We start from the raw sequence: 72,089 nt of genomic DNA, 5'->3' as shown, positions 1-72,089 counted from the left end.
AGATTTTTAGATGATTGAAACTGAGCTGAATTCCTGAAGATTAATGAGCTGAAGTTTGTTGCTTAATTATCAAGTAAGAATGATATTAAGTTTGGAAATACTTTGTCACCTAGAATTCCAAGAAGGCAAGCTGAATTTTTTAGTCTCGAAGCTTTCCAACTGTGAAATTTTTGGAGATCAAGACTTACCATAGTGAAGCATTCTTGGTCAAGAATTACAAAAGTTGAAACAAATCCTCTTCTTGGAAGCAAAAGTGGCACTACCCTCTCCTTTGAAGAACAAAGCTGCTTCCTCCTCTGCAAAGCACTAATTGAAGACTCCTTTGCCTATAAATACCAAGCTATTCCTAAAGAAAAAATCATGGTTGGGGTGATAGATCAACCTATGTATCTTAGTCAGGGGTGGTTGGTAATGGTTCAAAATTTTGAAACCTCCTTTATCATGTATATTAGATGCGTTTAAATTGGCTTCCTAACCAAACAATATTAGTTTTATTTTATTTTTTTGTTTTATAAATTAACTTTATGTATTATTATTTAAGAGATATTCAAATCACATTTATATTTCTTCATTTATTATATCCAACAATTATTACTTGAAAATTTTTTAAATTGATAGATTTGTTATAAATTAAATCACGATCAAATAAACTTAACAAAAGTCAAATTAATTTTCTAACTTTCTCAACAAGATTTAAGTTTTCAACCCAGCACCAAATGTATTTTTTCCTTTTTTATTTTTTAGTGCAAGGGGATTGAAGTTTAGATGATTTAAGGAAATGGAGATTTAGCTTACTACAACTCATTTTCTTCATATATTTTTTATTTTTATTTTTACTTTAGATCTTTATCACTTGTTGTTGTAATTATTATTTGAACTACTTTACAAAAGGATTGAAAAACACCAAACTTTCAGTTTCAAAATTTTATCTTCATTCTTTTAAAAGTATATTTAGCTTTTTTTTTTTTTGTTTTGACAAAATATTTATTAATTGAGTTAGTCATACTTTTTTATTTTAAATTGTCAAAAAAATTAAAAAATTTTGTGTAATTAGTAATTAAATAAAAAGATCATATTCAAACTACTTTACAAAATGACTAAAAAGCACCAAACTTCTAGTCTCAAAATTTCATCTTCATTCTCTTAAAAGTATATTTAGTTTTCTTGTTTTGATAAAATGTTTAATAATTGATTTAGCCATACTTTTTTATTTCACTTTTAAATCATTAAAAAATAAAACAAAATCAGTGTAATTAGTTATTCAACAACTAATTGTAAATCTTATTTTTGTTAAAAAGGTTAAATATAAAAATGACTCCTAAGCTATAAACTTTCTGTCGGTTTGGTACCTAAAAAAAATTTATCAGCTTGGCACTCAAATTTTAATTCTGTCATTCATTTTAGTACATGAAACTAATACCACTAGTTAACTTACTGACGTGACATTAATATTCAATAAGATGCTGATATATATTAAAAAAATTCAGTTAGTGTCATATCATGAATACCACATCAATATTAAAAGAAAACTTCAAAATTTTTTTAAAAAATTTGGAAATATTTTTAAAAAAATTAGAAAAAAATGACCAAACTGAAATATTTTTAAAAAATAAAAAATTAAGGAAACTTAAAGAATTAAAAAAATCTCAAAATTTTAATAAAAAATCCAAAAATTTTCTAAAAAATTTTGAAACTTTTAAAAAATAATGAAAATTTTAATAAAAATAATTTTTTTTAAATTAAAAGAAAATTCACAAAAACTTTAAAATATTTTAAATTAAAAAACTAAAATTTTTTTGAAAAAAACTAAAAATTTTTAAAAAATTGTAAAAAATAAAAAAATTTCTGAAAAATTTTCATTTTACTTAATCTTACAATTTTAATTTTTATATATTTTTGAGTTTTTGAAAAAAAATTTTTTTGATTTTTTTTGGATTTTTATGAAAATTTTAAGTTTTTTTATTTTTATTTTTCAAAAAATTTTAATATATTTTTAAATTTTAAATTTTTGTAATTTTGAAAAATATTTTGGAATTAAAAAAAATGTTTTAGAATTTTTTAGAATTGTTTTTAATTTTTAGAATTTTCTTTTCAAAATTTTAAAGAAAATTTTAATTTTTTTAAGAATTTTTTAAAAAATTTAAAGAAAATTTTTAAGAATGTTTTCTTTAACATTCTTCTAAGTTTTCAAAGCAGTTTTTATTTTGACGTTATTGCAACTTTGAATTTAAGTTTTCAATTCAAGTTTTCTTTAATTTCAAATTCTTGCACTTTAATTTTAAGTTCTTTAATTTCAAGTTCAAATTCTTTAATTTTGCTTGTTTTTAAATTTAGTTTTTGTTCTTATTTCCATAGTTGCGGTTTTAGAACGGTTTTTGTTTATTGTTTTTATGCTTCTTTTGATTTTGATTTTCATGAGTTTTATACTTTAAAATTTTCTGTTTTACGCAGTGTACTCTAGGAAACATTTAGTGCATATTGTTAATTGAGTTTAGCTTAGTTTATAGCTATATTTTTAGGGATAGTTTTCATTTTTTCTTTAATGTTTTAAATTTTGCATTTAGTTACTGCATAATTTCAATTTTCTGCACTGTTTTAGCTTTAAAATTCTGTTTTCTACTCTTTAAAATTTAACTGCACTTTGATTTTAGCTACTGCATTAGTATAGATTTATTTTTTGCATAGTTAAAAACATTTTGCACACTCTTCTTATCTTTAAATTTAAATTTTTCCCTATTTTAGCTTATGGACAGTTTTGTTGTTTAATTTGCGGAAGTTTTGACAGTTCTGTTTACTGGATTAGATTTAATTTTCTAAATTATATGTTAGGATTGCTTTAGGTTTATTGTTTTAATATTAATTTTCTGCATTAGGCTTGGTAAACTGTTTTTATTTTACAGCATCAATTAGTGGACTGTTTTGCTTTTAATTTATTTATTGCATTTGGTTAGGTTAAATTGTTAGTTCATTTAAATTTGGTTTTGTACTAGCTTAGTCACTTGCCCAATTTTCAATTTATTTGAATATAACTATGGTGATACAATTCCGTTACTTGATTATCTTCTATTTGTAATATTTGTGAGAACGATACTCTAATCACTCTTTATTATTTGTTAAGACTTGTGCCCTTACGAATTTAGCACAATGCAAACTTTTTTGCTTTGCAATTATGTCTCTACAAAGACATAGCTCTAAGGCATCTTGTGAGAATGTGTTTGGTTATATGCTTGATAATATCTATTATCAGTCACAACAATCATTTGGATCACAATGAGATTTGGATTCCATTTCATATGGTTTTTTTTTTTTTTTGTTACTTAAACAACTATAGGAATCCTTTATTAGCTTTAGTAAGCTAATGATCCAAATATCTCTTATTTTGTAGCCTTAAACATAAGGTTTGTATTTGACTTAAGATACAAATATGCAATCCTTTCTAGTTTGTAACACTTACAAATAATTGCTGTTATGCATCATGGCTTCATGTCACTTGTTTTAGATTCCATGTTAAATTCTTTTAATATTTGTTGATAAATCTGATAGGTTTTAGAATTAGAGCTGATTCACAATCTTTTCAACAATGTATCTCGTATACATTGTTCATGAGTAACTCACTACTCCTACTAACCCTCAAGTATGCACAAATGATATCTCATTCCCTTTTTGATAAATTCTACTCATTTGAATGCTATTATCAAAACTAGATATCATATTTCAATGTCTAACATTGTTTGGTTTAGTAAACCCATCTCATATGAGCAATGCATTACAATGCATCCTACTAAATCATTGAATCTTTGTGCCTTTGTGCATTTCATGCATTGATCTTGGATTTCAAAATTCGCATATCACCTATAACATTTAAAGTGTCATTATACTACCACCGTTTCTATCATGTATAGAAACATTTCCAAAAGTAAACTCAGTTACTTTTATTTGGGAGGTGCATTCAAAACAACTTTTGAATATACATGCTTTTATAAGTCATGTATTTTGTAATCTTAAAACTAGCTATCTCCTATCTCGTATAGATGCTTGTTTTACTATTACCTCTTTGAAATCAATTTGAAGGTTTGTGTTTAGGGCTATTTAGCTATTGGGGCATATTGGACCTTATTATGTCTCTTACATAATCTTGTCCACTTAATTCATCTCATATTTGTTCTCAAAAATAATCAATTGCATATTTAGTTCTAAGCAATCTTTATTGAGATATGATATCTTAACAAGAATGATTTCTAACTAAATAGATTTCATAATTACATTATGATATGCAAAGCTTTAGCTGACCTTATTATATATTGTCTCTAAATTTAAGTCATATGAACAAGATCTCCCATTGATTCACAATAAAAGGAGCAGTTGGTATCTATATACATTGCTCTTGTTCATAAGACCAAAATTTATTAATGCATTACTTGATTATCTTCCTTGCAAGCTTCTAAACTTATGATGGGGATGATTACACCAATATATGGTATAATTTTGATCTATAATTTTGATTTATTATTGGAGAAGACACAAGCATAGCATCCAATGCTAACAAATTATATGTCAAACATATATCAAGTGGTTACTATAATGCCCAAACACAAAATGTTCTCTAATCATGAAGCATCCAATGTTCCTAAATCAAAGTAACAAGATGTTTCCAAAACATCATGTTGGTAAGCTTGATCTAGCGTCGACTAAGGTTGTCGCTTTGTTTGCTCAAGTGTAGATAGCAATCCAAGAAGGGAGTGAAATGAATTATCGTAAATTCTTTTTCAAAAATGTATTTCAATTAAATTGAAGTAAAATTAAAACAATAATAGCTTTGATGAAAATATGATGCAATAAACAACAAATAATGAACTTGAAACAAATATAAACAATAATGAAACTGACAAGGAGTAGGGATAGAGAAATCAAATGCAAGAATTTATAGAGGTTCAGTCCTTCTCCAAAGGTACCTATGTTTTTTCCCTTAGCTCTTCTAGCCAAGCTCAATCCACTAATTAAGAAATCTAGATATAATCCCTATCTTTTCAAGGTTTAGATAGCAACCTCTACCCTTTTGTAGGATTCTACCCAATCCCTTACAAAGCTTTCAAGAGGATACCTCACCTCTTAACTCACCAAGTCCCCTTTGAATACAAATGCTTTTTCAAACTATGAAATACCTCTCAAAGGTTGAGTGTTTGCCTAATTTAAGTATAAGAAGATACTAAATAGATACAAATGGATATTGAATAGAAAGATAAAGAATTTAAGCTCTAAACACTTGATTTTTCTTGAATTGCTTGAAGAAATTGAATCAATGATCTTTAGGTGTTGTCTCTTAACTTCAATGGTGTTGGAAGAGCCCAATTTATAGAGAAAATATGTTTAGAGCCATTGGAAATTATTTGGAGAAGAAAATACATGTTTATGCCTTCAAAAACTAGCATTTTAAGGCTATTTAAGCATAAGTGATCAATTGGTTTTGATAGGCAATCGATTGGTTTTGATACGGTATCGATTAGTTTTTGAATTTTACTCAAATTTTGACTGTTATAAAAGAATGGATCGATCCCTTTTGGTACCTGATCGATTGGTTTTTGCTGATTTTGCATACGAGGGTTATTCCAGATGAATAATGGCATTGTTTGTCTTTTATTTTGCACTCAACTCAATAATTTGATCATATTTTGAGTTATACAACTCTGAATCAATATCTGTTTAAAGATTTAAAAACTAGACTTAAGGGGCTTTTTACCAATATTCATCATCTAAATCAATGTATAAAAATTATAATGAATTTTTAAATCTACCCATTGTGCAGTTGTTAGACAACTGCATAGTCTTTAATAAAAATACAAAATCTTTTCTTAGAAAATTTGAATTTGGATTTTGTTTGATCCATTTGAAAGTAGACTCAAAGAGCTTTCCATCCATATAAAATTTAAATATTAAAACTTTGTAAATTAATATAGAAAAATAAAATAAATTAAATGTTGGAAAACCTTGTTCTTACAAAACATCTTTATCTAGTTAATTCATTTCTCAAACCAATGTTATCAAAATTTTATTGAGTCTAAGATGAATAAGTTCATGTTAAAAACAAAAATTGGACTTTCATTTAAGTTCAAATAAATAATCTTTTAAGATAGTTTTAGTTTAAGAAATACAAAGACATAAAGAAAGGTTTTAAGCTTTATAAAAACATTTTCCAAATCAAATATTATTTTGGAAGACAAAACATTTATTGAGTACCAAAAATAATAAAACTTAAGAGCATATACTAAATAAATCTTTTTCAAAACTTAATCCAATATATTTAGCTTAATGTTTTATCATTTCAAAGTAAGGATCAATTGAAGGATAACAATCTCTCCCTTTTTGAAATGACAAAACTTAAAGATATGTTTGATGAAAAACTTTCTTTAAAACATTTAAGATTTTTGAAAACCATTTTGAAAAACTCTCCTTTAAACCATGTATGTTTCATAGCGAAATTCCCCCTCAACTAATGCATTCTTCATCCTAATCCAACACTCATAATTCAACATACATATATGTTAAAGCATATATATCTATTAAGCACACACACATATATGTATATCAAAGCAAATTTGTCCACAAAATATTTCTTCTCCTTTTTGTCACAGCAACAAAGTGATCAATTCAAGGCATATGACAAAATTCAAGAGCAAATAATATCATGCATAAGTAATCCATGTGTTCAGGTAATATACATAATGAAGCTCAAATACATGTATTCAAGCACAAGACCATAAATGTATCAATATATCTAATTTTAGTATTTCAGCACAATAGTCTAAAATGTACTACACGAAACTTATGAGTAAAAGGATAATAGAATGATATACGTGCTACTCATAAGTCATGTTTTTATAAAACATGCTTAGACTGTAAAACATCAATATCATGTAACCATATATTCAAACACTTATATTCAAGCTATAGCAATTGTTAAATGTATGTTATCACCTAAACAAATTATTTTAATTCAAGCAAAATTGTATTCTAAGATTTCTTCCCTTTTTCAAAATAAAGAGTAATGAATTTAAGGCACACACAATTTTACATGAAAGGCACGGTTATATCAAGGATAGGCATACTTTATAGCACATGAAATGGACAATCATAAGCAAATCCTATCCAAAGAAAGTCCCAATAAAAACCTTGGCTCATATGTATGTAATGAAGCATGAGTACTAATGAACAATGAGGTTCATCATGCTATAACAAAGATTATACAAGCATAATTTTTCAAACATGATGAACACATATACTATAGCAATGAAATAATGAAAGTATAATTATTTAAACATATTTCAAATTATTTCAATGTATTGCAATTTCTTAATCAAAACATAAACAAGTACTCAAACATATATTTCAATCAAAATCATGCAAGCATATGCACAAACATTTTAAATCATATGTAGCAATATACCAAAAAAGATACAATATTTAGACATAATGTGGTACATGTTATCTCAATATTTTCAATCCATAAACATGTATAAAATTTCAAATTATAAATTCATAATCTATGAGTCATAGCACTTAAAAGTTCAAGAAATCAATTTATTCAACTCATACCCATATCCAAAGATTAATCTTAAATAAATATTCATGCTTGAAAAACTATTAATCCCATCAAAGCAGTCAATAGCTAGGCATAAATATCAATGAAGATGAATTAATCAATCCAAGCATTCAAAAATATTAAGACAATCTTTACCAAGAACCTTGGTGACTAATTTGTGCAAAGTGTTAATCCATTCAAGCACAAATCATATTTTTGCAAATAATCTCTCATTCAAAGCAATGCAATCAAAATATATCTACCTTTTAAGCACATATTAAGGCTAGTGTTTATCAAATCATGTACTAAACATTATATACGCTCTACTTATAATAAGATAAAATAATGAACCAATCATAGACCTATAAAATTTAGATTCAATATAATTACCTCCATACTTTTCAAGCTTTGTTGTTATGCTTATTTGGCTTTAAATTGTTGGTATTTGCCCTTCAGGCCAACTTATATTTTGGTTAAGATATTGTCATATTTGTAACACTTTGATATTTGATATTTTATAAAAGTCTTATTCCTTTATCTTTGAGCTTGTATACATATATTTCAATGTTGATGCTTATATGATAAAGTTTTTGGAATATAAATAAAGCTTTGCAAGGGAATTACAACGAGATTGTAATTATGAGATCATCATTGCATAAAAGTTATATGTTCTAAAATCGTTCTTAGCCGATGCTTTATCAATAATAGGACATTAACAAAAGCTATTGAGACTAACACATGGTTATACTCTTGCTTATGAAGCAAGCAACCAAACTCATAGGTTGAAGTTTGGATAAACTTGAGCTAACATATAGGCATTTGTTATAAGAACAAGTTCACTGAACATGACCCGATATAAGAATGTCATATGGTAGTTCACATAGTGTCTATAGCTACATTCTCATGTGATGGTTGTATAAGTTATCATTTGGCTTGAGATTACTTATGATCTTATATGATGAATATTATATTTTAACTTTACTTTACTTATGGTTCTAACTAAGAATGCTCCAATTGAGTATTGTTGGGTATAACATAAGGCATATAAAGATACATTAAGTAATTAAGATGGGATTCATCACCTTCTATGATTAAGAGAGTATCTTAAATAGTTTTGATTGAATTAACTTGAGAGATCTTTGGCCAAAGTGAAATAATGACACCAGAGTGTTTATAGATTTTACAATTTGGGTTAAGACTAAGGATGACTTATCCAAAGTTAAAATGGGCCTATCCTTTGTCTAAATCCACTAAACAAAGGCAAAAATAATGTGGGCTGAAAAAGAGAGATTGTGTTCACACTAGCTGGAAAAGGAAACCATGAAGATGGATGAGATTATGGTCAAATTCATAACAATGTGCAAGGCTATAATTTGCATGAGTAAATAGGTGGCTAATTATGATTATTGTGTTCAAATGCAAATCCCATGACTTTAGGCAACAGCTAATTATGTTCACATGGGAGATTATTGTGTTCACATGTCAATCCCATGATTTTAGGCACCATTTTAGTAAGAGATTAAAGGCAATCCCATCAATTGAGATACCCAAAAAAGGTAGTCTTTGAAGCTTCCATGCTTGGAGAGATGTTCAAAGCTTTTTTGTTTTCTGTTATTATTTGTAAAAGGTAGAGTAGAGTTTGTTTATCCTTAAGCAATATTTTAGATTGTTCTCAAGTTCTATATCTCTTAGGTGGATTTCCTAGAGGAGTGAATTTCTATAGTTTTGTATCTTTTATTAGAATATCTAGGGTGATGTTTTTGTATCCCTTACTATCTAGACTTGGTGGTGAACTTTTATCCCTTTAATCTAATAACAATATTTTGTCATTATTCACATTCTTGTGAGTTGTCTTTTTAGTGAGTTTTCTATTTGCAATTAATCTTCAATATCTTAACCATTGATTTTTAGTATCAAATAAGATTTTAGAATAGTTCTAGAACTTATTTATGGGTTAATGTCAAGGACAAGACTTAACATGGTTGAACAAATTGAGTAGATATTAAACCATACTTAATGTTGAAACCAAGATACTATGTGATGAAAGGATATTAATATTACATTAAGACCATTCACAAATAGGTTGTCAAGCCATATTGACATTTTTTTTAATAATTGGGGATCGTGACAATGAAGCTAGCATTGATCATGATCTATAAACATAAGATTGGCTAATTGGAGAATTGGTGATGAAGATAAAAAGTTTGCTTCATCCATAACCAAATAGTAAAGCTTACAATGCTAGTGTTTATTGCCAACATGCTAAAGAATCTAATGGGTCACACAAAATAAGATAATTATGAAAGATTAAAATTGAGACAAATTAAGTTGACTTAATTTGATTTTGGTATGGCAAAAATAGAGGAGATAAAAGCAAGAGAAAAGTTTCATTTGTTTGGTACATTTGGCTAGCATAGAGTTAATTGTGGAAATTTGTATTCCAATCATTAAACCTATTGTAGCTAAATGCTTCCCTTATAAAAAGAACATCAAGCAGCCCCTTTTTGGAATAAGTAATAAGAAAAGAAGTTTCACTCGAGAAAATACAAGAGGTCTTGCCAATACTTACTAGCTATAGTGTGGCTTTAAGTTCAACCAAACCTTAGAGAAAGTTCTTTCACAAGAGTTCGTGTGGATCACCATTAAGGCTAAACACTCAGGTAGCTTTTTGGCTTGGTATTTGGAAGATCACCAAATTAAACCAAGGGATTTTCGGCATTCAAGGTAACACCCTTAGACAAAACTATGCATACTTGTATATATATGTTGTTTGTATAATCTTATGGATTGATCTTGGCATTAGGGAATTTAAATTTTAAAAATTCTTTGCTTTAACTTTGATAATGATACATAATTCCCTTCAAGTGGTATAAGAGCCTATAGATTATACAAATTAAAAGTATGTTTGGTTTTCATGACATCAAAACTGTTTTGATTACAATCTTTTGTTATGATGGAGAGGCTAGAAAATTAATTTTTTTCTTTATTTTTTTTATTGGATTCTTTTAGAAAATCAAACTATAATGTCTTAGTATGGTTGGAACTAAATTTTATGATTTATCCATATCATTTGCATGCTCAATGAATTTTTTGTTTGCAACTTATCCTATCAAGAAAATTCTACTACAATGATATTATTAAAATTGTTTCTCACACTAGGGATATTATTTGAGAGCAAAATTTTTACATACGAAAAATAGACATATTGATGATCATTGTGAAAAATTTCAGAATTTTTGGACTTGATTTGGTCATTCAAAAGTTGATGACAATTTCAACCCAAAAATCTGCCAGTGGCGACTAGATGTAAAATATGCATATGATGCATGGTGACCCTAATATGATTATGGTAATTGGTTTTCTTGATGTAGCTAATATTCTTAAAATTTAAACTTGCTTACTAAGATTTTAATGAAAATTTCTTGGTAATCAATATTGGGAATTTTAGGAAACTTATTTACCAAGATTTCAAGATTTGCTTTCTTGATCACCAAGTTTGGTGGATTGTTTTTATAAAAGTCAAAGTAATTGTTACTTTTGATTTAAGAAACATGACCAAAGGCATAAGAAGGCATGGTGGGTAGTAGGGGCGGCATAGCAAAAGATGGTTGAAACTACCTAGTATCCATAAAAACTACCCTAGTCACAATTTGCTTTCCTTCTTGGAAGGGTCTTTGGCCAAGCCCTAGATTGGTGTTATTTCTTATTGAATTTGGATTCCTAAATAGCTTGGTTTTGAGAAATAAGATTTCATATAAAATCCAAATTGAATTAGACTTTCTACATAAAATCCAAGTTGAATTAGACTTTCTAAATTGTTTAGAACGTCTAATTGACAAAAAACTATTTCACTACAACACCTAGTTGGACTAGGAAAACCCCAATGTATGAATTTCACTTGATTTTAATTATTTGGCATTCCTAAATAGTTTAAACTAATGTCAACCATGTTACATTAAATTCAAGTAAAATTATAATTTCTTAATTGTTTATGAAATTATGATTGCAAATTACATGTTCCTAAGATAATAGTTAGATATATTTGGTTGTGCTAGCTAAATATGTCTATGCCTTGCATCACCTTGAGTTGGATTGATGATTGATATATGATATTGATATTATTTCAAAGAATAGATGTGCAAGATCATGAATTTGAACCAAACATGATGCTTATTGTAAGATGTATGTTAGTTATGAGATAAATATCATGTATGCTATATTGATTTATTGTTATATGTGCTAGAATTTATATGTAATAAATGCCATGTAGAATTGTGCATTCCATGATAAGATTACATGTATTGGATGTATGATGAATTCTTATGCATGCTTGATGAGACCTATTATGAATAAAAAATCCTTCATAAAAAATATTAAGTCTTGATGCCTTCTGTTAACATAAACAATTGAATTTTCTAATAGTGGGGCTTATTGAGACAAAACTCAAGGCAGACATTATTTGAAATTAGGTTGTGTTATGGTTAATGGGTCTTAATTAACTATCATTGTATTATCCGGATGCAAAAAACTTGATCGTATAATGATAAAAGTAATGATTGAGCGAATCACATAAGATGTGATTAAACAAGGAGTTGTCACCCAATTGATCTATGAGTCACATGGGAATGTGATTGGTAAGCAAGTTATCTATTTAATTTATTTATCATGGCTAGTTGAAACAAGCCACAAGCTTATAGTAAATTAAATGAGATCCTAACCCACTAGAAAATTATGATTTTTTTTAATTGATAGTAAGGGATATTGATTTGATTAAAATAGTGCGAGCAACCAATAGATAAATTTAAACCTTATCTATGTTGGCATTAAACAATATGATTAATACTTGTACATATTTTATAGGTTGCAAAATGAGTAATGACTTATTGCTTTGTAGCATACTTGATGCTAACAAGCTCACAAGGCCCAACTATAATGATTGGTACCATAATCTGAAGCTTGTCCTAAGGCAAGAGAAAATGCTTTATGTTCTTGATGAACCAATTCCATCAAAACTAGATGCTAGTGTTAATGATGCAATGTGGTGAGTTTGGTGATCATGCCGCATGTATCATGGTGGTTAGCAGGACCTTTGAGTTGAAAAAGAAATGTGAGAATATAGATGCTCTGTCAATCATTCTATACCTTAAAGAATTATTTGATAAACAAGGGTGGACTAAAAGGTTTGAGACCTTTAAGGAATTATTTTGAAAAGTGATGTCTAAAAGCACTTCGGTCAAAGTGCATTGTCTTAAGATAATCAATTGGATTGAGAAACTTGGACAATTAGGATTTGTTACAGATCATGAGTTAAGAGTTAACTTGATTTTGTCTTTTTTTCTAGTAGCTTCTCACAATTTGTAATGAACATCAATATGCATAAGATGGAAGTAAAATTACCACTACAGATGAATATGCTTGACATTGCCGAAAAGTCCATTAAGAATCAAAAGCCTAAGGCACTTCTAGTTTCTTCATCCAAGGCTAGGAAAAAGTTGGCTAAGAAGAAAAAAAGTAAGCATGTTGATAAGAAAAAGGATGTGAGCAAGGTTATCAAGCCTGCTAACAACATCAAGAAGGATAAAAGTGTATGTCACCATTGTGGTAACAAAAGTCAATGGAAGAGGAATTGCAATATCTACTTGGCAAGCTTGAAGGAGAAGAAGTCTAAAAGACTTCTACTTTAGGTATGTTTATGATTAAGATCAATCTATCTTTTCCTGACACATCTTCTTGGGTATTGGATGTCAAATATGGTTCTCACTTATGTAACAATATACAAGGAGTAAAGATGAGTAGATGCCTAAAAAAAGGAGAGGTGCCCTTACATGTTAGAAATGACATAAGTGTTGTTGCTTATGCTGTGGGGACTTGATTGTACTAAAATTTTAGTATTTTCATGCTCATTTTTAGTGTAAATATCCATATATTTTAGTGCAAATATCCATATATTTTAGCTTGGCTCTTGATATTTATGCTAAAAATACTCCTAAATGCACATTTTTCTTATGTTTAGGTACAAATATGAATAAGTAGGAATTTTGGACAATTTGGATACAATTTGGAGGATTTTTGGTGCAATTTGTTCATATGGCCTAAACTAGTTTCAATAACCTATATTGCCTTTTGAAAGAGTTTTTTTAATCCTTGCTTCTAAGATTTTTTGAGCATTATTCCCAGTTTCTATTAGTGATTTTAATTTTGAATTTGTTCATTACATACTTGAATTTGTAGTAGCCAAACGAAGAAAGGCAAATGCAAAAATAGGAGCAAAGAAGATGGCTCACTAATGGTGTAGAATGCAATCTATATTTGCATGAGAATTAGGCATCACATTTTGGAAATTTAAAGGAGGAATAAAAAGAGTTGCTGAGTTGGCCTTTTGAAGAGCTCCAATTGGCCATAAAAAGGACTTTTTGGTGTGAGAAAAAAATGCATGAAAAGAAGTTTGCAAACTAGTGTAGAGTTTTAAAGCCAAATAGCCATGCACTAAGTGAAGAAGCAAAAAAGAAGAAGTCTCTAAAAGCTCACCTCATTGTAGATATTTTTAAGAGATTTTTTGGGGTTCAATTCATCACTCACTGCCCATAAATAGGAGTAGAGCTAGCCATTTTAGAAGACTTTAGCATAGGATTTTATTTTTCTTGTTCTTTAATTTTTGTACTTTCCTTTACTACATTTTACTTTTGTAGCAACCAAATAACTCTTGATTTTCATGTTTTTCTATTGATTTTGATTGCACTTTTACAATTCCTAAGGTATTTTTCAGTGTTCTTTACAATTTTGACAATGAAACTTGCAAATTTGATTGATTTCTAGCTCAAATCTTTAAGTTTTCTTGTTCATCTTAGCTTTATTTTTGAATTTTCACACTTGACCTAGTTATAGTGTTTTCTTCAAAACTCAATCATTTGCACTTGTTTTTGCCCCAATTGTTGTTCACAATTTTGTAACTCATTAGGCTTCAATATAGTAAAATGTCAGCATTAAGTTTGTTCCCAACCAATACAGTTAATTCTCGCAATTTAAGATTGAAATCTTGGAGGCAATGAAGATCAAGTGTGCAATTCAAGTTGGAGTTTGGTTTTTCTCTCCTCTAGGCGATTTGTTTGCTTATTTAAACCTTTGATCTCTTAAATTTACTTGTTATATTGCTTCTTTTCATTTTTTTGCAATTTAATTCATGAATTTGTTGGTTGTTTGGATGAATTTTGTTGACAATGTTTTGTTTTCCTCTATTTTGAGTAGATCTAGATTTGCTACTTCATTGAGCTTGTTTTTCTTATTTTTGCTATGATTTTCTTCTTATATTTTGTAGTAAACTTGTTGTTGAATCTTTCTTTAGCTCAATTTTAATTCATTCCCTCTAGAGAATTGTAGATCTAATTTTTTTTTCTTCCATGAATTGTTAGTTTCCAACTTTCAAAACTAGTTTGGATTTCTACTACTTTTTGTTAGATCTTGCAAACTTTCTTTAGTTTTTTTTATCTTTAATTCACTTTTTCATGTACTTTAATGTTCAGTTCGTATTCATACATTTTTACAAGTATCAAAGCTAGAAATTTCTTTTAAAAACTATTTTTGTCTATCTTTGCATTTAAGGTATGATTCTTGCTTTCACCTTGTAGCTTACGGCAATCTCTTCACTTTTCAATTCAATTTTGTTGCTCCTTAGTTCATGCATTAATTGTTTTTTTGTCTTTTATAGCTTACATCCATATAGTTGAATTACATTAGTGTTAGAATTTTCTTAGTTGATCGATTTATGTTCATAATTGTTACTTTATCTTTGATTTTACATTAATGTTTGAATTGCATTTTTTACTTTCAATCTTTACTTCAATTCCATTTTTTTTATTAGTTAAGCTAGTGTTCTCATTTCAAATATGATTTCACTTAGTTTAGCTACTATATTTTACATTCTTTTTAGCATTTGTTTTAGTTGTTATATTTGTTTATTCTCTCATTTTAACTAATTTCCTTTTTGATGCTTTATTTGCTTTTATTTTCATAATAGTTAGTTTTTATGCTTATTCTTTGATCGAACCAACTTTAGAAGGGTGTGAAGATAATAGATACTTAGCTTAGGAATTTCTTTACCTAATCTCTGTGGGATGATACTTGACCGAGAGATCACTATTATTGCTTGTATGGCTTGTGCACTTGCAGATTGACCCAATCAGGACTTATTATTTTACCTTTCCTTTTGGTTTAGTTTTAGAACTAATGGATTGTTATAACTCAAAACATCATTTCAATTTCTTATTTAATTATGAATGGTGGATACTAATTTAATATTAAAGGTAATTATTGTTCCTTTCATTTAAATGATGTGTTTTATGGCATGGAAATGTATGATAATAGCTTTATGTTCTTAGACTAAACAATGATGTTCTCAATATAAATGTCAAGAAAGCTAAACTAGATAAACTGAATCAATCTTATAGCATAGTAGGCTCAATCACATCAATGAAACAAGAAACACAAAGTTACATAAACAAGGACATTTTGTTCCTTTTAATTATGAATTATATGGAACTTGTAAATCATATTTGCTTGGAAAGATGACCAAATCACCTTTTTCTAGAAAAGGAGAAAGAGCTAGTGTGGTTCTTGGACTAATATATTTAAAAGTATGTGGCCCAATGAACACAAATGCTAGATGAGGATACTTCTACTTTATTGCATTCACTTATGAATACAAGGTATGGTTAAGTGCATTTAATGAAACACAAGTTTGATCCATTGAAAAGTTCTAAGAATTTTGAATGGAAATTGAAAAGAAAACTGGTAAAAGTATCATGACACTTAGATCTGATCGAGGTGATGAATACTTAAGCTATGATTTTTTAGGTTATCTAAAAGAGAATAAGATTCTCTCACAATGGACTTTACCTAGAACACCACAACATAATGGAGTTTTCAAAAGGAGAAATAGAACCTTGTTAGACTTGGTTTGATTCATGATAAGCAATTCAAATCTTCCTATATCCTTCTGGGGTTATGCACTTGAAATAGTTGCTTATCTTCTAAATATTGGCCCATCTAAATCTATTAACAAGATACCATATAAGATGTGGAAAGGTAAAAGGCTTAACTTGTCACACATAAGGATTTGGGATGTGATGCTTATGTGAAGCATGCAAAAGTCGACAGGCTAGGAACTAGATCGATTAAGTGTAAATTTGTAGGTTATCCAAAGGAAACTAATGGATATGATTTCTACAACTCTAAGGAACAAAAGGTGCTTATCTCTAGACATGATGTCTTCTTGAAAAAAAGAGTTTATCCTTGAAGAGAACATTAGGAATGAAGTAGAACTTGAAGAAGTTAAAAAAACACAAACTGACACAAGGATGGAACTTGAGCCAATGGAAAATGGATTAGATATGCAACTAAAAGCTCAAAGTACACAAGAACTCTATAGGTTAAGTAAGACTTGCCAAGCTCTTGAGATATATAAATTTCTTATGGACAAGGATGAGTTGATCATAGATGATGATCTTACTACCTATCAAAAAGCAATGTTGGACATTAATTCTAAGAAATGGTATAAGGCCATGAAATCCAAAATGGAATCCATGTATGTGAACCAAGTATGGACTTTGGTGGAACCACCCTAAGGGATGAAACCCATAAGATGCAAGTGGGGTTTCAAGAAAAAAACCAACATGGATGGCAATGTACAAACGTACAAAGCCAAACTAGTTACAAAAGGTTATAATGAAAAACAAAGAGCTGATTTTGATGAAACTTTTTGACCAGTAGCCATGTTAACATCCATTAGGATTTTGCTTGCTGTTGTTGCATACTGTGACTATGAGATATGGAAAATGGATGTCAAAACAGCATTCCTTATTAGGAATTTGCAAGAGGATGTGTACATAACATAACCTAAAGGTTTTGAATCTAAAAAAAATGCCAACATTGTGTTTAAGCTTTAAAAGTCTATCTATGGCTTAAACAAGCATCAAGGAGTTGGACTATACATTTTGATAGTGCAATTATAGAATTTAGACTCATAAAAAATGTAGATAAACCTTGTGTATACAAAAAGACAAGTGGGAGTGCAATTGTTTTCATAGTGCTATATGTGGATAACATATTGGTTATAGGAAATGATATACCCATGCTACAATCTACCAATATTTGGTTATCAAAGAAGTTCTCCATGAAGGATTTGGGAAAAGCAACATATGTGCTGGGCATAAGGATCTATAGAGATAAATCAAAGAGATTGCTTGGTCTCTCACAATCTAGACACATAGACAAAGCGTTAAGAAGGTTTAGCATAAAAGAATCCAAAAAGAGATTCTTACCGGTCTTGCATGGCATAAATCTTTCCAAGGACATGTCTTAAGACACAAATTGAGAAAGATAGCATGAATAAGGTTCCATATGCTTCAACAATTGGATCCATTATGAATGCAATGCTTTGTACTATGCCTGATATCTCGTATGCTTTAAGCATAACAAGTAGATATCAAGCAAATCCAAATGAATGTTATTGGAAGGTTGTGGAAACAATCCTTAAGCACTTAAGAAGAACTAAGGATATGTTTCTTGTTTATAGTGAAGCCGAACTCCTTGCTAAAGGCTATTATGATGCAAGTTTCAATCTAACAAGGACGATAGCAAGTCTCAAAGTGACTATGTTTTTACTTTAAATGGTGAAATAGTGAGTTGAAAGATAGCAAGTCTCAAAGTGACTATGTTTTTACTTTAAATGGTGAAGTAGTGAGTTGGAAAAGTTCCAAACAGAGTATAACTGCAAACTTTGCAACCAAAGCTGAATACATCTTTGCATTTGAGGTTGCAAAAAAGGCCATTTAGATAAAGAAGTTCATAACTGAACTAAATGTTGTTCCTAGCATTGTTGATCCAATAACAGTCTATTGTGACAATAATAGAGCTATTGCTCAAGCCAAGGAACCAAGGTCTCATCAAAGATCCAAACATGTATTAAGGCAATACCATCTCATTCGAGACTTTGTTTCTAGAGATGATGCTAAAATTGAATAAGTACTCATTAAAGATAACATTATTGATTCTCTTGCTACAATTATGTCCTAGCAGAAACATATAAACATGTAGTCAGATATAGTATTAAACACATTAATGATAGGCTTTAGTGCAAATGAGAGATTGTTGGTAATTTGCCTTTCAAGTTGAATCATATTTAGCTAAGATATTGTCACTTTTGTAGTACTTTGATATTTGATATCTTACAAAGGTCTTATTTCTTTATCATTGAGCTTGTATGCATATATTTCAATGTAAATGCTTATATGATAAAGTCCTTGGAATATAAATAAAGCTTTGCAAGGGAATTACAATGAAATTATAATTATGAGATCATCATTGCATAAAAGCTATATGTTTCAAAATTATTCCTAGTCGATGCTTTATCAATAAAAGGACATTGACAAAAGCCGTTAAGACTAGCACATAGTTATGCTCTTGTTTATAAAATAATTGAGACTAGCACATAGTTATGCTCTTGCTTATAAAGTAAGAAACTGATCTCATAGGTTGAAGTTTGAACGAACTTGAGCTAATAGATGAGTGCTTGTTACAAGAACAAGTTCACTAAACTTTGTTATAATGTCTAGGTTGGAAAACCTACCCATTAGACACAAAAACTATGAAGCCACCACAATCTTTTTACTTAGGTGCGTGCAATTGGCCACTTATGTGAATCTATTCTCTTTTAGGTTGTCCTAAGTGTAAACTAAGGGTCTCTAAAAAGAATAAGTTTTGATTTACATTATCAAAATTAAGGTTCGAGAGTTGGTTACATACAGAAAAGGTATTAGCAACCTTTTATGCCCAAAATTGGTAGCACCTTAATTATGTGTTATCTTGCCTACGCCTTAATCAAAAATGATTTCTATCATGCAAATCAAAATCATAACATGGTGATATACAAAATTCTATCAAAATATCAAATAATCATGCAATCATGCAATAAATATTAAAAAAATCATACCCTGAAATAATTATCATGCAAATATATAATAAATCATATCAAATAACATGTAACAACATCATGCCGAGATCATACTAAAATATTCATGTAAGAATGCCATGCAAATGTATTAATTATCATGCAATAATAACAATCATGCAAATATGCAAATCAAATATTAATATAATCATGCAATTATGCACACATAAATGTAAAAATATGCAATTAGAAATCATTCAAAATTAATATAATATCATAACATGTAATAAATATAAAATCAAGCAATAATAATAATCATGCAAATACATATATTAATAACTATACAACCACACAAATAAATAAATTAATAATCATGCAAATAAACATACAATTTAATATATAATCATGCAATTAACAATGTAAGACATGTAATTAAATATCTAATCATGCAATTAACAATGTAAAACATGCAAATAATATATAATCATGCAATTAACAATATAAATCATGCAAATATATATAACCATGCTATTAACAATATAAAACATGCAAATAAATATATTATCATGCAATTAACAAAAAACATGCAATTAACAATATAAAACACGCAAATAAATATATTATCATACAATTAACAATACAAAACATGCAAATAAATATATTATCATGCAATTAACAATATAAAACATTCAATTAAATATGTAATCATGCAATTAACAAAAAATATGCAATTAAATATATTATCATACAATTAACAATATAAAACATGCAAATAAATATATTATCATGCAATTAACAATATAATAATACAAATAATAATATAAATCATGCAAATAAACATGCAATTAAATATATAATAATAATAATAATCATGCAACCACACAAATAAATAAATTGATATCATGCAAATAAATTAATAATTATGCAAAAAAAAAAAACTTAACAGTCATGCAAATATATTAATAAACCACACAAATATATTAATCATGCAAATAAAATATTAAGCAAATAAATTATCATGCAAATATAATATTAATCATGCAAATTCATGCAAAAATGAATACCATGTAATAAATATAAAAATAAGAGTAAGCAATTAAATATTATAAAAGTTATGTAAAAATCATAAAGAAAAAAAAAAGAAGAAAGCAAACATTGCCTGAATAGATTATAGGTTCCAACAATTTTTACCTTTCAAAAACTGATGCTTCCTATTATAAATCTTAACCTTCCTTTTAAAAGCTCTAACTAGATCATCTTATAAATTTTTTTTGTTTGGTTGCTTCTTTCTTGTTGATTCAAAACTTTACCTAATTTTTTTCTCTTTTCAATGACCTCTATTGATCTTGAAGTCAATTACTTTCAGGCCCCTTCTTTTGATTTTAAATTCAAGGTCCTTATATAAGGATTGAATTCCTTTTGATTTGGAATAAATTAATTCAACTGAATCTAGGATTTCTCCTTAAATTTTATTCTCTATACAATCTTCCCTTTTTCAATAGATTCAGCCCCAAGTCTTTCCAAAATTATTCAACCATTAAAGTTGAAATCAGAGATAGAATCCAAGAGTTGAATTGAATCCAAGATTTTCCATGCAAAATCCCACATTTTTCTTTTTTCTTTTTACCCTTTTTTTACCAATTGACTTTGACTCTTTTGATTAAAAGAAAAACAAAAATTAAACTAAAAAAACAAAACACAAATAAAATTTAGGGCTTAATCTTTGGGTCCAAAATTCACTTTTTCGATTAAACCAAATTGCACGATCAAAATGAAAAATTGAAACCCAATGAATTTAAAAAATCCTTGAAAAAAATAAGGTCTCTACAGTTGCCTCTCTTTGTGCATTTTTTGTAAAAAAGGAATTGTAGAAAAATGAATGACATCTATTTTGTTCGGGTCAAGAAAAAGCAAAGAAGAAAATTGCAAAAGCTCATCCTTAAAGGTTTGAAATTTTTTTTTGAAAATTGATCCCCTACAACTTAGGCTTTGAAACTTTTGAAAAATAAGATGCTCTCCCACAACTGAGGCTTTGAAACTTTTGAAAATGAAATGCTCCCCCATGACTAAGGCTTTGGAACTTTTGAAAAATAAAATGCTCCCCTGCAATTAAGGCTTTGGAACTTTGAAAAATAAAATGCTCCCCACAATTGAAGCTCTGGAACTTTTGAAAATAAAATTCTCTCGCACAATTGAGGCTTTGGAACTTTTGACAATAAAATACTGCCCCACAGCTTAGCCATTGAAACTTTCAAAAATAAAATGTTCCCCCACAACCAAGGCTTTGAAACTTTGGAAAACTAAGATGCTTCCCCATAATTGAGGCATTAAAACTTTGGAAAAGTAAAATGCTTTCCACAATTGAGGCTTAGAAATTTTTGAAAAATAAAATGAGACCATTTTCACCTTCGAAAAAGTTCTTCCCTGATAGAGACATTGAAACTTTAAAAAATCTTACCTTAAATGGAGTTTTTACATTTCATCTAAATCATCATTGATTGCCTTCTAATATCTCTTCTCAAATTATTTTTTCATCTAGTTTTTCCTTCCTACTTTCAAACATGTGCAATGAATACATGCAATGAAAAAAAGATTCTCCATAATTTTCAATTTCAATTTCAAGATTCAAACTTTAATTTTTCTTCCTTTCAAACTGCATGATGTAAGGGATGAATATGATGAACACAATGTTTGCGTACAATGAATGCACGAGCCAAAGCTTTTTCAAAATTTCAACCTAATTTCACAACTTAAACTTTGATCTTTCTTTTCCAAACATGAAAGTGCATGAATGCAATAAATACGATGATAAAAGCAACATGTAATGAATGTAGTGAATAAAACACATGAATGCAAAATTCCTACCCAATTTTGAGCTTTAAATTTTCTTTTCTTTTTCAAATATGCATGATGAATGCCATGAATGAGTATAATATTCTCAATAGGATGAATGCATGTAATGCATGTGGTGAATGCCATATATGCTATGTAATTCATTTATCTTTTCAATTGTGGTAAATCAGAGGATTCTCAAAACTCTTAATTTATCTTCTCGCTTTCTTTAACTCTTCAACACTTGTGATTTTCAACAAGACCTATGATGCATCATCAAGTAGTCTCATCCATTATGTCATCCAAATCCAAAATTTCCTTTTTTCAACAGGATTTCAAGACTTTTCTTCATGTCTTCTTTTCAACTTCTCATCATGTTTTTCTTTAACTTTTTTGGAACTGGCCAGTAACTATATCAATTGATTTATGACCCAAAACTCCTCTTCATTAACTTCATCATTTGATTTCAACATTTGGAATGTTTCTTTTCTTTGTATGCCACAAGGATCAACCTTATTTTAAACTTCTTTCATCTTTCATATTTCATTTTCAATATGCCCCAATCACATCCAACCCTTTATGAAATAATGCAATGATCTTTCATAACAGTCATTAATTCATTCATCATTATTTCAATTCAATGCCAAATGTAATCCATCATATTTCTTTAATTCATCATGGGAAAAAATAAATGGTGAAAAATAAGAAAAATCAAAGAAAGGGTATTGATTATAAGAACAAGTCTGGTAAAGAATAAATAGGCAAAGAAATCATTTCAAGATAAATCAAGATAAATGCTAGAAAGGGTATGCAACATCTAAGATAATGAATATTCAAACAATTCTAGACAAATTAATTCTAAATTTTTTTTCAAAAGCTCATTCCATTAATATTCTTAATCTTTCATCAATTCAAGTGTTATCTCTATTTCTTAGGGATCTTCATTAAAGTTGTTTTTCTAAGTTTCCTTTTTATTACTTAAATCGCCTTTTTGAGTTTTCAGTTTAAGTTTTCCCTCTTTTTTCTTTTTTTTTTCTTTTTTTTTTTTGCACATCTCTTTCACATCCTTTCTTTCTCATTTCCTATTTTCCCTCAATCCATCAGTGACATTTCGTTCAAAATTTTCAACATTCCCATCTTAAGTTTATCTTAGTTCAATTCATAATTCTTTACTTTAGGTATTCACATTCGATCAAAATGGATTTTTAAGAGATGTAACGTAGACTAGGGTGAGGGGTTATGAAAGAAATGGATAAAGTAAGTTCAAAATTAATTTGAAGGGTTATAAACCAAAGGATCCTTTATTATCATATGGAGCAGCTTGGTTTTTTACCCCATTTTTAATTAATTCTCTTTTTTTTCTTTCTTTTTTTTTTCACATTTTTTCAATTTGCATATTTCATCCTTTTTCAGAAAAAATATTAGCACAATGGGTTTTTTTTTGCCCCTGAAGTCATTAGAGACCTTTATTTTTTTTTTCTTTGTTTTTGTCTTTGTGATCAAGCCTTTTTCAAACTTTTTCCCCTAGTGTGGAAGGTGATCCTTGGTTAGGGTTTCTTCCAAAGAAAATTTAATAGGCTCAAATAGGACAACAAATGGATAATTTTACTAATTATGTAAAGGGTAGAAGAAAGATGGCCATTTCTCATTTCAAATATAAATAATCTCAATGAAGAACATTTATGAACAAAAAGCAAATTTATGAGTGAATCATGACAAAAAAAATCACACACTACATCACTTTCATCTATGAATGAGTGAAATCCCATGCTGGTTTAATTTCATGAAACTTGTCTTCTTTTACTTCAATGATCCTAACAGATTAAGACTCTTAACTTATCAATTCCATTAATATGAATGACATTTTCAAAATTGAATCTTGAATTATTGTCATGATTGTTTGAACATTCATTATTTAGAACATGGGAGTGGGTGAAATATAAAAGGCACGTATATAAAAGTAATGGAACAAATGAGAAAATGTAATGAAAATGCATATGTCACTTTGTTGAAATGATGAAAGATAAATAAAAAATAGACATAAAAGAATCAAATATTCCAAACTTGCATTATTTCTTAAAGTTTCTAAGGTGACAGACATTTATAAAAACTTGATCAAAATTATGCCCTAGTATGGTTAAGAAAAGTTTGATGACACATATCTTTATTTCTTAATCAAAATTCACCAATCCATTTTTGACCAAACTTTGCACTTTATACTTTCATACTGTGTAATTTTTTGTAGAATGGCCAGCAATCCTAGGATGATAGTCACAAGTAGCATTAGCATCATACCACTAGGGTAAAAAGGCTTCATAGATTTTGAATAGGCTTGTAGTGGATTATGAGAGGTTTGACCCAAACCTTGTAAGGTCCTTCTTCCCTTACTATGTCTTTTTTAACTTCTTTATAAAACTTGATTTGGGAGGCATCCATAATTTTTTGTAGCTTTTGACAAAAAGCATCACAATGCTAGATAGAATGCCTTAAAGCCCCTTGATGATATTTGTAAGACTAGCTCAAATCCATCTTGTCATAACAATTTTTATGACTTAAAGGTACTGGATAAATCATGCCTGCCTTAACCAAAGCTTCAAAAACTTATTCCAATGGAGTTTTGACATAATCGACACTTCCTTTAATGTGGCAAGGTTTACCACCATTTGTAGCATTTATGGTTTTAGCATGATTTGGTAGGGGATTCCCACTAATGTTTGGTCTCTAGAGGTATCAAATTTTAACACACCCTGGTCAATGAAATGTTGCACATTGTATTTCAAAGCCAGGTAATTTTCAGTTGAGTGACCTATGTTTCCAGCATGATAGTCACATCTGGCAGTAGCATCATACCATTTAGGGTAGGGGGCTTTAATGGTGCCATATGGTGAGGTACTATAAGGTGACCTTTTACTAACTAAGGGAATAATTCAATATAAGTTATATGGAAGGGATCAATCCAGGTCTTTTATTGGGTAGCTCAAGGTGGCCTTGCATAACTGGCTTATGCATTTGGCTAGGTAGTAAGAAAAGGGGCAGGGCCACACATAAGGGTTATAGGTTGGACACTAGGTTGATAAGTAGGTGGTGCAAGGTGGTAAAGATAGGTGTTTGGTGAAATGTTATAGGTGGAATGGTTAAGGTATTGGTATGTGAGGTATAAAGGATATTGAGGGTACCCTTTGAATTGTAGCCCTTCACAAAATACAATCTGAGCATTAGCCTCTTTTTTTTAGGTGTAACTCCTTTCTCTACATTAGGCGTTTCACCCGCTTCTAACTTTCCATTCTTAATACATTTTTAATGATTTCTCTAGAGATTATCATATCAACAAAATTTTTGGTAGCATTACCAATCATTCTCTCATTGTAAGGAGCCTTGAGAGTCTTAATGAATAGAATTATGGTTTCTTTTTTGATTAATGAGAGTTAAACTTGGGCAGCTATATCCTTTCACTTTTAAGCATAATTTTTAAAACTATCGCATGCCGTTTTCTCCATGCTTTGGAAAGACATACGATTTGGTGTCATATCTATAATATGCTTATATTGTGCAACAAAAGTCCTTACAAGTTCTCTCCATTCACAGATGTGGGATCTATCTAGTTGCACATACCACCTCACTATTGAACCAGTAAGACTATCTTGAAAATCATGGATAAGCAATTTTTCATTATAAGCATATGTAGCCATTTTGCGACAATACATCTTAACATGTGTAATAGGATATTTGGTCCTATCATACTTCTTGAACTTAGGCATTTTAAATTTTGGTGGAATCACCATATCAGGGACTAAGTAGAGTCCAATAGCATCCATTGACCCATAAAAATCTATCCCCTTGATAGCGCTAAGCCTTTCTTCAATAATGTCCATCTTTTAGGTTTCAAAATTTTCTTTAATTTCAACAGGGCCAATCTTTAACTCTTCTTGTTCTTTGGGATCATTAAGATTTAGAACTTGTGTAGGATTAAGCATCTTGATAAGAAGAGTAGGAGCAACAGTTCTTGACATGTCAATCTATACATAGGAAACTTTACAGTGAATGGCATTTGGTACTGAGTCCTTTGAGATGCCTATGTTGAACATGGGCTAAAACCAAGGGGATATAATGGATCAACCTCATTTTGTATCACTACCTCTTCCACTTTATTCCCTTTGCTCATATTTTTCAATAATTCAATAATAGTTTCCATTTGCCTTTTCAAATTTTCTTATGACTTTTCTAGCTTCTAGAGGCAAATAACATTTTCTTTTTACATGATCATTGCCTAATATCTAGTATTGTAACATTTCAGATTGTTTAAACATTAAGCTATCCTTGAACCTTGATTTATCATAATTTTTAAATAAATTGGGATTACTTATTATTACGCACTTTGGAAAGATATTTATGTATGAATGCATGGATGTATGAATGCCATAAAGAGGATTTACCACATAACAATTATTAACAAAGAAAATCTTTATTGAATTGAAAGTTATTTCTAACCAAATCCAATATTACATCCATGAAAGTCCAAAATTTATTGTGGAAAAAAATCTCTAATTTGTCTGTATTGGCCTTGCACTTCATTAAGGAAAGCTAGCAACTCTTGGCCATGTGTTCCCACTGGTGGTACCTTTATCTTCCATTCTTTAACTTTGTCTACCATGTTCTTAGCTTTATAGGTAGCCATAGTGCTTTGATCAAGCAGGTACTCCAATTGGTTATGTTTTCTCACGTACGCTTCCTTGGCTTGTTCACATTTTTCATTCACAACACCCATTTGTGTTCTAATTTCGACCACTACACCATTGAACATTTGGATGTTCTTTTGTGTTTTGGTGAGTGTTTCATCTTTTTCTTGCATCTTTGCTTACAATTATCCATTTTCTTTCAAAAGTTAAGCTAACTTACAATTGGCGGATGATTGTGTGATGTTGAGATCAGAAAAAAAGATACTTCCATTCATCATTTTCTTGTCTAAGTGCTTGAATCCTTTAGTCCATTCTTTCCTCTAACTTCTTTTTTAGCCTTTTGTTTTTAAGCTCCAGTTTGTCTTCTTCAACTTAGAGCTTTCTTTTAGCAATTTCCACTACTAATAGGGGATCAAGAGGTAATGATTTCATTAGGCCATTTAGAGTTGTTTCTTCAAGGATTTTAATGCCTTTACCTGGCCTAATGTGCCATACAAAATACTCGAGGGTAACTTCATTTGAGCATCTACTCCTATCTTCCTTTTGAGGCAAATTCTAAGCTTGTAGGGCTTTGGCTATCTTTATGGAGGCATCAATTTTGACATATGAGAACTCCATTTTACTTAGTTCGATAGTAGCTGGGATAAACTAGTCATAGCCATATTGTCTTTGTACCATGATGGAAAAATAACATACTACACCCCAAAGTTCTAAAAGAGGAACCCAAAGCTTATCTTCACAACCATTTAATACCAGTCTATAAGGCATCCAAAAAGCTCTCCATATTACATCTTGGCTAGTGAGCTTGCATAGAAATAAGATCCATGTTTTTTTGTATTTTTGTGTAGGCCATTCATTCTCATAGAATTCATTAATAGGAGTGATTGTAGTGAAATAGGGCTTGCAAAATTTACCGCCATTATTTTTTATATGACTTTTCATCCAAATGGTTAACAGTTGAGCATATCCAGTAAAATTGCCCTCTCCATTTTGATGACAATGATTTAAAAATCTAATGGTCTCAGCTAAAATTAAAGGAATAAAGTTGATTTGGTAACCAAGTTGATTAAAGAAATTCACCACTGCAAGATCAATATAACCAATTACTTTTGGAAATACCATCATCTCATATAAAGTAAATGCCATCGAATCCATTCATCTTTTAGTGCCAAAATATTTGTATATAAAGTCACAAACAATAGACCAATGAATACCAACCCAATTATCAACAGTTTAGGCATCTACGACCATCATTTGAGCAAGCCTTTTGCGGTAACTAATATTTTTATTTTTTCCAACATACTTTGTTAGGATTAGGGAGATCCAAGCAAATGAGAGTTGAATATTCTTCAATAGCTGGCACCATGTCAACCTCATTGAACACAAAGTAGCGCTATGAAAGGTTCCAAAATTAAACCATGGCCCTAATAAGCTAGTCATCCATAGGGATTGAAATAAGTAATGCAAGGTCCCTTAAGTTCTTTTGGCAAATGTCCTTGGTAGTGACACTCCATTGGTTCCAAATACTAACCAAATTGATAAGATCATTTCGTTTGAGATTGAGATGGATTTTGATAGGTAGAGTAATTACATAATTGATTGGCAAACAATCACCTTCTTTAAGCTGAATTCCTCAGACTTCATTCTCAAGCTTATAGGGAACTTTGATAGGCTCTTCATAGAGGTAATTAATATTCTCTTTGTTGAGATTGTTTTGTGGCAATTCCTCTTTATATAAACCTAATGATGCATGCATGCAAAATAAAGTATAGAAAAAATTTAGTTAACATATACAAGGAATAAAATAATATATACAAGGAACAATACAAAGGTTAGTATGCAAAAATATATACAAGGAGTAACATAAATTTACAAGAATAATAATTGTCCCATCATGTGTTCTATTTTAGGTTTTTTCTAATTAAAAGGAAGGCATGGCCATAGCCTAGGTTTGGATCCTTAGGGTTCATGTACATGCTGGGTTCAAAGGCTTTGACAATCTGAAGTCTCTCAAATTGTTCCCTATATCATCGTCCATTATAGACTAGTAAGACACCCCAATCCTCGGCCACCATTATAGGCTCAAACTGAAAGAGTTCAATTTGAGTGAGAGTTTTCGCTAACTCATATGGAGGTTATCACCTCACGAGAGTGCAGGTACTCATCCCCTCTTAATAAAGGATAAAGCTCAGGTATAGAGCTTATGCATGAATGCAAGTGTGGTGTGTGTAAAAGGACATGCTGAATAATCAAATACATTAATGCACATAAAAAATTAAAATCTGCAAAACAAGAAAACAAAAACAAATAGGTTAGTAACATGAAAATCACAAATAATTACATAATAAAACAATCAAAGCACGACTTAAGATAATACATAACTAACTAATGGTTTGACTCTCTAATATCCCTAGCAAAGTCGTGAAACTGTCATAACGTCTAGGTTGGGAAACCTACCCATTAGACATAAAAATTATGAAGTTGCCACCTTCCTCTTTAAGGTTGTCCTAAGTGTAAACTAAGGGTTCTTAAAAAGAATAAGTTTTGGTCTACATCTTCAGAAAGAAGGTTCAAGAGTTGGTTATATGTAGGAAAAGTATTAGCATCCTTTTATGCCCAAAATTGGTGCCACATTAATTATGTGTTATCTTGCCTAACCCTTAATCAAAGATGATTTTTATCATACAAATCAAAATCATAACATGGTGATACACAAAATTCTATCAAATTATCAAATAATCATGCAATCATGCAATAAATATTAAAAAAACCATTCCATGAAATAATTATCATGCAAAAATATTCATGCAAATATATAATAAATCATATCAAATATCATGTAATAATATCATGCCTAGATCATGCTAAAATATTCATGTAAGAATGTCATGTAAATAAATTAATTATCATGCAATAATAATAATCATGTAAATATGCAAATCAAATATAATCACACAAATATGTTAGTAATATAATCATGCAATTATGCACACAATAAATATAAAAATATGCAATTAGATATCATTCAAAATTAATATAATATCATAACATGCAATAAATATAAAATCATGCAATAATAATAATAATCATACAAATAGATATATTAATAATAATCACAAAAATAAATAAATTAATAATCATGCAAATAGACATGTAATTAAATATATAATAATGTAATTAACAATGTAAAACATGTAATCAAATATCTAATCATGCAATGAACAATGTAAAACATGCAAATAAATATATAATCATGCAATTAACAATATAAATTATACAAATAAATATATAATCATACAATTAACAATATAAAACATACAGATATATATATTATCATACAATTAACAATATGAAACATACAATTAAATATATTATCATGCAATTAACAATATAAAACATGCAAATAAATATATTATCATGCAATTAACAAAAAACATGCAATTAAATATAAAGCATCATGCAAATAAATATATTATCATGCAATTAACAATATGAAACATGCAATTAAATATATAATCATGTAATTAACAAAAAACATGCAATTAAATATATTATCATACAATTAACAATATAAAACATGCAAATAAATATATTATCATGCAATTAAATATATAACAATACAAATAATAATATAAATCATGCAAATAAACATACAATTAAATATATAATAATAATCATGCAATCACAAAAATAAATAAATTGATAATCATGCAAATAAATTAATAATTACGTAAATAAATTAATAGTCATGCAAATATATTAATAAATCACACAAATATATTAATCATGCAAATGAAATATTAAGCAAATAAATTATCATGCGAAAATGAATACCATGTAATAAATGTAATAATAAGAGTAAGCAATTAAATATTATAAAAGTTATGTAAAAATCACAAAAAAAAAGAAGAAAGCAAACATTACCTCAATAGATCATAGGTTCCAACAATTTTTTACCTTTAAAAAACTGATGCTTCCACTGTAAATCTTAGCCTTCCTTCCAAAAACTCTAACCGAATCTTCTTGCAAATTTATTTTACTAGATTGCTTCTTCCTTGTTGATTCAAAACTTTGCCCAAATTTTCTCTCTTTTCAATGACCTATGTTTGATCTTGAAGTTAATTGCTGTCAAGCCTCCTTTTTGATCTTAGATTCAAGGTCCTTATATAGGGATTGAATTCCTTTCGATTTGGAAGAAATCAATTGAAACAAATCTAGGATTTCTCTCCAAATTTTATTCTTTGTGCAATCTTCCCTTTTTCAATAGATTGAGCCCCAAGTCTTTCCAAAATTATTTAACTATTAAATTTGAAATCTAAGATAGAATCCAAGAGTTAAATTAAATCCAAGTTTTTCCATGCGAAATCCCACATTTTTTTTATTTTTACCTTTTTTTTTACCAATTGACTTTGATTTTTTTGATAAAAAAATTATACTAAAAAATTAAAACATAAATAAAATTTAGGGCTTAATCTTTGGGTCCGAAATTCACTTTTCTGATTAAACCTAATTGCATAATCAAACTAAAAATTCGAAGCCCAATGAATTTCAAAAAATCCTTGGATAAAATAGGGTGTCTAAAAACATGACTCAATATAAGAATATTATATGACAGTTCACATAATATCTATAGCTACATTCTCGTGTGATGGTTGTATAAGTGATCCTTTGACTTGAGATTACTTATGATCTTATATGATGAATGTTATATTCTAACTTTACTTTACTCATAGTTCTAACCAAGATTGCTCCAGTTGATTATTGTTATGTTTAACATGAGGCATATGAAATTGCATGAAGTAATCAAGATGGGATTCATCACCTTGTGTGATCAAGAGAGTATCTCAACTAGTCTTGATTAAATTAACTTGAGAAATCTTTGGCCAAAGTGAAATAAGAGTTTAGAATTGTTCTAAAACTTATTTGTGAGTTAATGACAAGGATAAGACTAAACATGGTTGAACATGATTGAGTAGACAATAAACCATACTTAATGCTCAAACTGAGATACTATGTAATGAAAGGATATTAATTATATACTAAGACCATTTACGGATAGGTTGTCAAGCCATATTGATTTTTTTTAGCAATTCGGGGTCATGGAAATAAAGCTAGCTTTGATCATGATCTATAAACATAAGATTGGCTAATTGGAGAATTGGTGATGAAGACAAAAAGTTTGTTTCATCCATAGCTGAATACTAAGGCTTATAATGCTTGTGTTTATTGCCAACATGGTAAATAACCTAAAGGGTCACACATTATAGGACAATTGTGTAAAATTAAAATTGGAACAAATTAAGTTGTACTTAATTTGATTTTGGTATAACAAAAAATAGAGGAAATAAAAACAAGAGAAAGAGTTTCACTTGTTTAGTACATTCAACTAGCATAGGGTTAATTGTGGAAATTGTATTCCAAGCATTATACCTAATATGGCCAATGCATGCCTTATAAAAAGAACATCAAGCCACTTCCTCTTGTAACCAATAAAGAAATAAGAAAAAAGTTTCAGTTAAGAAAATACAAGAGGTCTTGAAAACACTTACTAGTAATAGTGTGGCTTTACATTCTATCAAACCTTAGAAAATGTTCTTTCACTAGAGTTCATGTGGATCATCATTAGAGGCTGAAAACTTGGGTAGCTTCTTAGCTTGGAATCTATTTGGAAGATCACCAAATTGAAACAAAAAAATTTTGAAAGTTAAGGTAACACCTTTAGCCAAAACTATATGTGCTTATATATGTACGTTGTTTGTATAATCTTATTGATTGATCTTGGCTTTAATAAATTAAAAATTTAAAATTTTGCTACATTAACTTTGATAATGGTACCTAATTCCCTTCACCCTTCACTAACAATTTTGGCAAAAACCATTCCGTCCTTAAATCATTACCAAAGGAAAGAAGAGGGAAGAATGGTATGATGCATTCAATTGTTATATGTCTAGGTTCAGAGTCACTTTTAAGGTATCGATAGAACTCCTTTGATGTTGTACATGAAATCTTTAGCGCTATTGCAAAGTTTAATGCAAAGGATTGACCTATATGTTTCTCTAAGGAACAATGGATAGTTTTCTTTAGAAGCTTAGAGAAAGATGCAGTGACTTGGAAAAAGCCTTGGATGCCTTGTGTCTCCATCATGTACAGTTATGAGGACGAGTCTTGGGTTCTATTGCTTGAAATTTGAAGAGCCACTAGTTATTCACCGTTGATGGTTAGACAACAATATGGGTCTCAACAATTCATCCAGATGACCAAAGGTTTAGATCAGATGGAATTTGACTATGGTCGGGAAAACTACATGGCTAAAGTGCACAACATTACGAAGGCCTGGAGGTAGATTTACATGCAAAATCATGTAAGAGTCCATGCACGATGATATTTGGCCATGCAAGAACCCATATAGCCAAATCCATTTGGTATATGGTTTCCTAAATTCTATTTGAATTGGGAATCCTAATGGCACTTAACTTATATGTGTGTTTAGTTTTCCCACATCCAAGAGGACTTCTACATACATGTGATATTTGAAGACTTTTATTCAAAGAAAAACTCTTGGATGTGTTCAGCTAAGAGAGTTTTGATTACACAATGACTCTTTTGATCGCCATTAAATGAGTTGTATTTAAAAAAAGACTTTTTGATCTTTGTTTTTAAGAATTTAAATGTAAAGCAAACACATGGTCTTGATAAACCATGTTTACTTGAAAATTTTGAAAGAATGCAAGATCAAGAGCATACAAGTGTGATGAACATCTAAGATTAAATCTAAAAGGCATATTTGGCCAAAGCATTCCTAAAAGCAAGAAATCATGTTCACTTAACCTTTTTTGGATCAAGATAACTTCTATCTTTTAGAATTTAGATAAAATGCAACTTGTATTCTTTATCCTTATCCCATAGCCGAACCTTTATTATAAATAGGGAAGCTCTTTTTTGTATTCCATAACCTACTCCACACCATTCTTCTTTTTTTTTTTCTTTAGTTTCTCAGTTTTTCTATTTTCTTTGTATTAAGCTAAGGTGACAAATTAGCGATTACAAAAAGCTTTGGTTTTCTATATTTTTTCATTATTTTAATGCAAGCATTCTTTATTTTAAAGCTTTCTTGCTATCGATTTACAAAATCTTTAAAATCTTTCTTTATTCTCTTCAGTTTTTAAGTTCGTTATTGTTCTTTTGAGTTTTGACCATAATTCATTCTTTCATACAAGCTTTCAATTTTTATGCAATCTTTGTTCAATTGTTTCTTTTATGCAATCCTACTTTCGACAATGACAAATCTTTCTTATTTCAAGTTTCAATAGTTTATTCTTTAGATCTGTTCTATTCGGTGTTAATCCAAGATTCCTAGTGACAGTTGAATATTGAGATCTTGGCCTACAGTAGTTTTTGTTTATATATTCTTGATTTATTATTCTTGTAATCAATTCAATCTTTCATTATTTTAGATATAAGGCTTGTGGTAGTTGTCACCTTTGATACTTGAATCCACCCAACAATTCAATTATATAATTCTTGTGGGATGATACTCTACTTTTATCACTTTATTACTTGATTACAATTTGTGCACTTGCAAGCATTATAAAAAGTAGCAATCAGACCTCAAGGAATTGCATATGAAAAACCAAAGGTTGAAGGCTCAATTAAAGGAGAAAGGGAAAAAGAGTAAACATAGGGAGGAAATGAAGCAACCTAAGGTGAAGATATAACTTTAGAAGCATATACGCTGACCACTTGAGCACTTAGATTTGTAAGGTAGTCAAGTAGGCCAAGGTAATGATGGAAAAGCCAGAATCCTTAAGGCAAAAGGTTGTCCCCACCAACAGTTATGATCATCTTTTACTAGACCTTTTGGATGAGGCAAAAGGGCAATACGAGCAAGTAATGGCCCTAGTTCTAGGATGGTTGATGATGTACAAACTTGAAATTTTTGCAATTAATGAAAATTTTTGTCAATTTGAATTAGCTAGGAATGAATATCTTCATTCATGATTTTTTTTAATATAACCAAAACAGCCGATGAAAAAGGGAATGATGGTTATAAATATACTTTCATCATAACCTTCAAGGCAAACAGAATGCTTTTAAACAACCTGCCCTTAATATAGGATGGGATTTAAGGGATCTCCTTTTTAACTAAAAAAAGAAAATAATAAAATTTGACTAGTAAGACATGCATCATTTGTTTGAATATATTTTTAATGCCAACTTAAGACAAGAAATGGTGATTGTAAATATACTCTTATTAGACCTCTGAAGAGCAAAAAGATGTCTTTAAAAATCCTACCTAATTATGGGAGAATTTTTAAAAAATTATTTTTTAGGGCTGTAAATAATAAATTTCACATCATTCGTGTCTAACTTATGGTAAGTAATAAAATGTTCAAGGATAGTATGTCCTAAAAAGTAAGAACAATTTGTCTCTTGCACCTAAAATATGAATGTTTACACCAGAATCATGGAAAATGAGAATGCCAACCGAATTGAAAGGGTTGAAAGGGTACAAGAGGAAATAAGGGAAACAATTGTGGAAATATGGTAAAACATTAATAGATAGCTAGCATAATTGAAAAAATACTAATAGGACTTTCAAATGAAAAAAAGATTGCTAAAACATTTGGGGCAAGGGAAGAAACAACTATTTTTAGAATCCTTATATTCCAATGGCACTTCCAATAAGTCATCAATCTTACATTGGTACTTTCACTAAGCCATCTTTAGTTTAGAAAAGCATTAATCCCAAATCTACTCATTTTGACCCCATCATTGTACCTAATTTGAATGATCCCAAAGAACATGAAAAGCTAAATGAGGTATTAAAATTGGTAAAAAATACAAAGATAAGGAACAAGTATGACTTGCTGGAATAGAGATTAAAAGTAATTTAAAGGCATAACGTATATGGAAGTGTTGATGCCAATAAGCCAAGTTTAATACTTGATCTCATTAGACTGAGAAAGCTTAAAGTTTCAGATTTTAAAAAGTATAATTAGACTAAATGCCCCTCGACTCATATCATCATATACTATCGAAAGATAACAAGTCACACTCATAATGACAAGTTGTTGATTCACTGTTTTCAAGATAGTCTCACCAAATTTGTAGCAAAGTGGTACATCCAATTGGACCAAAGTAAAATTCACTCTCGAAAAGAGTGGCCAGAGCTTTTATTGCACAATATAAACATATTGAAGAGATGGTGCCAAATATGTTGTCTCTATAAAATATGGAGAAAAGGGCTATCGAAACTTTTAAAGAATATGCCACCAATGGAGAGATTTGGTAGCCCAAGTCCTTCTATCGCTAATAAAAAAAGAAACTACTATACTCTTCATGAGCACTCTAAAGGCCCTTTACTATGATAAATTGGTGGGCAATGTCACTAGAAATTTTGTTGACATGGTAATATCAGGGGAAATGATTGATAATGCAATTAAGAATGGCAAGATTGATGGGTAAGAGGCTTTAAATACCAAGAAAACCTTAGTCACCAAGAAGAAAAAATTAGAAACCTATGCAATCATTTCTAAAAACCCCTCACCTACAATCATTTCTAGAAACCCCTCACCTAGACCATTTTTCCTATACTACCTATACTTGACCTATTCCTCTTACTACCCATCTGCAAACCAAGTTTTTCAAACATAGTACCATATCCCCAATCTCTATAACAAATATATCAACCTAGTTTTCAACCTCGAGTTTCTCAATACACCATAACACTAACCATACAGTCATTTACCCAACAAAACAACCTAAAACCTGACTAGAAAATGCCTCCAATAACACTAACTGAGAAAGAACCCGGATTGACCCAATACCCATGTTTTATATGGATCTCTATCTAAAGCTTTTTAAAGGTCACCTTGTTGCTTCTGTCCCTATAAAACCTCTTAAACCCATATATTCCAAATGGTATAACCCTAATGCTTGGTGTGATTATCATTTCGATAATATGGTCCATTCTTTGAAAGATTGCGTAGCCTTAAAATACAAGGTGTAGGGCGTGATAAAAGTAGGCTTACTGAACCTTGATACTCAACGAAGTCGAATGTTGGTGGAACCCATTACTCAACTATGTTAAGGGGAGCATGTGGTCCAAGAGTGTGAAGATTTCAAACAGATTCTATAAGAACTGATGAATATAACAATAATAAAGTTTTATGATAAAGTGAATGTTGTAAGCATGATAATAGGTTAGCCCTTAGAAGGGTCTTTTATTCCAAAGCCAATGAAAAAATTTTATGATGAAAGGTTGAAACCAATGACTAATGAGATAATCCCTTTTTCCCAAAGTAATTTCGACAATATATGTGTCCAATTCATTTTTATACAATAATGACAAAACGGTCCTTTGGAAATATGATTGTGATGTATTGGTCTAGGGATCTAATATCAATACTACTCTGAACAATTCAAACATTGTAGATGCAATGAACATATTGAAGATTACGAGAATGACTCGTAATGATTAGTGCGATGCTCTAAGCAAGCAAGAAAGGAAAAAGCAAAAAAAAAAAAATGAAAGGAGACAGAAATGAAGAAGAAAGAATCCCTATTGCAATGAATCCTGGGTACAATACAAGAAGCTAATGATGAAAAAGAGGCATGTGAATTTTTTAAAATTATTAGACATAATAGGTATAGTGTGGTTGACCAACTCAACAAAATGTCTCACTATAGTCCTTGTTGCTAAACTCTGAGCCTCACAGGAATGCATTATTAAAAATATTGATCCAGGCCTCATTGACCATGATATGTCAGTAAAAAAGGTAGACAATATCATGGGAAATATAACAGTATCAGATTCTTCAGTTTCAACAATGACAAAATCTTTCTTGAGAGGCAAGGCAGTGTAAAAGCCCTATGTATTACTATAAAGTGTAAAAGCTATACTATGGCAAAGGTGTTGATTGAAAATGGATCATCTATCAATGTATGCCAATGGCCAGATTGGTAAAATTACCAATTAATCCATCCTAACTGAAAAATAGCCTTACGGTAGTCAAGGTTTTAATGGTTCAAGAAATGAGGTTGCTAGAGACATAGAGATTCTATTGCAAAAGGGCCCCTGCACATTTAATGCCAAGTTTCAAGTTATAGATATTTTGGCATCATATAATTGTTTACTTGGAAGGTCATCGATCCACTCGACATGTGTTATGCCATTGCAGTTACACCCAAAAGTAAAGTTTATGGTTGATGGGAAGCATGTTTAAATAGAAAAAATGATCTATTAGTGACCAAGACCTTTACCACTCCATATGTGAAAGCTATAGAAGAAGTAGCTGACTACTTGTTTCGAGCCTTGAAGGTTGTTAATACCACATATGTAGGAGAAGGCTCAATCATGTTGGTGCCTCACTTATTAAAAACTATGAAAATGATGGTCAAACAAACTATTAAAAAAAAGATCGCAACCTGGATTGGGTCTTAAAGTGGCACTGCGAGGGATGAAAAAGGCACCAATGATTGTAGAAAACAATGAAAGATTTGGTCTAGGTTATTGACCAATAGTTGATAATAAGAGGAAAGTTATGCTAGAGAAGAAAGAAAAGATAATGGCTTACCTCAAGCGACAGGAGTTGGATAGGAGTAAAATGGTGTTTCCATACCTTTATAACACTTTCTAATTGGGAGGATATGTTTATCCAAAAATGTAAGGGTAGAAACACCAATAAAATATTTAGAGGTAGCCTTTTCAGGGATGAAATTGGGATCAGTAGAGGAAAAAAAAGCAGTGAAGATGAAGTGATATTTATGTTCCCTTTCAATCATAAGATGTAATTTGGCTATTTTTGTTATCCTTAAAGCTCAACTAAGAGTATTCATAAAAACCCAAATGCCTACCCAAGGGCATGCAGAGAGTTTATATGGGCTTATTTTTCATTATCATCAACAAAATATCAAATGAAATGCATTTTTCATGACATATTCAATCCTTTTTCCATTCTTTTCAATTCTCCTTAACGTTCCTTTTGTTTTTGCCAATAGGTCTCTTCTTTTTGCCAAAATCTCCATCTATATCCCTATAATTTTAATAATTTTTAGGTTTTTGAATACCATACATCATGGATGATCATGTTGATTATTCCAAATTCGATTTTGAAAATTTCATTCAAGTTAATGAGCCTAATGATATGTATTTAAAAAACTACACTTTGCCTATTGATTTGATAAGATTTGTAGAGTAGGAAGAAAAGTAAATAAAACCCCACTAAGAGCCTATCGACATAATTAATTTGTGAAATGGTGAGAATAAAAAAGAAGTAAAAGTAGGTACTTTTCTTCCACATAAAGAATGACAGAGAATGGCTAGTTATTTCAAGAATTTATGGATGTGTTTGCATAGTCATACCAAGATATGTTGAGGCTCAGTATAGATGAACATAAGTTGCCATTAATCCCAGATTATAAGTTAGTACAATAAAAGCTAAGGCACATGAAATCAAAGATGCTTTTGAAGATTAAAGAGGCGCTTAAAAAGTAGTTCGACGTTAGATTTTTAGTTGTGGCTAAATATCCTAAGTTGGTTGTAGATATAATTTCGATACCAAAAAAAGATGGAAAGGTGATAACGCCAACCCTGAAGACAATTTTTCATTGCCCATATCAATACTCTTGTAGACAATACGACAAAGCATTTTGTGTTTTCCTTTATGGATGGATTATCTAGTAATAATCAAATTAAAATGGTAAGTAGGATATGGAGAAGGAAAAAAATATTTGAATGAAAAAAAGGTATCAATCATATGAGTATTATTTGATTGCTGTTGACTTATCCAAAACCAAGAATGTACGAATCAATTGTGCCTATAAAAACTTTGTTACCTTAAGTATGAGCGCGTAATGTGAACAAAATGTTTGAATCACATGAATTGTGTTCTTTGCATTCATTACATGTATTGCATGCAGTATGGAACTTGATTTTGGAAAAGAAAATATGTTATCTGGAAAATGAACACTCAATTAGAAAAATCAAAAGGGAGGAAACAATTTTTGGGAGAAGAAAATCTTTTGTAAAAACTTTAAGAGTATCTAACAAACTTTTTCAAAAATGAGTTTTAAAAGTTTTCTAGCCTCTATTTAGAGGAGCTTTTCAGAAAAGAGATTTGTTAAATTTCCAAGCATCTATTTAGAGGAACTTTTTAAAAAAGAGATTTTTAAAGTTTCCTAGCCTCTATTTAGAGGAGTTTTTTAAAAAAAAGAATTTTTTAAAGTTTCCAAGCCTCTATTTAAAGAAGCTTTTCAAAATATGAGATTTTTGAAGTTTCCAAGGCGCTCTATTTAAATGAGCTTTTCAAAAATGAGATTTTGAAGTTTCCAAGGCTCTATTTGGAAGAGCTTTTTCAAAGATAGGATTTTCAAAGCTTTCCAAAAAAAAGCTTTAAAAAAAATCCTTTCTAGCCTTAATCTCAAATAAAATTGATGTTTTTATTTTTGTAAAATTTCTTATTCTTAAAAATATATAAAGAGAGGTAATTGTAAACATCTAATTTCGTTCGAGTGAATTCTAAGAAGCTGTGAAGCTTATAAAGTCCAACCCAATTCGAATCCAACATTTCTTTAACATAAACAAATTTTGAAAATTGAATTTTGAACCTACTCGACCCAAATGCCTCAAGGTCAAACTTGGTCAAAAAAGTGAAACATGGTCAAAATCAATCAAACTCAAGTCAATCCTTATAATTCATAACTAAATGGGATTAATAAGCCATAGGATTGAAATTTATGATTTTAATACACCAAAAACTCTTATTGCACTCCGAGAGGGTTAAAATTACTAAAATATCCTTTAGTGGTATTTTTATAATTTAACCTTCTACAGTTGGCTTTTTGTAAAAACTTCTAGATCATGTTTAAATATCAATTTATGATTTTTGATGCATGAAAAACCTTGATCTCACCTCAAAAGGTGTGAAATTATCAAAATGGCCTTTAAGAGTATTTTGTAATTTGACCTTTTCGAAATCAATTTTTTGTGAAAAGCTCTAGATAGCAATTTGATATTATTTTATGTTTTTTGCTGCATTAAAAACCTTAATCACATCTTAGAATATGTGAAATTATCAAAATACTCTTTAGAGATATTTTCGTAATTTAACCTTTCTAAGGTTGATTTTTCATAAAAAGATTCTAAATCATGATTAAGTATTACTTAATATTTTTTTGTGCATTAAAATCACAAAAATAAGAAGAGATCATTGGTTTCCAAGAAAATACACAAAAAGGTCAAATATATTAAAGGGGCTAAAATGGTATTTTCTTATTGTTACAGTTGTACTAAAGGCTACATTTTGTGCTAAGTTCATCAAGGACAATTGATCTTTCAAAAGGCTAGATTTAAGGGTGAAAAGTGCTTGCTTGGTGAATAAACTTGCAAGAATGATAGATGCCTTTGGATGAAAATGTAATAAAAAAACTAGCATGCATTTGTGTGGCCTTTATATTCATCATTTACGGTTGGGAAAAGGATGAGGCAATAGTTGGAATTAGCAAGAAAATGGAGAAAAAAGAGGAAAATTAGGAAAATTTGGGAAACTTTGGAAAGTATAGTCCCATTCTATTGTCCATGCATTTTCATGCATTTCCATATTAGTTCCTTATGGTTTTTTTTTCTTGTGATTTTTCAATAGGGAACAACTCTCACTATAGTTGCTATTCTCCATATTTTCATGCTTGATCCAATAAACTCAATCAACCAAGCCAATGGGATGGTTTAAGGCATGAAAGATCAAGATATAGCAATATTCCACCTTTAATGCTTTTTTTTAGGTTTAGCCAAGCTTCTTCATGCCATGGCCGAACCTTTTCTTGGTTTATTTCTATGTTCTTCTTACTTTGGTTGATGTATCTTGATGAGTTTGAGGTTGTAATGAATAGTATTTACATGCTTATTTATTATTTTTGTAGATTACATATTGTGTTTGGTTGTTATGCATATGTTTCTATGGTTTCCTTTCTTTGTAGTTTATTACATATTTGATGAAAATCTTTTAATAATAAAATGCCTTCATAAGATAGATTTTTATGTATTTGATATATGTCTTGGTTAAAAAAATGATAGCATGCTTATGGGAGGCCATAGGAAGCATTGGGCTAAATACTCCTCATTGCTTGGCCAAAACTTCCATCATTTGTTTGATGGCTAGAAGTTGATCCTTCCATGTTTGTTTGCTTTTGTCCCTAGTAATTTCTCTATGTTTTCTATGTGTTTGATAAAATCCTCAAAGAATAAAAATGTTGAGTTGGTGAATTTTCTAGTGGATTTCATTTTGTTTATGCATGTGTTTGATTCAAAACAAAATGGTGGAGACATTTTCCATTTGTGTAGCCAATACAATAGGGCCTAAAAGTGGCCTTCAAGGTTTGGGCTTTGCCCTTATCCATGGCTTGGCCAAAATTTCATGCTTTCATGATTCCTTAGTGCTTAATTTATTTTGCTTAGGTTTGCTGCATGCATTTTAGTTTATGAAAGGTTTGTAAATATGCCATGTCTTGGTTTCCATATTTATCCTCATTTCTTCAATTAAAGGTTGCATTTTTATCATTGACATCTTGGTTATTTTGTTACATGCATTGTCCATATAAACCCCAAACCACCATGAAACCTTAAGCTCCAAACCACCATGCAAACCTTAAATCCCAAACCACTGTGAAAACCCTAAATCCAAAATGATGCGAACCTAAATCCTAAACCAAACCGCAAACCACCATGCAAACCTTAAATCCCTAACTTAAATCCTAAATCCTAAACCCTAAACTTTAAACTATACAAAACTTAAACCACCATATAGGCTAAAACCTAAACCTTAAACCAATCCAAAATCCTACACCCTAAGCTAACCCTAAACCCTAAACTGAAAACTAAACCCTACATTAAACCCTAAATCAAACCCTAAAACCAAACCCTCCCTAAACCAAAACCTCAAACCCAAACCAACCTTAAACCCTAAATAAACCCTAATCTAACCCCCAAACCATAAAAGCTAACCCTTGATCCATTCTCATACATTTGCATCTCATTTTAATATATTGTTACATACCTTTTGAATTGTCATGCATTTACATTTTGTCATACATGCTTACTTATCATGCATATATTCTATTGATCATACATACTTTTTGCATGTTTTACAGTAAGGTCTTTTAAGAAAATATTTTGAAACAATAAAATAAGGTAATACTTTAAGTAAAAATAACCTTTGAGATCTAGTCTAAATATAAGGGAATCTCAACAGTTGCCATTTGAATTGGTGTAAGTGGTGTTGTTTGCTCTCTTTTTAAATGTTTAAGAATTCTTTCGATTTTATTGTTAAGTGAAGCCAAGTCAACACTTCTAGATCTCCACCTACAAATAAAGAAAAGATCAAAATAGTTTAAAACAAATAAAAGTAAATGTTTTTATTATAAGGGAGCAAAAAATCCTTATTGATATTGAATCAAACATCATTACAATCTTCGGTAATGGTGCCAAAAACTCAGTTGCTGCTTTTTATAATGCTTGCAATGCATAGGTCGTAACCAAGTAACAGAGTGATGAAATAGAGTATCATTCCTATGAAGAGTATAGAATTGAATTGTTAGGAAGATTCAAGTACCAAAGGTGATAAGCTATTATCTTATATCTAAACTAATTAAAGATTAAGTTGATTGCAATTGAAAGTAAAGACAAAACATATAAAAAACAATGTAGGCCAAGATCTTAATATCTAATTGTCACTAGGAATCTTGGATTAAGGCTAAATACTAGATCTAAAGAAACAATGATTGAAAGCTTTGAAATAAGAAAATTTTGTGAAAGCCAAAAGTTTTAAAACATAAAAAAAAGATTGCAAACAAAAGTGCATTAAAACCGAAAGCTTGCTACAACCAAGCTTGAGGTTGTTGGAGTGTTCATAGCATCATCACAAAGCAAAGTAAGTGAAATTTATCTTTGTCAATTATGCAGTTAATGTTTGTGCTAGTTCTTGTCAACATGATCCATGGCTTAAAGGTTTGAAAATTTTTAAATCCCATCACATTATACTTTGAACTTATATAATCAATTCCCAACAAGTTGTGGGCTAGGATAAATAGCTGTAAGTTCCTATATGGAGCCTTTACCATATTTAATAAACACATAAATAAATTTCTCACTTTTCTCAAACATCTGAAATTGTCTAATGCTTGACTTCCATAAAATCCAAATTCCACCTAAAAACCTACTATCATCAACTCTAGTAGAAAAATCAAAAGAAAGTCTATTAATAAGTCTATCAACTACCCACCACTATTAATTTTAGGTTCAACAATAGTTAGCATGTCTACATGATTTGATACAAAAAGCTCTCTTGTATAGGAAAAATATTTTGCATTCTCAACCCCTCTATAATTAAAAAATAAAAAAACTGACATCGTAACTACATTAAAGTATATAACGCACCATAACGTGCTAGCTATCAAGTATGTCCACATGAGGAACATAATTTTCATCCACTAATCCATCAATAATAGTTGGATCAAGTTCAACATTAAAGATATTTACAACTTTTCATAAGTCAGCTACCCAAAAAGCAAGCATCCTTTGATGGAGAGTTATGTTTAGGTAATTTATTTGGACTTATGCTAGTTTTAAAGTGGCCCATTCCATTAGCAACCTTATCCTCTTTAGGAAAGTTATCAAATATGGGCTCATTAACCTTCAGGCCTAGTAAAACAGGCATTGGAAACTAATTAGGAGATGATGACCTAACTTTCACATCAAGCCTATGGTTGTTAGAAAAGCCCCTACTTGGGAAAAAAAAAACTTAATTTTCAATCATTATTCTTCCCAAATTTTAACTTATTTAACCCCTTCGAAACTACCTTTTACCTTACTTGAGTGATATCTTTAGTTTGACAAGTTCAACCCACTTTTGTTTCCCTTTAAATTTGTTTATATCCTTGGTTGACTTTACAACCACCTTAACAAAATTCCTTTATTTCTTAGCCACATTCTCCCCTTGATTCTTGATGTTATTCATGATACCATTATCAAAGTTATCATCCCTTTTTCAAATTTGCAAATATATTAGCATCAATATTCTTCAAATCACACCTTGATGGTGACTTTCCTTTTGCAATGTCACCTTGTTGTGGACTCTGTCCCCTTCTTTGCATAATTATTTGAGGATCGTAACTTTGCTCCAACCACCCTATATGATTAGCAGCTCTATCATTTTCAACATTTTCTTACCGTACATCTTGACTTGATGAAGTTTTACTTACCATGGATGGACAAGTTGAATCCCATCTGTGACAATATTTTTAACAATTAAAACAAATAAAATGAATGCCTTTATATTCAATAGTTTGAATATGCTTTCTCACCATGATCTTGGAAATTAAAGTGAACAGATAGATTTAACTCCAAACAAAACTGACCAAACTTACCTTGGATAGCCTTTTAGTATTCCCATCAATCTTGATCACATATCCCACAACAACACCCAAGCAAGAAAGTGTCATCTAATTATAATATTCCATCGGAAGAGTGGGGAACATAATTGTTAATTTCGTTTCGATACTAATCATACCGGCCAATATGTCTAGTTATACTAAAACACAATACATTTAAGGATTATTTTTTATACCTAATTTGGTATTGACTAATACTAGTTGTTTTCGTTGGTTTCAACTAGTTTCGGTTGATTAACTTATTTTGGTCAATATGTAAATGTGAAATATGTTTTATAATTTTTAATTTGTCTTTTGTTGTTTGACTATTTTTTACCTAATAAAAATAAAATTAATTGATAAAATAACCATTAAAAGTTGAATATTTTTATTTTGTATTGTAATTTGTTTTCTTTTATATTTTATTTTTTCAAACCAAAGTTTATAAATATTTTCAATCTCTTTCGAGAAAGGAATTGTGTTTCCTTTGTAAAGTTTATCAATCATGAAACCAAGGTTAATTTTTTCATCTCTTTGTTTTTATCTCAATATTTGCATGAAAAAAATTATTTAAATATCATATGATCAAATTGATTGTTTAAAAATAACATGAAAATTTTATGATATTATTTCTTATACTCTTAAACTTATTTATTTGATTTTTGAAGATATTGCATATTTATTTTGTAAATTATTAATAAGATTATGATAAACAAGTTCATGTATTTTTACAAATATATTTGTACTAAATCGAAAAATATGAAATAATATGTCAAAACAACAGATATCGGCACATACCATATTAAAAAAAAAAATTGAAATGTTATCTAGTATGATATTAAGGGCTTAGTGGGGAACCAAAATCCAAACTTTTAGTTTATCAATTCTGTCAGGATTTGGATTAAAATTTAAGGACACCATTGTCTCAATTGTAATGCCCACCAATGATCGGACATCCCTCAAGAACATGCTTTTAGTCATCCTTTTGATTTGAACTTGTATAGAAAATAGTCTTAACCCAAATCAATAATCTTATAACGTCCTTCAAGCTGCCATACTTGTTTCACCCTAGACATCAACATGTCAAAACCCATCACCTTTCCTAACAGCTCGACAATCAGTGCATTATGCCATGCTTTTATCATTATGGCTTTTTCCTCAGAAAACATAACCTATGTTCAAAGCCATCACCAGAATCCTCATCATCAGAGATGCAGAAATCAAACTGCATCTCATTCACATCACCTATATCAACCCAATAATCCCTCATTGTCTTTTGTTTTACGTTTCTTTTTGATAAAATGCCTTTATAAGAAGGCACCTTACTCTTATCCAAAGATACTTGGTCGCTTACAGACTAGTAACTCCAAAGAAACCCCAAAAACTAGAGAAGCAACCTTACCATCCAAATCAGTTTCTTGATTTGGATAATTCCTTCTTGCATAATTCGGCGAATAATAATGATTCATGAACAAGGTATGAACATCTTCCAAACTAGAGAGTTTGAAATCAGCCAAACTTGAAGAACAAAGCTTTTTGATGATTATCAACAAATACTAAATTTTGAAATTTTAATTTGTTGTCTATGTTTTAAGATCCGCTCCAAGATATGCAATTACCAGATCAACTAGTCTTATGATTCACCAGCAATTTCAAATTAGCCTTCTCGCCAAAGCCTCCATAAAAGACAAAGAGGAGGACTTAAAACCAAGCAATCAACATGTCTGCCTCTCTCGCTGCACAGCATTTAGCAATTATTTGGCCCACAAGACCACATCTCCTTCCTTTATGCCCATGATCATCACCTCTACTTCCAATTTGGGATCGCACCGCTCAGGATGCAATCTAATGAAAACATAACAGGAACAAAGGCAGTTGCAAATATTTTTCTCAGTACCACATTTTATGTTAAAAAGCTACTTTGTAACTAGTCTATCAAAAGTCTCAGCAATTGGCAATTAAAAATTTGATTCTATGGAAACATTAGTTTTTCCGCATACCAAACTGCATAATCTGATAAAACTGATTATTTACACCAACAGGAAAGGCAGAAATTTAAGTACAACCCAAGTTCTCAAACTGGAACTAGACATATTTGAAAGGTCAACCTCCATGCTCTCTATAGCATCTATCCTTCATGATAAAGATACAAGCCAAGACCAAATCGAGCACATGCCCTGCAGAAAGCTATTTCTTCTGCTGCAGCAACAGGATCTTTGATGTTAATGTCGCTAAATGATACTGTGCCAGTAGACTCACGATGAGCCTGTATAGGAGTAAACATATAGCTTTAATGAAGCAGACATGTAGAATACAATCAGAAACAGAAAAAGATTATATTTCTTGGTTAGCATTCCATTGCTCATGTAGAGACCTCCATGAAGCTAAGAATTCTCAAGCTTTCTGTTCATATATAAATTGGCACAAACCCAGCAACAGCTTCAGAGAAAGAGAAGGTAAAAGGACTACATGAAAGAACCAAGTCTGGAGCACGTATATAGTTTTAAGGCTTACAGATTTCCTGAGATCAACTCCCAACTCAGATTAACCAAGAATTAAAATATGCTTCACGTAAACATGCATGAAATTCAGGTTGTTGGGGATGGCTGACTTCGTGTAGGTGATGCTTTTATTAAAAGCTGATAAGGGAAACTCTACATTGTGCCCATACCAACAAAATTGAGCATGTCAAATTGGTGCCTTTACCCACATTATTTCACAAACATCCAGGAATATTCATACATAAAATTTGAAATCATACCAGCCATAACAAATTGAATGAAAGTCCAGAAGTTATCTGACATTGTTTGTTCAATTTTTCCTAAGTTTTTCATATAGTAGAGGGTCATACTTCATACCCATGTCCATTGGATATGGTATGGGCTAATGACAATGTAGATAATGACAACAATGAACAGAAATTGAGTTTATTAAGTTCTGGACAGCAACAAAGTGAAAATGGATTAGGACTGGGCTAGCAAAACCTCAAATTTTGGTAGCTGTAGCTAAAAGATATCAACTAATGAAAATTTTGGAGCATGATTATGATGGATTTATGACAGATCAACTGGCTTTTCATGCAGGTTTGAATTTTCTTCAGTTTTAAGGGTTTAGGGTAAAATTAGTAAAGCATTTTCCTAAACTTTGGATGGCAGAATTACAACAAATGTATGGTAAAAGATTCTATGGCTTCAAAACACTTCTCCACGGTTATGAACACGATGCCTAAACAATCCCCACTCACCAAATGCTATATTGGCCTTCATGAGGCGGACTGAAAAAAATATGGCAGTTTCATAAAAATAGCAGCTCTGGAAGGATCTATGGTTTTATTAGAATTTATCTTTCAATTAGGGATAATTTGGGATTTTGAAACTATGTTGAGGTTTTATGGCTTGTGACAATAAATATTTGATGGAAGTTATTTCCAACATGCTCAACAAAAGCTTTCGTTGTTAGTTTACCAATCATGATCTAAATCATTTCTTACCACAAACATTAAAAGTGAAAAGAAAAGGGAAAATCAGATCTGCCAGCAAGTAAAAGAAACCAGACAATAATATTCATCGAATCGTATCCAAAATCCATCACCACTGTTAAATTTTCCAAATGCCAACAAGTCATCCAGGTGAGTTTTGTCATCTCTTGGTGCACCGTTTCCTTGAAAAAGTTGGAAAGAAATCGGCACTTTTGCCATAGAAAAGGGGCACTGTTACCACAAATCAAGTTGGCCATTCTTCATCTTCCGGCCAATGAAATGCCAGCACCAGAATCTACTGCACACATTCTCAAGCACCAGTTAATCACAATGAACTTGGCACAAGCACCTCACATGCCCACATTCCAGTTGCTTCAATTACTAGTTGATGTCATCTAACTCTTTATGACAACTCACTAACACATGCCCAAAAAACCTCCTATTAGTTTCCATGTCCAGATTCCACTTTTCAGATCCATTTTTTAAGATTACCTCTCTAATTCCTAAAAATTAGTAAGGAAAGGTTTCTAATTACTCTCTTTTTAGGTAACATCCTCCAATTGAAACTTGACTAATATGTCATTTGTATGCAGATTGCAGCCAACTTCACTAATTTGATCCATGCACAAGCTACTTCTGTCTCTTTTCGTTGTTAGTGCCACGTTAGCAATTCTCTAGATCTTCTCACATAAATTCAAATCCTAATTCCATTTTTGAGATCCATTTATCAAACTCAGTCTCTAAAGGTTAGATTCCTGTCAGTAGTTACAAATTTAATCTTTTGATGATGCAGGAGCATCCTAACACTTTACTAAATTGATTATTTTTATATATTCTTTTATGTTTTCTATACTACTTTAGTCTAAGGTTGGTAATGATGTTTGTATTTTTATTAAGTCTCATCTGACTAGCATGTGATCTTTTAGTCAGAATAGCTAGGAATAAAAAGGGTTTTTGTTATATCCAAGGGCTAAGCTTAGAAGCGCGTACCATACCCTAGTATTATTAGTCCATTAGATCCTAGCCCTCCAAAATCAATACCCACTGGAGTTATTATTTCTTGTTTGTATGAAAAATCTTTTTAGCTCGATTTTGCACAGATAATCATTCCTCTTCTCCATTGTCTTCATGTTCAGACTAGGTTTATTAATTGTACAACCAAAAATTTCTTCCTCATTGAAGCAATCTCAAACCTAAAAAAAAAAAAAATGTTGACAAGTGCGAGCAGTCATTCTATGCAAGTATAGCACGATTGAAGCGCCAGCTTAGCCCCACATTCGCCCCCAACCAACCACAAAACCAGCATGTCGTTTCCCATGACAGGACTATCATCTGCTCCCTACAAAGAAATGTGGCACTAATAGATTTCTACACTATAAATTATTTTGACTTATTATTTCATTAATGATAGTTGCTTTGAGCTCTTAATACCTAAGAATATTGGGATACAAAATTTCTCCACAGCATATTTGTTATCCTTATATTTCTGAGTTTTAGTCAAAGAATAAAAATTCCTAGTCATCATACTTTGGAAACCTACTTGCCCTATATTGCAGCACAAGTTACCACTCAAATTTGTGAAAACGTTTTTGATGCAAAATGCCAATAAGCTTATCGAGGGATTAGCTTATTTAAGATTTAATTTTGCTTTTCTTGTTGTATTTAAAGGGCTTAATTGTAATATTTAATCTAACTAGGGTTTAGTTTAGTATTTTTACATTTACTTTTGAGTTTAGTATCTTATTTTGTTTTCCTTATCCTATTAAGTTTTGCCTATAAGTCACATTTATTAGTTTTCAATTAAGAGACTTTTAAGTATTTTCTCTAAGTCCTACTTAGGATAAGAGTTTTAGTTCTTTCAAAATTAGGGTTGCTATTGCCTATATAAATATCAAAGTAATTTTACTTTTGAAGACAAACTATGATAAGATATTTTTCAGCATTATTGCTATTGTGATTGTGCGATGTAACCAGCTTAATGCATGACGCCATTAAGAAATTCTAGGCATGATGCTTATGTTTTCTTTCTTCTTGGTTGTATGATGCAATTAAAGAACCTAGGTGTGAAGCTCAGGGATCTTTTGTTTTTGTTTCCCTTTTTCTTTATTCAATTTTACCTATTCTTTTAAGAAATTCAGATTATTGTTATCATAAAACCTAGCCCCATGTGCTGTCAAGCATTAGTTTGGCTGCGCTCCAATATGCTAATGGCTCCATGAGAATCCCCAACAAACCCCACAGTCCCTATCTGACCATTGGATCCTTCAAATGTGTACTAGTTCCAGAAAGAAAAGAAAAACTATCCCTACCTCTAAGTTCCATAGTGCCCTAGATTTTTGCAACATGCCTCCAAAGTAATCAACAACATCATCTAATAGGAAGTTTGAAAACATGGAACTAAGATTGAATGGAAAATAATAATGATTTTAGGCATCTCAATGGTCAAGGTAGTTCCTTCCTAATAAAGTTATTTTTTTTGTTTTCATTTCTCAATTAACTTAAAAGTGAGGCCAAATTTAACCAAAAGGAAAAATAATTGATTGGAAAGTGTTAGGAGTTTTTAACATGTAAAAATTTGATGGAAAACAGTAATATGGAGAAGTAAAAGTGAGGAGAAAGAAGCAGACCTCTCCATCAGATCCCCGAATAGTGAGTCGATATACAACAGTGATGGTTCCATTGTCAGCGAATATAACATCACGTACTTCTCCGCACCATCCTGTGAGAAATATTGAATCCACCAATTCTTAATCGTTTGCAATTCAAAGAGGATATACAAAAGGAAATTGAAGTGAAAAAAAAAAGAAAAACAAGAGGAGAGGGGCAAACCAGGAGCGTAGAAGCTCAACATGCGATTGGCATGGTACCTGGGGCCATCAGATCAAGTGGATGAGATTGAGAAATTATTAAAAACAAAAAAAAAAAGAAAGCTACGAGTAGTACCAGGGGAGGAAGGTGGAAGACGAAGAGTTAGAAGAAGGGTTAATGATGTTATCAGGGATACGCTTATTGAGGTCGCGGAGGATTTCGACCAGAGGGCGAGTGATGCAGGAGGAGTTGGAGGGTGAAAAGGACTTGTCCAAAGGCACTACGTAGTTTGAATTAGGGACTCCCTTTTTAGCATCGCTACTGCTGCAATGGACAAGGCCAATGAATCGGGCTCTCCCCCTGGCGCTGGCCGCACCCCAAAGTGCCAACCGCCCATTCCTATTGCTATTATAATTGTTGGTATCGGACGAGAGCTGCGAGAAGAAGACGCCGCTGCTTCGCAATTGCAATGCCATTTTTCCCAAATTCGTTTATTGAAATGCTAACTGTCCTATTTATTTATTGGCTTGCGTACTACACCAACCTCCTAAACCCCTTCAAACTTCTATTTTTTTAGGATTTACAAAAAAAGTAACATGATAGAAATTATATTTTGATCCAATAAGAAAAAAAAATAACTATTCGAAAAGAAATAAGCATTTCTAGAATTAATAAAAAGGACCATGCTTTTTGTCTTTTATCCTTTGCAACAAAAGACACAGATTGAGTTTTTTTTTTTTTTTTCTTCCTTTTGGCATTGACATTATGTACCTAGCCATCCTTCTCCTGCCTTCAGTTCTTCTCCTTAGATCTCTATCATCATTAATTCCTGCTTCACCTATTTTCTTCCTTTTTTTTCACCTTCTGTTTTTCTACAAAATCAAAATAAAAAAAATACAAAAACCTATTGTAAGTTTTTTTGTTATCATTATTCTACATCTTCAATTTGTCCATCACAATCAGAGCATTCTTATAGAGGCCTATACTGGAAAATCTTTCAATTTCCTTTTATTTCGAAGCACCCTTTATTAAGGTAACTACCGCCTTACTTTCTTTAATTCATTACTCTTCAATTTTGATTGTATTATTACTTTTAGGGTCTCATTTTAATTGGTTATTATTTAGGGATAACTGGTTGCTATTATTATAAATATTAAATTTTAGAAACTAGTTAGGTTTAGGAAAATTTTAGACTAAGCTAGACAATTGGCTATTGTGATTGGTGTAGAGCATTGAGCATGTACATATTGTGATTAGCATACAAACCCATCACTATTTAATGTTAAGTTTGGGTTCATGGGATATTAAGTACATTTCCATCACTTTAGGAAATCAGAAGGAGATAAAAGAGATGTCATATGGACACTTTCAAAGAAATTGGCTGAGCTATTTTTCTATAGCTTATGGATAACATTGTGCCTAGATTTTGGATTGCTTTTACTTTGTTAAGTGATTGTTGCTTTTTGTTAGCTTATAGTGCATAGATTGCATCCAAGTAATAAAGTGTGAGTAAAGTTATTGTTCCCTCGATGATCATATGACGGGTGTAAGACCAAGTATCAAAATGAGTATTTCAAACTTTATATTTAGACAATCGAAAAGGTTGGTTGGAATGAAAACAAAACAAGAATGCTTGGAAATGTAAAGGCCGAATGCAAAGCTAAGACAAGATTTGAACTTGCTAGTAATAGTGTTGGTTGAATAGGCAAAGAAAAGTAAAGGCAATTTTGAAATGTAAATGGGCTTGGAAAGTAAATAAATCAAATGCTTATAAAAGAACAAAGCTAGCCAATTATAAAGAAAATATCAAGTGTGAAAAATGTAAAGAGCAACAAAGTGAATAGAGATCAAAACTGAAACTTTAAAAAAGCTTTGAAAGTAAACAAGAGTGATTGAAAAGTAAAGTAGAAAGCTTGAAGAAAAATGTAAACTAAGCTTGTATTGTAAGAAAGCTTTGAGAAAACTAGAGAATGTAGGTTAGTTTGTCATCATAGCCCAATGGGAAGAAAAGAAATTACAAAAAATTTAATGAAAATCAAAACAAAAAGAGAGAAAAGAAAATAGAATAAAGGATGATGGATGTTTTACAAGTGAACTCTATTGATAGTACATAGCTTGGGTTAAAGGGGATGAACCTAGACATGTTCATTTTAGCTTAAACTTTTTTGAATTCAAAAATGCAATCTTGAATTTGATTTAGGTAGCCGAACGGATGAAGCTTCTTGGATGAGGTGGACCTTGTGTGGCCAAATATCAGTTTTAGATTGGTCCACTTGTGTCGCCCTTGACTATGTGTCCTTGCCATGTCAACCACAATTTGAATTTTGAATGAAGATTGTTGGATATTCAACTGGGTTTGAATTTAAATGCATAATCTTCTTGATTCTTCCAATTGGCTTAAACCTCTTTTGAATTTAAAAAGTCTTTCTTGCATAAATTTTCCTTTTTGGTCAAACACGATATTTGTAACATTGGACTTCTTTGTTCGAATACAACATAGGCTGCCAAAGTTTGCCACTTTTTGCATGCATTGTGACTTCTTGCATGCATGACCAAATGGGCTTTTTGTAGAACTCCTTATGCCTTGGTTGAATGCACACCCACCAACTTTGCATAAAGTGTATGGTTTCCATGGCTACCCTTCTTGTCACCTTTGCATGGTTTGCATTTTATCCATATTATCTAATTTTTTGATACAAACATGAAAATCAAGATTTTAACATATTAAGGTATAAAAGTCATGAAAAATTTCAAAGTTTAAAGACTAAAGTGACCTAAGAAAAGCTATATTTTCATAGTCATCAATGAGTTGGTCATGTTCTTTTAGTGCAATAAATTAGTTTCACATGGCACTAATTGTTTCAATCTTGCATTCACGTGGCATAGTATGAATCGAATATATGTTTAGCAAATTTATTTGTCTGTACAACAATGCCATTCACATTTGTTTTAAATGAATAATTAAAGCATACATTAATATGTTTATTTAGATTTTTTTTTGTTTTAGATTATGTTATAAAGTTGTTAGAGTAAAGTTGTAAGACTGAGGTGAGATGGTAAGAATGATGAATAATAATGCTTGGGTCTTTTTGTGTTGGAAATTTTAAAAAGCAACTGTAAAGTAAGAATATAAATAAAAATGGAAAGCCAAGTAGGATAAATGACTAATGGAAACACTTAATAGTTTTGGTAAATCTATTTGTTTTGTTGTTTAGTAGGGTTGAAAAGTAAATACTAAGTTAAGAAGTCTTTTGCTTTGAAAATGAATTATGTGATTCAAATTTGACCATATTCTCTTAACATGAAAAGCTCAACTACTTCCAAGTATAGTGATCCTAAATCCTAACAATCATTAGTATAGGATAAGATTTGAATTTTGAAGGGTTAATGAGATTTGTAAATATAGAATAGAAAAATATTGGGTTATTTAGCATCTTTATCCATGATGTAAGTTTAAATAGTGAGGATACATTTATCAATCTAGTTTTAACATGAAATGATGTTTGAAGTTAGAAGCACCAAGTCTTCCATAAATTAAATGGTTTGAAATTGACCATAAATAATTATTTCATGGTTCATTGAAATGATCTCTATAGTAGTTTCAAAAGGGATGCCAATGAGGCCCTAAATATGAAGAAGATGACTTTATCAAGCCACTCCTATATCAAAATCTATTATTATAGTTAGGCAGTTAACGATAATTTTCCTTGGTGAAAAAACTAATAGTTTATCAACTCCGTTTTATAAAAAGTGTATAATATACTCTTTCATGTATAGGATTTAGTTGCTTTCTCTTATTGTGTATTTGATGGTGGGGAGCAAGAAAATAAAAGACATGAAAAAAGCAAAAGAAAAGGATAATGGGAAATGCACACTTACCCTTTAAAGGTATTGTCGATTGCATTTTTATTGTTTACTATAGTTGCTTCCAATTGAAAATTAAACCACAAGATATGTATATAATGCTTTTTGGAGCTTATTCATGATAATTTTGTTATTAGGGTTGAACAACTAATTTAGGGTATGTATATAGTGCTTTTGGGATAAGTTTTTGGAATATGTACATATTACTTTTTGGATGTGCACATACTAATTTTTTCTTTTACATTTTGTTTCTTAGTGGGGTTATAGTGGAAGCATTGTTAAATGGAAAGAATTGAATGTTCCACATGGGTTGTTAAACAATTGGGATGAAGACTTTTTTTATCCTTGTAGCTGGGCTATGATCACTTACTCTACTAAAATTTCTTGTTAATGGGATGTTAGTTATCTTTACTTCTCAACACCATTTCTATTTTTTTTCCTAGATTTTCTTCTTATGAAAACATTGTACATTTAGTAAAATGTTTTAGTTGTACTTCATTTTTATGAATTTTTCAGGGGAGCTCCAAGTTAGTCTTTATTAGGAGCTTTGTTTTCAATGATAGGAAATCTCACCAATCTCTACCAAAAGTAAGAAGACAAAATATTTTGTTTTTCTTCTTTGATTTTGTTTTCATATTGTTTTGGTTTCATTTAGAAAAGTCTTTTCTAAGTAAACTTTTAAGTTTCTTGGGATGAATGTTTTGAATTAGTATAATTTCATTTGTCGTTTATGTTTGTTTCTTTGATAATGATATTTTGTTTTCATGATATGAAATCTCACCTAAACTTGGAATTCTTCCAACTTTGTAGACATTAGATCTATCTAACAATTGATTTTTCTAGTGCATTTCTAATGTCATCTAGACAATTAAATAGTTTGCAATACCTATAGGCAATATGATCCAAAGATAATCCACAAAGATGTGAAGCATGCTAATGTTCTTATGGATGATTATTGTGAAGCTGTTATTCATGACTTTTGCCTTACAAAGCTCCTTGATCTACTAATTTCCATGTCACCATTGTTGTTTTGTGGCAATATTAGGTATATTGCATTAGAGTAACTCTAACTGGCTAGTCTTTGAAGAAAACTATGCTTTTGGATTTGGCTTTATTTTGATAAAGAGGAACATTATATAATAAATTGTACATATAATTGTAGTTTTATGTATATAACATTAAGGAACATTGTATAGAGTATTTTAAAGTACCTTATTTGACATTCACTAATTTCATAAGCATGTATGAAAAGTAAAAATTATACAACTGGTTTTGCATACTCTCTTTTATGCTTAATATGATAATAAGTATAGAAATACTTTATCGTATACTAATGATTTGTTGACTCTTTAATCTCTAATTTGAGTTATTTTTGTTTCATTTACTACATTTTGTTAGTTGTGTTTTGATCTTAAAGTTTTAAAAATTAATGATGATCTTACCAAGCTTTTTGCATTGTTGAAAAATAAATAGATTTTACAAATTTTAAAGTGGATTATAAAGTTATAAAAGATGTAGATCAATACATATATACATTAATTTTTTATTTTTAAAATTTTTTATGGTCTCAACAAATGCACATATATTTATAATAAAATGTACATATAATTATAGTTTCATGAGTATATTTTTAAGGTACATTGTACATATTGGGTTTGATATAAATATGTGTCTTTTGTTTATTAAGTTAAAAGAGTAAACGTATAATACTTTTTATTGATTCTAAAAACTCTTATTTCTTTTTGAGTAATTATTTTTTCTTATTAGATCAAAGTATAAAAATTCCTATTAAATTAACTTTTTTTTGTAAATCCTCTTATTTTGTATTCTTTTAAGGAATACTTTTACTAACACTTTTTCTTCGTTTATGTTATTTTATTTTAATATTTTAATAAAATGAATGTAATGTACAATTCTCAACAAAAATCTAATATACGAAAAAAATTATCAAATTATTCTTAAAAAGATTAATAGTTTCTAAACCTATTTTTGTGTTTAAGATTTTAAAATGTATTTTCTTTTTATATTTGTTTGGGATTTTGAAGTTTTTAAAAGAGAAATGGAAATAAAGAAAAAAGGTAGCAAAACCCAAAAGTTTACAAAGCCAATGGTTAAGAACAAGAAAACGTTGAAGGTAGATTGGACCAAAAAAAGATAAAAGAAATGGGAAAAATTTTGAAAATGAGGAAAGGAACATAAAATAAAAATAAGGTTTTAGTTTGTTATTTGTGGACATGTTTTAATTTTCTTTTCTCTTTTATTTTTATTATTTACAAATGATTTAAGAAAAGTGTTAAATCAAAATATTGAATGAAATAAAGAGAAGGTGAATTGGTTTCTTAAGAATTTAAACAAATTAAAGGACAAGTATGAGAAGTTAACAATTTAAGTATTCAAAAGTAAGGATAACTAAATAAAACAATTAAAAGCATAAAAAAAAAGATTAAACACAATATTTATAGAGATTTAATCATTCATCACATGTAATCTTATCTTTTCCCTTAACCTTCCTTATTAAAGAATTTCTACCGTTCCAGTTAAATTTTCTAGGATTAGGTATAAACTTTAGAATTATTACCTTTTAAAAACATTGTATAATCTCTAAAACCTACCTTTCAAGGCTAAATTATAACATCTGACATTTTACTTTTCAAGGTTAAGGTAGCAACTTTCAAATCCTTATATTTCAAGGTTAAGGTGAAAACCTTTAAATTTCAAAATGACTCAAGTTGATGCCTCACTCTTTGATCCCAATAGGATTTTAAAAAGAATGTTGCAAATTAATAAACCTCTCTAAGGTTGAGTATTTGTTAATTTGGTGCAATAAGAGACTAAAAAAATAGATACAAGAATTTAAAGAATTAAAGCTTTAAATACTTAAAATCTAATGAAAGCTTGAAAGAATTTATGAATAAATCTTGCAATTGGTGTCTCTTATCCTTAAAGGTGTTGGAGAAACCATATTTATAATTAAAGAGTTTTTGGAGCTATTGGAGTTGATTGGGTGGAGAAAAGAGCCCTTAAAAATTTGAAAGCATAATCATTTAAAGCTATTAGAATAGAAAGGATCAATTATTTTATCAAAGGGATTGATCCCCTTATGCCAAAAATCAAAAGTATAGTCATTAGGAGCCAAGAGTCTATCCTTTACCAAAAAGGATCAATCCCTTGAGTATTTTGGCTTTAGGTAGCATTTTGCTTTGAAAATGATCAACCCTTTTAAGGAGATGATCAATCCTTCTTTGACAAAAATGAAAATTTGAGTATTTCCATTGGTTGACTTTATTTCATAACTCATTTGATCAAGATAATTCATCTAAGAAATCATATATTTTAGAAAAAAGACTTAGTCCAAAATGTTAAAACTGTAATATTCAATTGTGCTTATATCACAAACATACATGTATATTCTAAAGTAACATTGAAAACCAAATCCAAACAAAGGACCAATTTGTGGTTAACATAAAAAATGGTAATTCCAAAAAAAGGGCTAGTTCATACCTTAAGTTATGGATTGTCTAGCAATCCACAACTCAACTTCTTTTGCTTGAATAATGTATATCAAAGCCTAGTTGTAAAAAATCATATAGGTGCTTGGCCTCTAACAATAATCCACATAGATGATAAAATTAAAACTTTTTCAAGGTTAAGATTATGCTTGGCCAAATGTCTATGCTAATAGATTAGGATTCAAAATCCTCTCCTCTAGTTGTCACAACTTAACTTAGAATCATAAGGTTTATATTAAGAAAGAAAACATTTTTCTCCTTTTGAAGCAAGTCACAGCAACAACCTCAATTCATATACTAAGTTATGGCAAATTCTTGTGAAAGGAAAGCAAAGTTGTAAGGCAAAACCTATATAATCCCTTAGTTGCCGAAATCTCTAATGCTTTTGTAAAAGGGTGGCCAAGCATGTGTTTTTTAAATAGGTTTAAGTGTTTTATTTCACAAAATTAAACTTTTAACCTTATACTTAATTAAACCTTTTAATTAAGTCATTTTAAAAAATTCATAATTTCATAATACTCAATCCCAATTAATTAGTCATGTCACTTTAATGTATGTGACCCATTATGCTCCCAATGTATTGGCCATAAATAAAAAATAATTAAATTATGAATTCTTTAAATTTATATATCATAAATGGATCTAGTAATGTAACTTGACAACCTAAATGTTAGGAAGATAGTTCAGTTAATCTTTTAGAGTATAGTATGTCAATGTAATTCGTCCCTTCAACATTTATCCCAGAAAGATAAAAAATTGGTGTAGTGTCTATTAGTATATGATGTAAATCCAATTCGATTGAGTAAGAATATTTTGTTATTAATGCATACCTATTGATAATTCTATTTTTTTTATAGAATTATCAAAGGGTTTTTATGCTAAATTTTAATACTTCCATACTTATTTTTGCTTGATCAAATCAATTTTCTACCTAATGTGCTAATTGTCCTAATTATAGGAAAATGGAAGGTTGAGGTGGATTAAATTGAAAATACATTTAAAAGGGTAACTTCAAGATCACGTGGCTGAATTAAAGAGCTAATTTGAAAGCCAAATTAGATGCAAGAAGCTAGCCAAAGACTTGAAGAAAACAAGGTAGTAGTGGCATCATTTTTATAGGTTGTTTAAGGGTTGTTTTGCAAGTTATTTGGAGCTGAATTAAGCCATAATTGAAGATAGTTATTCAAGTGTGAAATGATAATTTTACTTGCTGAATTGGGAGCAAAAACTAGTGCAAAGACCTAAGGCAATTACCTTTTTATAGGGTTAGCAGTGAGCATTTTATTTGGCTTTAAGAGTTGTTAATTTTGATGTTGTTTGAGCTAGCTGGCTCTGCATGAGTTGCATGAGAAGGAGAAAGATGAATTTTAGACCTTGAAGAAGCTTTTAAAAGGTGGAGAAGATACCAAAACCAAAAGCTAATGCAAAGCCATTTACCTAAAATGTCTAAGCCAAATCAAGCTTGCATGAGCTACATGGGATGCAAATTTCTAACAAAGTTAGGTAGTCATAGTTTTGGAGGAAATTTTAAGGCAATTTTGTGAAGATAGTTTGGAATTTTCCTCCCCTCCCATTGAATGGCAAAAGGGCTCAAAGATTATCACATAAGAACTATTGACTTCATACAAAGAGAAACAAACCATGGACTACTAGATATTACCCAATGCTGCTAGATTTCTTCTTCTATGTTGCTTTTAATTTTTTAAGGTTTTGGAAAGGCTTTTTGTTGCAAAAATCAAAGGTCATATGAGCATGAGAATAAGGAATAAGTTTGAATGGCAATGGCACATGAAAATGAGGTAAAATGCATGAAAATAGGAATATGGTGCATGAGCATTTCCCATTGCTGTCAATTTTTGGGAAGTTACTGATAAGCTTAGGATTTATAGATATTTACATATCATTTGAGAATTAAAATTTCAAAATTTTTCATGATTTTTGCTTTATAATGAAGTAAATTGGTGATTTTTAAGTTTGCATGAAGAATTGGGGTACTTTAATTGTCAACACCAAGTCTCACATAAGTCATGCAAAGGTGGCAAAGTGAGGTGAAGCATGCAAATATATGATCCAAAGTTGACATGCAAGTCTAACCTATCAAGAAGCCAAATTAAGAGCACTTGAAGATGCAAAGGATATTCAACCATTTGCTAGAATGACTACTAGAGTGATTTGTGTGATCTCCTAATAGATTCCATGATTCATGCAAAATCATTGAGATATGGTATTTTAGTGATGATTTGTTAAATCACACAAATCATGGATTTTAATAGTTGATCGAATGCTTTTTTGGATTGTAAATTATAGGTAATAAAAGATTAAATGCAAAAAGTGAATTATTGGATTTCCTTAAGAATCTCATGATTTATGTCAAGAAAATTAGGTCTTGAATGCTGATTTGCTAATGGTTGACGGAAAGCCTTTCTTTGAATTAAAATTTTAGATGACAAAGGTATTGAAGACAAAAGTAGAATTAGGATCAATCATATTCATGAATAATCCCTTAATCAGTGGAATTGCAATTGATTACCTGCCAAAAACAATAGCATCTAGATTTATCCCTCTTTGGCCTAAACTAACACTATAAATAGGCCATTTACTCTTTTTGTAAAACGGGAGCTAATCCTTCCTTCCTCATCCAATCCTCCATCACTAAATTCTCCTTTTAGTTTTACTTTTTTTCTCATTTGGCTAAGGTGACAACTTAGCCTTTTCTTTTGTTCTCTTATTTTTTATTTAATGTTAAGTTTCTTTTACATTCACAATAGCTCTATTTTATTTATTTAATGCAACCAAACTATTTTCTTTAGGATTGCTAGTTATTTTTTGTTTTTCATTAGTCTGGTTTGGGTTCACTTTTAACTCTTTCAAAAGCAATCTATTTTATTTGCTTTTTGAATCTTGCAATCACTCTTATTTTTTTTCAAGCACATTCGACCATCACCATTCTTCATCTTAAGTGTTCGGTTTTATTTCCAATCTTTGCAATCATTTCACTTTCTGTTAAGAACATTTGGCTATTCCAAATTTCCTTTCCAAAGTTTTTGGTTTTATTAACTTTTAAATTTACTTTATTACTAATCTTTTCACTTTTACTTTAGTTGCATTCGACCATACTATAGCTAGCAAGATCATTATTTTATCTAGCTTGGTTCTCTTGGCCTTTACATTATTAAGTCTTGTTTTGTTCTTTTCCACACTCCAAACATTTACCCAACTAGATATAAAGTTGAAAGGTATACTTTCAGTATTTAATCTAGCACCATTATATAGTTTTTGTGGGATTGACAACCTTACTTCCACTTTTATTACTTGATAATAACCTATAGTCTTATAAAAAGTAGCAATTAGTTATGGTTTGAGAGCTTGGAAAGTTTAAAATATTGGTTTTGTAAAGCTTAAATGGCTGCAAACACACCTTACACATGGCTAATTAGGATCCTTTTATTGGACCACACTTTAAAGCTCGCATGATGGAAAAATGACATGGACAAGAGAGTTGTAACATTTTCAATTTGGTTTCACCTCTAAAATAATCCATGTTTGAGTTGGGATTTTAGGGTTGAGTTGTAATAGTGAAGGCCATTGATTAACTAAACCTAGCTTTGACCTTTAAATAAAACATTTTAGGGCTATAAAAAGGATGCCATATTTTGTATTTTTGTTGGTTCTTTTCATGGTGTTAGGTATGGCTCAAGCATATAGTAGCCATTGTTGGTCTAGTTTAGCTTTTTAACCCTCTTTTAACTTTGTTTCTGGATTATTTTTTTAGCTAATTTACATGTCTTTCAGTTATCTTTCATGTATGAAGCTCCACATTAAATTTCAAGCACTTTTGTTACTCTTAAGTTAATAAAATTTCAATTTTTAGCTATTTTGCTTCTAACATTGTTTTGTTGTTCTTTTTCAACTATGTTTAGTTCTTTTTTTTTTTTTTAATTTTTTGCCACTTTTATGTTGTTTGATGTTGAGGTTTAGGTTGAAAATGAATGCGTAAAGTGACCTTAAGTTTGAGAAATCATCTAAGGGGTTTTAAATGGCTTGACTCTATTTTAGCTCATTTTACTATTTAGTTTTCATGCACTATTTTCAACCTAGTTTTTCACCCATTTTTGTTCAATTTTTGGACATGCTCACTGTGTATTTTTTGTTTGTTTTTAAGTCTATTTTCAAGATATGGCTTTAGATTGAGTATATCATGCAAGTACCTTTAGTTATGCTAGCATTTAGGCTAAAAGGTCCATGTTGTTCTCATTTTTCATGACGTATTTTCAATATTGTTTTTGTTCCTATACTGTTCTATTTTAGGGGTTGGTTTGTTAGATTTTTTTGTTTCATTTTAAGTCTACTTTAAGTTCATGATGTTTGTTTTAATGTTTCCTTGTGTCTCATGTTATTTTTCCTTGCATTATAGCTTGTAAGTTCATTCGGTGGTCCTTTTTATTTTATTATTTTCCTTTTTTAGGTATTATATAATTCGGTTTTGGCTATTTCAAGTCTTATAAAATTTTAGTGTTAGGTTATTATTTAATTCTTGTTTACATCAATTGTTGCCATATAGGTTAGGTTGCATTTCTTAATTGTTTATATATTAGTATTTTATGTCTTTGATAAATTCCTACTTGGGGTTTAATTTTTTCATTTACTATTTTAATTTTTTGTTTGAATAAGTTTTTAAATCTGGATGCAGTAGTTAAATGATACATTTTAGGCTTTTTTCATGTTGATACCATGTGCATTTAAGGTCTTACATGGTAGGGTAATGTCTGTCCATTTAAAGTTTATTTCTAAAGTGTTTAATTTTGCATTTGATCTTTTTGCTAGGTTTTAGGGACTAATTTTTGTAGCTATTCCAGGTTCTATTCCAACCCTTAAGCTTGCTAAATTTGATCTTTAATTTGTGTCTTTAACTTATCTCTATAATGATGCTTGCATGTATGTTTGTTTGTTAGTTAAATTAAGCTCCATTTACATGTTTATTTGGTTTTAATTACTGTTAATTTTAATTTGTATGTTCATTTAGGTTTATAATTTCATGCATTTGTGTTTATGCCATAGCCTAAATACCATTTATTCAATTTATGATTTTAGTTCCATGCCATTTGCTTTTATGTTTATGTATATAAATGTCATTTAAGGTTTAGGTTACTATTTAGGGTAAATTGCAATTTTATTTATTTTTGTTCAATTTAATTAGTTAGTGTATTTTACTTTTATAATTCCTATGCCTTAATTTAGAGCCTTTTTATTTAGGTTTTAGAAACTTTCCCGTTTTAGTAACTTTTTATTCTAGGCAACTTTCCAATTTTAGTAAGTTTAGGGTTAATTTCAAAATTTCCATAATATGTTAGTAATTGGGGCTAAATTTCGTTTGGTATAATTTTTAGGTTTAATTATTCATTAATGTAGGTTTAATTTAATTAATTTAGTTTACTTAAATAAAAATTTCCCCTTGATCAAAATATATCCTAAATGTCTAATTTTAGTATTTTACACTAGACTAGAAACCCAATCCTTAAGGAGATGATAACTCAGAATATTTTCAATCTATATTACTTATGCAGCCATTGCTGTATTCCTACATGGCCAGCATCAAGTTTTTCGCATTATTGCAGGCGAGGCACTTAGTTTAGGGTTTATATTGATACCACACATACTAAGGTGTAGTTTGGTTCACCTTCTCTAGTAGATAGTTATAAATACTTTCTAATTTTCTTTCTTTTTTTTTGGATTTTGTTGATTTGTTAATCTATGGTTGGCCCATGCATAGGAGTAAAAGCTTTGATTTGACCTTTCTAGACCCGAAATTACAAAGAACACTTAGGAACATTATGAGGGAAAGAAAAGAGAATCTAGCTCCACCTAAAACCATGGCCAATCCTATTGATAATAGAACCTTGTGGGATTATACTATGCCTAATGTTGATGGTTTTCAACAAAGTATAAGACAACTAGTAGTCCAAGAAAACAATTTTGAAATCAAGCCTACCATAATCCAAATGATTCAGACCTTAGCAAATTTGGTGGCCTTGCTAACGAGGACCCGAGTGCACATTTAGGAAGCTTGTTAGAAATATACGACACATTCAAACACAATAGTGTCTTTGATGATGCCATTAGACTCAGTTTATTTCTTCTCTCTCTCTGCGATTGGGGTAAGAGCTAGCTCACTTCAATGCCTCTTAGATTGATCATTACTTGGCATAATATTATCCAAAATTTTCTATAAAAGTTCTTTCCACTTGCACAAACCATAAAACTTTACAATAACATCATTACTTTCACTCATTATAATTCTAAGTCTCTTTATAAAGCTTAGGACCCATATAAGGAACTGTTTAAGAGGTGTCCTCATCATGGCTTACCTAAATGGCTAGAGGTTCACACCTTCTATAATGGACTCTTAAGACACAATAGGACAATCATAGATGCTATAGCCAGTGGCACCCTCATGAGCAAGTCTGTAGATGATTCATTCAAGCTCATCAAGGATATGTTTGCCAACCACTTTTAGTGGTCATCTAAAAGAAAAAAACTTTAAGAGGGCTATTAGAGTATACAAGTTAGATGCCTTTAGTGCTATTACAGCTCATATAGCTAGTTTAGTTAAAAAAGTAAAGACTTTAGGATCCAACTCTGTTCCTACGCCTACTCTTACTCCTATCCTTATCTAGTTTATAAATTGCACATTTTTCAATTGTGATATGTGTGGAGGTGGCCATTTAGCATATCATTGCCCTATTAGGATAAATCCTATCCATTCAATTGCTTAGCCTAGTAGGCAACAAAACAAACCTTACTCTAACACATACAATCTTGGTTAGAAGAATCATTCAAATTTTTCATGAGTAAACAGTCAAGGTTAGTCCTTTAATTCTAAAGCCTAGCACATTCTTGATTTTTCTCACCTTTTAGTTCCTCAATGCCACCCATCACCACCTCCACATGAGAAAAAAAATTCCTTTGAAAAGATGTTATCTTCTGTCCTTTAAAACTAAAACAAAATGTTGTTAAAGCAAGCTAACCTCATCCAAGGGCAAGTTGCAACCTTCAAAGTCAGGCAACTGCAATTAAAAACTTAAAGGTGTAAGTGGGGTAGATAGCTAGTGCTATTAATAACCGACCATAAGGTAGCCTTCCTAGCAACATTGAAGTTAATCCATGAAAGGAAAGAAAGGAACATTGCAAGGTTGTTACTCTTAGGAGCGGTAGATAACTAGCTAATAACATTGTAGACCCACATCCTTTAGTTCTCTAACCTGGCTTGGTATTGATTAGGGAGAGCTAGGAATGGAAGAACAATTAAAGGATAACGAAAAGAAGGAGTTAGTGTGAATCCTCAATTAACATAGGTAAGTACTTTATCTAGAGCTACAATCAGTAAGCTTAAGCTGAATAGACCTCTTATACCTTTCCATAAAGATTTTAGAAGCAAAAGAATGAGCAATAGTAGTTTGCTAAATTCTTAAAAATTTTTAAGAAATTACATATTAACATCCCTTTTGCAGATGCAATAGAGTAGATGCCTAGCTATGCAAAATTTATGAAGGAGATAATTTCATAAAATAGGAGGTTGAAAGTTTATGAGACCATTGCACTCACTAAAGAGTGTAATGCCATTATTCAAAGGAGCATTCCTCATAAGCTTAAGGACCTTGGTAGCTTTACCATATCTTGCACCATAGGTAATCTTTTCTTTGATAGGGTGTTTTATGACTTAGGTGCCAGCATTAATTTGATGCTTCTATCCATTTTTAAAAAGTTAAGGTTAGGTGAAGTTAAACCTACTAAAGTGACTCTCTAGCTAGTTGATCGATTTTTGAAATACCCTAGAGGCATTATAGATGATGTTTTGGTTAAGTTTGAGACATTTATCTTCTTAGCTAATTTTATGATCTTAGAAATGAAAAAAGATAAGAAAATACCAATCATCCTAGGTAGACCTTTCTTTGTTGTTTAGTGACCTTTATCGATGTCTAAAAAGGAGAACTAACAATGCGAGTCCAAGATCAAGAAATGATATTTAATGTATTCTAAGTAATGAAATACCTTTGTGGCTTAGATGATTATTATAGGGTTGACACTTTGAGCCAGTTAATACATGACACATTTTTTTATGATCACCCTAGTAACCCTCTCAGATCTTTATTTGATGACAAGTCCTCTGACTGTGTCTAATGGGTTAAAACCACCAGTTATAGTCCTTAGTCAATTTGAGACTCTAGGTGATACCTTGTCAGCTAGCCTTTTGAAACCTTCAATAGAAGAGCCACCATCTTTAGAACTTAAGCCTTTGCTTGATCACCTTAGGTATGCACTTTTAGGAAAACACTCTACTCTACCATCATCATCTCATCCACTTTTAACCTTGATCAAAAAAAAAAAAATTGTTGCAAGTTCTTAAAGAGTATAAGAAAATGACTAGCTGGTCCTTGACCAATATTAAGGGTATCAAACCCTTTGTTTGCATACACATGATCCTTTTAGAGGATGACCATAAAGCTACCATAAAGCACTAGCATCACCTTAATCCTATAATGAAGCATGAAGGATGTGGTGAAGAAAGAAATCATTAAATGGCTATGATGGCCCCATTTTTTATAGCTCATATGGTAGCTTGGTCCAATGTATGCCTAAGAAAGGTGGGATGACTGTCATCACTAATGATAAAAATGAATTGATCTTGATAAGGATCATGATCAGATAACGTGTATGCATGGACTATTAAAAGCTTAACAAGGTAGCAAGTTAAAATCATTTCTCTCTCCCTTTTATAGATCAGATGCTAGATAAGTTATTTAGTCATGAGTTTTATTATTTTATAGTTGGTTATTCCAAATATAACCAGATAGCAATAGCCTTTGAAGACCAAGAGAAAACCACTTTCACTTGACAATATAGAACCTTTGCATTCAAGAGGATGCCTTTAGGATAATGTAATGCACTTGCTACCTTTCAACAGTGTTTGATGACCATATTTTTTAACATGATAGAGCATTTCCTTAAGGTTTTAATGGATGATTTTACCATCTTTGGTGATAGCTTCGAATTATGCTTGGCTCATCTCAAATTGGTCTTGAAAAGATGTAAAGAAGCCAATTTGGTCTTAAATTAGGAAAAGTGCCATTTATGATACAAGAGGGAGGGTTTTAGGCCACAAGGTTTCTTCTAAGTGAATAAAGGTTGATAGAACCAAGATAAAAGTCATTGAAAAGTTCCCACCTCCTACTATAGTTAAGGGCATTAGAAGTTTGCTTGGACATGCCATTTTTTATCATAGGTTCATTAAGAATTTCTCCAATATCTTCAAACCGCTATGCAATCTACTTAGGAAGGAGGTGCCATTCAAGTTTGATGAACTCTGTATGATTGTATTTAGAACCTTGAAAAAGAAATTAGTCATGGCTACCATAATATTGACTCTTAATTGGGGTATTCCTTTTGAACTTATGTGTGATGCCAATGATGATGCTATTAGGGCAATCTTAGGACAACTAAAGGGTAAGCTATTGTATGCCATCTATTATGCAAGTATAATGCTCACAGATGCTCAATTAAATTATGCCACAACCAAGAAAGAGTTATTAGCAGTTGTTTTTACCTTCAACAAGTTTTGTTCCTATTTCATCGGGACAAATGTGATAGCCTACATAGATCACTTTACCATTAAATATATGATAACAAAGAAAGATGTAAAACTAAAGCTAATCAGATGGGTTATCTTTATTCAAGAATTTGACTTAAAGATAAGGGATAAAAAGGGGACTGAGAATCAAGTGGTTGATCATCTTTTCAAAATGGTAGATAATAGTGTCTAAGATAGTCATCAATGAAACTTTTCTTGATGAGTAATTGTTTGCATACAATAATACTAGCTTGCCCTACTATACAAATTTTGTTAATCATCTCACTAGGAAAGTGCTTCCTCATGATTTCACATACTAGCAAAAGAAAATATTCTTACATGTTGTGAAGTACTATGTTTGGGATGAACCGTATTTATTCAAGTAAGGTAAGGATCAAATCTTAAAAAGGTGCATCCCTATGGATAAAGGAAAAGATATACGTAGACATTGTAATTCTTCTTATTATGGAGGGCACTGTCGAAGAGACAAAAATATAGCAAGGTTGATGCAATATGGATTCTACTAGCCTACTTTGTTTAAAGATGCAAACTAGTTTGTCTCAAGGTGTGATAGATGCCAAAGGGTGGGCAACATTTCAAAGAGGCATGAAATGCCCCTAAACAACATTTTAGAGGTTGAGATTTTTTTTATGTGCGAGGCATTGATTTTATGGGACCTTTCATCTTATCCTATAGTAACTTTTACATCATCGTAGTGGTTAACTATGCTTCTAAGTGGGAGGAAGCAACAGCCTTGTCTACTAATGATGCCAAGGTTGTTGTAAGCTTTCTTAGAAAAAACATCTTTACATGATTTGGGACACCTAAAGCCATCATTAGTGATGAAGGAACCCATTTCTACAACAAACACTTTGCTACACTGTTAGTGAAGTATGGGGCTACCCATAAAGTTGGTATTGGTTAACACCCATAGATTAGGGGCCAAGTGGAGGTCTTGAATTGGGAAATCAAAAGGATACTTGAAAATGAATCCCTTGAGAAGGGATTGGTCCAAAAGATTAGACGACTCACTTTGGGCATATAGGACCACTTTTAAGACTTTTATAAGGATTTCACCATACCAACTAGTCTATGGAAAAGCTTGTCATTTGCTAGTTGAACTAGAACATATAGTATTCTAGGCTATTAAGAATCTAAATTTTGATATGAACACAACTGGTGAAAGAGGCTGCTACAACTCAAAGAGCTTGATGAGTTTAGATTAGATGCCTATGAAAGTTCTAGGCTCTACAAAGAGAAAATAAGAAGATGGCATGATAAGAAAATCCTAGAAAAAAGCTTCTAGCCTAGTCATCGTGTGTTATTTTACAATTTTCAACTAAAGCTATTTCTAAGAAAATTGAAATCCAAGTGGTCTAGTCCATATATGGTGTCTCAGGTATTCCCTTATGGTGCAATTAAAATCATGGATGAGAATATGAAAGAACCATTTAAGGTAAATGGTTAGAGATTGAAACACTACTTTAGAGGAGCTACCGATCAACTAAAATTGGTCATTCAACTCTTTGATCCTCTATGAGCTACAAGCAAATGTTGAGTTGTAGACTTTAATTCAGTGCTCCTTGGGAGGCAACCCAAGCTTTTTATCTTTCCTTGCTTGTTACTTTTTATTTATGTGATTTTGTTAATCTTTGTCTTTTTATAAGGTGTGGATATAAACAAACAACATTTTGAGGACTCACATGATGACATCAAACACAACATAAAGGTTTTACACTTACTGCATTTTATTTGTGCTTGCATCTCTATTTAATCTAATTTAGTTTTGTCTATCATTTGAATATAGGGAATAATAAAGCCAATCATGGGAGCTTTAAGGAAATCTTCAGCTATATTAGGGGAGTATTCTGCACGATTCACTGTTTAATTTCTTTCTTGCCTACACATTGAGGACAATGTAATTTTCAAGTTTTTGGTAGAAATAATTTGTGCCAAAATTTTCCAAAATTTCAAAAATTTATAAAAATTTTGCAAATCAATGTGCTAAAATGATTTTGCTATGAGTCATTTGTATGCTTTCCTTGGTTGATTTTCCATGATACTATGATAGAAACCATGATTGACTTTGATTATAGTTTTAGCAAAAAAATAAATATAATGTGAAGCATAAGATGCATTTTGGAATTTGTGATATTTGATTGCAAGTATTCATTTGTGAGTATATGTTCTAATCATTGAATTGCACGTCATTTACTGAATATGTTATCATAGGAATTGCATTCATTTTCTTTGTGTGCTTATATTCTAGAATTTGTATGATCACCTCTCGAGGCGAAATCATAAACTATACCAAACTAGGGAAATGACTTAGGCCATCTTTGGATTGATTAAGCCTTTCATGCAATCCTAATATGTTCATCCTTTGTCATCCCGTTTGAACCTTAAATTATTCCTTTCCTTGTGCACAACCACATTAATAAGCCTAGCCTTTGTGATCTTAATTTGCCTATCCTTTATCCTACCTTATGTGCATAAAGATCAATTGAAATCAAATATGGGATCTATGTTACATATGGGAGGAAGGTCGAAAAAGAAAAAAGAGAAAAAAAAAGATGGGCATAAAATTGTTCAAAAGAAAAAAGAAAAAAAAAAACAAAGTTGTGAAAAAAAGGCTCAAGTTTAAGGGTGATTATGCTTGAAAAGCTTTCATTCATGGTAAATGAAAATGATCCTAAGCTAGTGATGCATGAATAAGGTGATTGAATCTTAATTTCCTTTTATTCTACCTTTGCTTTAGCCTAACATTACAAGCTATTTAGGACCTAAGAATCTTTAATTTAGTATGGGTCTACATTCGTGGAGAAAAGTGTGGAAGACAAACATATGAAATATATGTGCTATTTGGTTATGTTATGTTAATTGCTTGATTGTATGTTCACAACCAAATGGCCTGTGAAGACATGTGATGGACATTTCACACATAATGGGACTTCAATTGGATAGAAGCGTATTCTAAGAAGATGCTTGTGACTTGCCAATATTTATGACTTACTTTAAGTAATAGTCATCATGCTATTTTTAAGGAAATCATTGTTGATTGATCATAAAAAGTTAAATTTGACTCTTATCACAATTCAATTTTGCTTGAGGACAAGCAAAAACTCAAGTTTTGGGGTGTGATAATTCTATTTTTTATAGAATTATCATAGCATTTTATGCTAAATTTTAATACTTCCATACTTGATTTTTGCTTGATTAAATCAATTTTTTTACCTAAATGTGCAAATTGTCCTAATTATAGAAAAATGGAAGATTCAGGTGGATTAATTGGAAATATATTTTGAAAGGTAAATTCAAGGTCAATTGGCTGAATTAAAGAGCTAATTTGGAAGC

General features: G+C 30.5%; 1 protein-coding gene across 1 annotated transcript; it reads right to left on the bottom strand.

Annotated features, from left to right (window-relative positions):
* Nucleotides 1-47,402: 47,402 nt before the first annotated feature.
* RAD52-2 (cobalt ion-binding protein) lies at nt 47,403-52,672 on the bottom strand. Its single transcript, XM_022884670.2, has 4 exons — nt 51,873-52,672; nt 51,759-51,796; nt 51,557-51,648; nt 47,403-47,717 (listed from the first exon to the last, which is right to left on the bottom strand). The coding sequence occupies exons 1-4, from the start codon at nt 52,211-52,213 to the stop codon at nt 47,580-47,582; spliced, it is 609 nt and encodes a 202-aa protein (XP_022740405.1). The 5' UTR covers nt 52,214-52,672; the 3' UTR covers nt 47,403-47,579.
* Between the last annotated feature and the right edge of the window lie 19,417 nt (nt 52,673-72,089).

The sequence above is a fragment of the Durio zibethinus genome, chromosome 10 (genome assembly GCF_047325235.1).
Source record: "Durio zibethinus cultivar Kanyao isolate XHJ-2024 chromosome 10, ASM4732523v1, whole genome shotgun sequence".
Classification (NCBI taxonomy): domain Eukaryota; kingdom Viridiplantae; phylum Streptophyta; class Magnoliopsida; order Malvales; family Malvaceae; genus Durio; species Durio zibethinus.
Note: the sequence above shows the minus strand (reverse complement) of the source record. Positions and strands in the feature narration are given on the sequence as shown.

What these genes read in the sequence shown, in the direction of transcription:
- RAD52-2 (XM_022884670.2), bottom strand. Translation starts at nt 52,213, where the DNA reads ATGGCATTGCAATTGCGAAGCAGCGGCGTCTTCTTCTCGCAGCTCTCG. An exon ending in GTTGAGCTTCTACGCTCCTG is followed by an intron (nt 51,649 to 51,758) that starts GTTTGCCCCTCT and finishes TATTTCTCACAG; the next exon opens with GATGGTGCGGAGAAGTACGT. An exon ending in TTCGGGGATCTGATGGAGAG is followed by an intron (nt 47,718 to 51,556) that starts GTCTGCTTCTTT and finishes ACTCCTATACAG; the next exon opens with GCTCATCGTGAGTCTACTGG.